Source organism: Scleropages formosus, chromosome 14 (assembly GCF_900964775.1).
Source record: "Scleropages formosus chromosome 14, fSclFor1.1, whole genome shotgun sequence".
Taxonomy (NCBI): Eukaryota; Metazoa; Chordata; class Actinopteri; order Osteoglossiformes; family Osteoglossidae; genus Scleropages; species Scleropages formosus.
In genome coordinates, this window is record NC_041819.1 from 21,285,533 (window position 1) to 21,342,926 (window position 57,394).

The 57,394-nt window shown below is 44.0% G+C and overlaps 3 protein-coding genes across 4 annotated transcripts; all 3 read left to right on the forward strand.

Annotated features, from left to right (window-relative positions):
* The first annotated feature begins 8,882 nt into the window (after positions 1-8,882).
* cxcr4a (chemokine (C-X-C motif) receptor 4a) lies at positions 8,883-10,845 on the forward strand. The gene is made up of 2 exons (XM_018743127.2): positions 8,883-8,963; positions 9,282-10,845. Exons 1-2 carry the CDS (start codon positions 8,943-8,945, stop codon positions 10,344-10,346), a joined length of 1,086 nt encoding a protein of 361 aa, XP_018598643.1. The 5' UTR covers positions 8,883-8,942; the 3' UTR covers positions 10,347-10,845.
* An 8,923-nt stretch (positions 10,846-19,768) lies between these two features.
* On the forward strand, positions 19,769-46,502 carry dars1 (aspartyl-tRNA synthetase 1). The gene is made up of 18 exons (XM_018743268.2): positions 19,769-19,930; positions 23,909-24,011; positions 25,067-25,096; positions 25,382-25,439; positions 26,154-26,246; positions 28,787-28,889; positions 33,437-33,539; positions 33,826-33,906; positions 35,711-35,770; positions 38,793-38,904; positions 41,728-41,862; positions 43,059-43,206; positions 43,405-43,551; positions 43,759-43,801; positions 43,984-44,064; positions 44,991-45,102; positions 45,435-45,506; positions 46,039-46,502. The coding sequence occupies exons 1-18, from the start codon at positions 19,908-19,910 to the stop codon at positions 46,128-46,130; spliced, it is 1,596 nt and encodes a 531-aa protein (XP_018598784.2). The 5' UTR covers positions 19,769-19,907; the 3' UTR covers positions 46,131-46,502.
* Positions 46,503-46,683: 181 nt separating this feature from the next.
* mcm6 (minichromosome maintenance complex component 6) lies at positions 46,684-54,909 on the forward strand. Of its 2 annotated transcripts, XM_018743267.1 has the most exons (17): positions 46,684-47,173; positions 47,453-47,599; positions 48,172-48,282; positions 48,558-48,807; positions 48,912-49,077; positions 49,220-49,365; positions 49,479-49,629; positions 50,719-50,860; positions 50,970-51,111; positions 51,214-51,321; positions 51,525-51,680; positions 52,247-52,375; positions 52,462-52,623; positions 52,849-52,984; positions 53,345-53,509; positions 54,166-54,305; positions 54,430-54,909. In XM_018743267.1, the coding sequence occupies exons 1-17, from the start codon at positions 47,073-47,075 to the stop codon at positions 54,550-54,552; spliced, it is 2,475 nt and encodes an 824-aa protein (XP_018598783.1). In that variant the 5' UTR covers positions 46,684-47,072; the 3' UTR covers positions 54,553-54,909. The 2 variants fall into 2 exon arrangements, with proteins under 2 accessions (XP_018598783.1, XP_018598782.1); XM_018743266.1 differs by lacking the exon at positions 46,684-47,173 and having other exon boundaries at positions 47,180-47,599.
* Positions 54,910-57,394: the final 2,485 nt, after the last annotated feature.

The window sequence follows — 57,394 nt, forward strand, 5'->3', positions numbered from 1 at the left end:
CAAATATCAGACAAATGAATAAATGCTCGTGCCCATTCATGGATGCTGGATTAGGACTGGGCTTTGAATCCAGGTCTCCTAATAAGAAGGCAACAGCTCCAATCACTGCGCTACCCATTTACACAGGAATTGGCCATTTTGACAGCATAAATAAACTTAAAACTGCAAAAATTTGTCCAAAAGTGTTCGTTTTAAAAAACAGCATGTTTGCTGGCCTGTAAAAGACAGTTATCTGCTTTGTTAAGAGTCAGGGGGCCTCGTGCTGCCTGGAGCAAAGACCTGCAGACGCTGTGGCCCAAAGGAGGGAGTGCACTCCTTCATGCTGTACGGCGCAAACGCCAAAAGATTATTTTAAATCCCTTATTAAAAACTAATCCATTCCAGGTCTTTAAACAAATCAGCTGTAGCAACCGACTTTATGTTTACATTTATTTATTTAGCAGACACTTTTTTTTTTGCCCAAAGTGACTTCCAACAAAGTCAATGTAGTGTTATCAGCCCACACACCTTATTCACCGCGGTGACTTACACTGCTGGATACACTTCTTACGCTGGGTCACTCATCCATACATCACTGGAACACACTGACTCTGTCACTCACACACTATCTTTGCAGTGTGGGAGGAAACCAGAGCACCCAGAGGAAACCCACGCAGACGGGGGAGAACAGGCAAACTCCGCAGAGACTGAGCAGGGATCGAACCCGCATCCTCTCGCACCACCCAGGCGCTGTGAGACAGCAGACTCTGAGACTTTTTGACACACGGTGAAATAAATGTGTTCCAATTCTGAAGGAGCCGCCTGGATGTTGTATCTGTTTATGCCAATAAATTCTTAAAAAATTTGCTTGTTCTAATCTGTTTGTTCTAATAATAATAATAATAATAATAATCCAGGTTATTGCATCCCATCCTAAACTGGCCTTGTATTAAGTGTATTCCTTGCAAGCATTTACATGTTGTACAGTCCTAAAACTGCCTTGAACAAATGCAATGGCTAAACGAAGAATAATAATAATGATGAAAGCAATTAGAAACGCTGGCTATTCAACGAGATACAGATTTGCCAGAACGAGGAATGTTGAGCTCTGGCACCGAGGCAAACCACAATTTAGACGTTAAGGGAAAAGGGAAAAACGTGTTGCATTTATCATATGGAAACAGAAAACACCCTTCCTTTACGCCTTGTAACACCGCAGCGGGGTTTCTCAACCTGGGGGGTGATTTTGGGCCGAGCGCCAAATTTGAACGCGGCACGTTGACCAACCGTGGGAAAGAATCAGGTATCTCTGTTTTAATTGGGCCTTTTTCCGTTTTGCATTGCCCGCCGTTTTGGAGGTGGGTGGGTCTTCCTCTTCTCGGAGACGCCCTTCTCTTTTTTTTCACTTTGCCAGCCGAACCCGCAGCGGGGGCACATGACCCTGTCATTGTGTCACCAACGTCAAGATGTTCTAACCCCAACGGCCGACTTCCTGTTTTTGTTAGCCGCGCACGTACGCGCTCTTCATTACTGATTTCACTTTTTACAGTACGGTACGTCATGGTTCATCTTTAGGGTGTTGACACATCTAACCTTTGGCATTAAAGTGTCCCTACCAGTCACCTTCGACACTTGTGCAAACGCTTTTTTTCTTAATCTATCAGGCAACACATCACTTTAGTTCATATACGCAGTAAGGAACCATAGGAATGATTACTCTGCATCGTGACCGTTGAAGCGGAGTTTACTGTTTCAGGTGTTATGTGTGTCCGTCCTCGTGGACGTCCCCGCTGCGAGGACACGGACTCAGCTTGTGAGGTATTCATGGGATGCTCATCCATGACGTCTTGAAGACACTGAGGGAAGATAGTGGTACTTAACAGGCTACAGCCTGACGGCACGCCTTAGTAGACATTTAAATTTCTCACTCATTTACTGGATTTTGTTTTGGCCATATTTTAATGAGGGATTATATTTTGGTTGTCTATGTCATTAACAAAAGCTTGTCCCGAGTGAGGTCGCAGCAAGCCAGAGCCTAACCCGGCAGCACGGGGCATAAGGCTGGAGGGGGAGGGGAAACACCCAGGATGGGATGCCAGCCCATCGCAAGGCACCCCAAGCGGGACTCGAACCCCAGGGCCACCATAGGGCGGGCACATGCTGAACCTGCCGTGCCAGCACCCCACCTTGCTTGTCCTTGTTATTTTTAAAATGTATTATCATCTATGAGCACTTACAGTGGAAATATGTGAAATTTCTTTTTTTTCACTAAAAATGCTGCATCCAGTGTACTGTTATGATCAATGTTCACTCATGACAGTATTGTAACAAATCAGTACAAATGCAGTGAACTTTGCCATTTATTACAGTTTTATGTGGAATGTAATATTTCAAGGGGGCGCAGTGACATAGTGAGTTGGTCCAGGTCCTGCTCTTCGGTGGGTCTGTGGTTCAAATCCTGCTTGGGGTGCCTTGTGATGGACTGGCATTCTGTCCTGGGTGTGTCCCCTGACTCTCCAGCCTTTTGCCCTGTGTTACTGGGTTAGGTTCTGGCTCCCCATGACCCTGTATGGGACAAGTGGTTCGGACAGCGTGTGTGTGTGTGTGTGTGTGTGTGTGTGTGTGTGTTTGTGTAACTTTCCAATACGGCCAACATGCTGTATTCGCTCACCGACACTCAACATACAGCGATGCTTGAAAGTGCATCAACCCTACAGGGATTGTCATTGTACAAAATATTAAAATAAACTAATGAAGTGAATAAATGACTACAATTTACACACCTGACTCTACTTACCTACTTGGTTTAATCAGTGCAACTTGGGCTTCTCTTATTTACCCATCTGCACGACTTCTGTTTTTCTCCGACACACATGATTTCCTCTAAACCAACATATTTACATGTATTCATTTAGCAGACACTTTGTCCAAAGCAGCTTCCAATTAACTCTATGTAGTGTTACGAGCCCACACACTTTTTTCACCCTGGTGACTTACACTGCTAGATACAGTACTTACACTGGGTCACTCATTCATACATCAGCAGAACACACTCTCTCTGTCACTCGCACACTGTGGGAGAACCTCAGCAGTATGTCTTTTGAGTGTGGAAGGAAACCAGAGCTCCTGGAGGAAACCCACATAGACATGGGAAGAAGCTGCTGGTAGTGCAGTTCATAGACCTGCTGCATTTTGTTCCAAAGGTCAGAGGTTCGAATACTGCCTACTGCTCTTGTACCCTTGATCACGGCGCTTACTTGAAGTTCTTCCAGTAAAACATTAGCCAGATGTATAAAAAGTCTCTTAAACAGCTTAATACTGTAGCTCACTTAGGAGAAAAGTGTCTGTTAGGTGAATGAATGTACTTCAAGAAACTGAACCCTGAATGGATGTATTTAACTATTTAAAAAGTTGTGTTTTTCCATAATTTACTCAATAATGTAGTTTCAGACGTGTATACAAATCTTTTTATCGTTGCTGCAGGGCTGTTGCATTGCTCAAAAGGGCCTGATGCGCAGGGTAACAACCCCGACCCGAAATGTTTTGACTCACTCCACCATGGACGGTCCCAAGCCCGGCTGAGAAAGCAGGAGGGTTGGGCGTGGGGCAAGCGATCCCACACTGTGAAAACCTTTCCCGCTACAGAAATGCCAACGAGGAAACTTCAAGGAGAACCCTTGTTTGCAGCCTATGCCCCAGGAGGGGTGGAAGGCATAAGAGAAGAAGAGAAGAAGAGAAGATACAAAAAAAAAGGATGTAAAAAGTCCAGAAGACAATAGAAAAAAGAACAGGATGGACTCATGTAGGTGGAGATCGATCCTTTGGTGGATCCCAGTCATATGGTAATAGTTTTCCTCTACAAAAAAATGTGTGTGGATGGACACATATCTCTGTATGTGTAGCCGCTACATGTGTTTGGGTGTGTTCATCAGTCACTGGAACAGGTGTCAGACTCTCATTTACATGTCCCGCACTGTTATTTTGTGTAGATGTGTGTTTCCTTGACTCATCGGATGTTCTCGCTTCAGACAGCGTGACGTTCAGGTTAATCACGGACACCTGCAAAGCACATCTCAACGACTTGGCGATGCTTCGGGCATTGGGCTTTCCTGGCCTCGGTGCAGACCAGCTCCCAGTCATTTGAGTTTGTGCTGTAAGTCCTCACGTGGGGTGGATCGGGGACGGTGATGAGTGACCTGAGAAGCGGCTTCCCCAGAAACACAAACCGATGATTTTCACGTGCGTTTGGACGTTCGGCAAACCGGGGACCTGATTACGATCGTTTATGAATGGCAGTTCAAAATATGACGCCCTTAAATTTGTCTTGATCGCATGACGTTGCACTGGGAGACCTCATCCCGCCACCCACCCACCATGTGACCCATGAGGTGTTGTATGGTCAATGGAGCGGCCAGCTGAAGGAAGTGATGTCCAGGACCTTCCAGACCTCAAGAGGATCTGAAGCAGAGCTCAACCACATGCTTCCTCCATCAATCTGTCCATTGTCCACAGCTGGGGCCGCTGTTGATGTCCCTGGGCCTCCCTCACACATGCATGTCCTAAGACTTCCACCCAGACTGAGGGCTGTTTGCAAGTGAAAAAAAAAAAAGCACAGGTCCTTTCCCTTACACTTCTGTGCAAATGAGTGAAAGAGCACTGCTTCTTTCTGTTTTCTGACAATATTCCATAGAAAAAAAAAAACAGCGTACAGATGTTATTATGATTATGGTATTGACAGTACATCCTGTTTCTTCCGTGTTATCTTGTGAAACGCTTGCGTATTTTCGAACCTCAAACATGGCGTGGTTTTCTAGGTGCTTTCTTGCCCGCAAGAGCCATGTGCTCGCTGACTTCAGATTTTCTGTTTCACTTCACGACGACTTAGCTTTACTGTGCTGTTTTACTTCACTCCAGCGGTACTGTATGAGGGACGTGTGTCGGTGCCGTGAGGAGTAAAGCGCACAAACGTAGGACTTGGATGCCGTCATATGTTCACGTTCTCAGTCGTGTTTGTAAAAAGCATGATAATCTTTCTCTTTTCTTTCGTTTTCCCATTTATCACTTTGGCTGATATTCCTTTAATGTCATTCAAAACATTGTTTCAGCCAAAAAGCAGAGTTAAATTTTATACTCTAATTTAGATTTCTTTACTTAGCAGACACTTTTCTCCAAAGCAACTTCCAATCAACTCTATGTAGTGTTACGAGCCCACACACTTTTTTCACCGTGGTGACTTACACTGCTAGATACATTACTTACAATGGGTCACTCAGTGGAACACACTCTCTCTGTCCCTCACACACTATGGGTGAACCTGAACAGCAGGTCTTTGGACTGTAGGAGGAAACCAGAGCACCCGGAGGAAACCCACACAGACGCGGAAAGAACATGCGAACTCCACACAGACTGAGCGGGGATCGAACCCACCTTCTCTCACACCACCCAGGCGCTGTGAGGCAGTAGCACTACTCACTGTGCCACCATAACAACAGTAATAACATAAAATAGCAACAACAAAAAAAAAATGACAACAACAGCAATAATAATAGAAAGTGGAAGGCGTGGTGGCACAGCAGGTAGCAATGGTGCCACGCAGCTCCTAGACTGTAGGTTCAGATGTGGGTCTGAATCCAGCACAGTTTCTGTGGAGTTTGTGTGGAGCATATTCTCCAAGTGTTTGCGTGGGTTTCCTCCAGGCGCTCTGGTTTCCTCCCACGGTCAAAACAAGTGTTACTCTTGACTCTAAATTGCATTCAATGTGTGTGTTTCTGATGCCTTGTGATGGACTGGTGTTCCATCTAGGGTGCATCCTCGTCTTGTGGTTCTGAATGGCTCAGCACAGCCCATTAGTGAATTCTCACCGCTGCCCTTCCTCTCCGGTAACACCCATTCCCCCTCCGCCCAGGAAAGGATCCCGGGAGTCCTTCGCACTTTTTATTCATATTCAAAGCACCTCTATGCTTTCTGTGGTTTTCGGAGTGCAGTCCCCACCTCTCACACACAGCACTTATCCCCTAGTCCACTGTCCCTTATCTTAAATGTTTCCCCTGGTATGGAGGGGGGGCACCGCTTATCAAAGCCCTCACTCAAAAACATGCAAAAATGATGCCGAGCAGTCGTCTTCTCGGCACCCGTTTGTTTTCACTTCGCTCACACAACTGATGCTGATTCACATCAGCGACGTGAGGAAAATATCCCTCTCGCTGGGGAAAAAAAAAATAGATCTGAAACATACGCAGCTGTAAAGCTTCGAAGACCAGCAGCGTTCAGGATTCCGCACGAACTGCAGCTGAGAGAAAGGTGGTCCATTACATTGTTAACTGTCATTTACCTCCCGGCATTGCGTGCACAAGGTGAACAAAAGTACTCTATGGAAATGTATTCAAAAGCGTTCTCATCTTCATCTAAAATGACAATAAATTATTTATGGTAAGTATGATATATGACGAAACTAACATGAGTGTGCTTCACATTTTAATTTGAGTTCTAGATCTTGACCAAGGGTAGAGGCAGAGCAGATATTGGGGAACAAAATAAAATAAATATAAAAAAAAAACAAAAATTACAAATATTGTTCTGAGGAATTATGCACATACTGTAAATACATACAAATTAAGTTTCCTTGGACATTGAAGGGACACATCCCAGCATCTCTAACCCTAACTGCCATATATTAGGGAAACATCTTGAACAAGCGACTTTTTGGGCATAAATCCAGCTGCTGAAATATCGTGTGGTCCGGAAGATCTTGCTCATTGCTCGCCTAACAGGACTGAAGCTGAACTTACCGGATTCTGTTCTGTTTCTGTTTTGTTTGTTTGTTTGAAATCACGAAGTGATGCCTCAGTAATTCGTGCGTCATCAGCAAACTTGTGATGAGCTGCATGTCACAGAATTACTGGCCGAGTTTTCTCTGAAAAGTTGAGTGGGTTCATTGTGAAACCGCTGCAATCTGGGTGAGAAAGCAACTTGTCCTGTGCACTTCTGAAGAAAGGAGCTGCTAAATTTCCCCACTACGGTCGTCGTTTCGTTTGGGAGTGGAGGGTTATTACAAATTACAATGGAAGAGGGCAAATTTTGAATAAACAATTTGCTTCCACTTCCATCATCACTGAGCGGAGAGGTGGTGTGTCCATGCGAGGGGTATGGGACCAGCATGTGGAAGATGACTTTGGACGTTCAACTACGAGTGCAGTGACACAAGTCGAGAGGCCACTCGAACCCCACCTCGTTTCTCGGTCTCGTCCAGAAGGCCTCCGCACTCCTTCAAAGGGAGTGGGGTACAATTACACAAGCACAACGAGGAACCATCTGTTTGAAGGGAAATCCATCCACCATCGGGGTTTTTCATCCTTCTTTATCCTCCTTCTGCTCTGCAAAATCTCCCCCCACAGCCCTACCATACTGCTACACCTTACACAAACATGTGTGGGGGGGAGGAGGAGAGGATGGGATCAATCAATCAGTCAATCATCTCGGGTTTCAAAGGGACAGGCGAGGGTGCGCCGGTCACTCAGTGCGGGTTCAAGAGGGACTGAATGAGCATCACCTGAATGTGCAGTTATTGCTGCCTTGATATGGGGGTTGGAGGGTGTGCGTGGGGGGGCGCGGTTCAGGTGATGCAGTCCTGTCTACACCTTTCCATCCACCTCCAATAAGAAGATGTGATTGAAGGAAAAGGTAAGGAGGTTGTGGTGTCCGCATTGAGGAAATGACCTATTCTCCACAGGGCTGTTAGACCCCATTCAGGGAAGTGCACTTGAGAACAAGCGGGATTTCCTGTGCCGTCCTCGGATCACTCAACGGCAACCGGGGAGCGCAGACCAAACACGGCTAAAGTGACGACAGGGTGCCGAGTGAAGACCGAAGCCAGGGAAACAGCTATCGGACACATCTAAAAGTGCTCCTCGCGCCGCTTGAATAAATGTTTTTCCAGTGATGATGTGGCAACTTAAGGAAGCGGCCATAGAGAGGAAGAATAAAAAAAAAAATATATATATATATATATATACTTCTGATATAAATATCACTGCATGTAGGATGAACAAAATACCTTGGAAACTTTCTGGCTGTTATTGCACAACTGGATAGATGGGCTGCAACTCACCTCCGGTGTGAACTTGGTTTGACCTGAGTTTAAATCACAATATAAGGGTTAAATAAAGGAGAGAGAGAAAAAAGCAGCAAGCTAGAATAAGGAGCCCCAGGTTATGCAACAAGTCTGGGGTAGTAGGGGGCATAGTACTAAGCAAGCCTAAGGGCTCTTGGTTATAATCTGAAGGTTCTAGCTTCAAATCCCTGCTTCCACCCTTTACAAAAAATAAAGTTTTCCATGGTTGGATACAGTAAAGATAAGGTGCTGTATAAATATGTAAATAACCATATAGTTGATTAGCCTACCTAACACTTTTATTAGTCGCTTTGCAGAAGATGGATCATGGAATGAGCCTTTTTTAATGCTGACGGAAATTGCACGAGAAAAGCGTCAGGAAAAAAAAAAAAAACAACATTCATTAAAGTCAAAATTTGCAGCACACTTTTCCACTTATTATTAATTGCGTTTTATTTATTATCATGTCGACCTGGTCCTGGTCAAGACCAAAATAACGGTTCCGGCGTGAAGCACATCTGGAAAAAAATCAATAATATTCATTCATAGTTTTATTCTGATTGCATCTTTTCATGATAATTTTTTTCGAGTAAAAGTGTGGCACGCAAAGCACCACGCAGTGCACTTTTAACAACACTCGTAAATGTACAGTAGCGGTGCTTCGTGCAGCGCTCCGCTCCGCGCTGCTAGCGTCGCCCCGGAGGGGGCGGGGCATGACAGTGGGCGGGGCCACACGCCACTCCCAGGGGCGGGTCTATCACGGCACCTTTAAAGTTCTGCCCGGAGCGCAGGGCGAAAGAATCCTCATACTTCATAGATAATAGCGGAGCGACAGTCGCGATTGGAGTCGAAGATGTCCGACACACATATGGAGGTACGTATTTACATCAAGTATAGTAATAATTATACTAATAATTATAACACTCCTTTCGTATAAGGTTATAACTGGTAATCAATAATATCTCAATATTTAAAGACAAAATTAATAACTGCAGCCAAGTTGTCGGGCTTTTTTTTTTTTAATTATAAAATAACACTTTTTATGAATTTATATTAAACCTTTTATTATCTTTTGAATTGTTTCCTATTTAAAAGCTCGTTTTTCAAGGAACTTGCAGGGGAGCGTTTTAAGTTCTTACGACGAGAAATGATGTTCTTCAGTATTCGTAACTTTCTTGTTTGTCTTTTGCAGACCGTGGTGCTGTTCGATTACAACAGCACCGAGTTTGGATCTGGAGAGATCCCAATTTCGGATGAAATCTATGAAGAGCCTTGTAACACAGCTCTTAGCGATGATGTCAAGAAGATCTTCCTACCCACCATTTATGGAATAATCTTCATCCTGGGGATTGTTGGAAATGGACTTGTGATCTTGGTCATGGGCTACCAGAAGAAGTCGAGGACTATGACTGACAAATACAGGCTGCACCTCTCCATAGCAGACCTGCTCTTTGTCCTCACCTTGCCTTTCTGGGCTGTGGATGCAGCCAGCAGCTGGCATTTCGGGAGATTCCTCTGTGTGGGGGTGCACATGATCTACACGGTCAACCTCTACAGCAGCGTACTCATTCTGGCCTTCATCAGCCTGGACCGGTACCTGGCCGTGGTGCACGCCACCAACAGCCAGGCTCCCAGGAAGCTCCTGGCCGAGAAGGTCATCTACCTGGGCGTTTGGCTGCCCGCTGCCCTCCTGACCGTCCCCGACTTGGTGTTCGCCAAGGTGTACAACACCGGCTCTCGCATAACCTGCCAGCGCACCTACCCAGCTGACACCCGCCTGATCTGGGCGGCCGTGTTCTACTTCCAGCACATCCTCGTGGGTTTCGTGCTGCCGGGACTCATCATCCTCACTTGCTACTGCATCATCATCTGCAAGCTGTCCCAAGGCTCCAAGGTCCAGCAGAAGCGCAAGGCTCTGAAAACCACCATCATTCTCATCCTGTGCTTCTTCGGCTGCTGGCTGCCCTACTGCGTGGGCATCTTCGTGCACACCCTGGACACTCTGGGAGTCATCCCCAGCAGCTGCTCCCTGGTCCAGAGCATCGAAAAGTGGATCTTTTTCACCGAGGCGCTCGCCTTCTTCCACTGCTGCCTCAACCCCATCCTCTACGCCTTTCTGGGAGTTAAGTTCAAGAAGTCCGCCCGCAGCGCCTTCAGCACCAGCCGGGGGTCCAGCCGAAAGATGCTGCCCAAAAAGCGGGGCGTCATCTCCTCTGTCTCCACGGAATCCGAGTCCTCGAGCTTTCACTCCAGCTAACGCAAAGTCGGCGCTCATATCTAGCCAGAGCTATGATGGACAAGAAATTTTGCCCAAAAAGGACTACCTGTATGTACATAGTTATAGTTTGAATATTTTTTACCCCTTTCTAATTTAAATAATGGCTTCAAATGTATAAAAGCTGAGATGGGACATTCAGGTGGAGTCTATTAGCCATCTGTCTTATAAATGTTGACATGCTGAGGTCAGTATTGAGAAGATCTGGTAAGGGTTGCAGCCTCATACTGATCATTTTGTACTTGATCTTTGTACAGTGTATATAGTTGCTGGATTGCTACTCTTTCGAATGTATGTCAGCATTTGCATGTGTGTTCGTGTGTGTTCACCAGATGGCCGTTATTTATTTATGTCGTCGTTCACCTTGGTTGTTTTCTCTGAATGTCGTTTTCGGGAGTGTCGAGAGCGTCAACATCCATTTCACACGGATGCTTGTGCTGTTTGAAGTATTAATAATAAAATCTCTGAATGATGTGTACAAGCCTTGTGTTGGGTGTATTACTACATTTGGGGATGTGTTTTCTCCGGTGTGGGGCGCTGGTCTCTTTCACTTTTAGTTGCTGGGCTTGGGGTTTCTCAGAAGGGTTGAGGACAGATGGGAGGGATGGGGAGGGGGTTGCCTTCAAAGCGCAATGCAGATGTCTCCAGCTTTGAATGACAGAGATTCCCCCGCTGTTTCTACAACATCTGCCGTTTCATTCGCAGAACAATGACTTGGAACCCGAACCACACTTTTTCTTTATCTAACTTGAAATCTCCCGCCTGCCGGCTCCTCATTGGTGGACGGCTGAGATCTCATTGGCTGGGGTTTTCGTTGCTGGCTGCTCATTGGTTCCTGTTTTCTCATGCGGTGGTTCCTTTTATAGCAGCGACGCTTCTGGATTCCATGTGCAAAAAGTGGAAATTCAGCTGCATGTTATGGGATATGTAATAAATGTGCATATTCATCTTTGCTCAAAATGTATCTGTAAATTGTGCATATACTGTATATATATTATATATATATATATACTGTATATATACAGAAACTTTCTGATGACTTTAAATTTTGAATCAAGAAAATCCAAGCCAAAATAAATATATACAGTAAATTGATACATGCAGTAATACACATTAGAATATATGCCAATTTATATATTTTCATCTTTTTATAAACATGCCCGGGAAACCTCGTTGTCTTTCCAATGAGATTCAATTTTGAACCAAAATAATTTTGCATGTATATTAATTATCTTGGTTCAAAATTTAAACTTATTGAAAGAAAACAAGGCTTCCTAGACCTTTTTATACTGGCCAAAGAGTGTAAATGAAGCACGGCACTGTATTTATTTTTCATCTTTAAAGAATTGCATATATACATTTCTCCCAGATGGTAATGTTTGTTTTGTGGTCCCATCCGATTTACATTTCTTTTGAGGACTGATAAAAGGAGAAATTATATCCAGCCGAAACAAAAAATCCCAGGAGCACTTCAGACAGTGTCTTTACCGAAGAACAGGGACTCATTGTTTTCAAGAGTAAATATGTATTCAATAAAAAATTTTACTGCAAGGTATCATTATAGCTCCCTTGAAACCATTGGGTGTTTTTTGTAGGTGTTTTCTCCCCAGGCAGGAATGCTGCTCTCTTATTATGTTCTTTATAATTTCTTGGGAAGGAAAATTAATTCTTAAACAATGAAGAGCTCATCTAAAGGCAAAATTATTCATGTAGTTGATGATAGGTTTAAACAACATCAATTTTCCCATTTATACAGCTGAGTAATTTTTACCTTTCAGTTCAGGGGTACAACAGTGGGAGCAGGGCCTTGAACCCAAGTCCTTTGACTTTAAGGCAACAAAGCCCCCAGGAGTCTTGGTTACCTTCTCTGAACACTGATCTAAATTGTGTTTTATGTTCAGTATTTGCACCCCATACATCTGCTTCACAGATGGAGGGGCAGAAATACCAGATTGAGGTGCCTAATTTAAGGAGCAAAGTTAACAAAGGATCTATCTGCAGATCTCTGTGCTCCTGGATGCTAAACTCTGGGTCATGAACACCCCCCCCCCTGCTGAAAACAGATGCATTTGCATGTCTATAGATGAAGCACCATGGTGAAAAGTACCATGGTGCCACGAATCTGATATCAAAGGTAAGCGCCAGCCCCTGTATTTTAACTTTTTTCTTAGCTCCTGTTTGCCCCAAAACAGCGGCATTTACATGTCTTTGAGAAAAGCACTGAATTAGAGGGGCCATCAGCTCCTTTTTTAATATGCGCTGCTTAGGCTGTCTTCTGGCCCATATGAAGGACAACGCAAAGGTGGTGGCGGTGTTTTACATTTACATTACATCTAGATTTATTCATTTAGCAGGTGCTTTTCTCTAAAGCCACGCACATCTCATAGAAAATACAATTTGTGCAGTACGTGGACAATTCAGCTCATCGGACAGGCTGCAAAGGATGGCCAAGACAGCTGAGAGGATCATAGGTGCACCCCGCCTACTCTTCAGGTCTTGTACGAGACCAGAACGAGGAAGCGGGCGGGCAAAATCATCACTGATCTCACAAACTCTTCACACTTCTCCCCTCTGGCAGGCGTTACACAGCACTGTCCGCCAGAACAAGAAGACACAACAGCGGTTTTTCCCCTCGGGCATCACCATCGTGAACAGTTACGCTCCCCTATAGGTCTCCTATCAGTACAATATATCCCATCACGTTTGTCATTTATTCTGCTATTGATTTATTTATTCTGTGTCAGCTGTCTGCGTGTGTCGGCACACTTGGCAAATAAAATCACATTCTGATTCTGATTCCGTTTCTACATTAGGAGGAAGAGAGACAGATGCAGATGCGTGATACTTAAGCATAGTTAATTTCTTTCACCATGATTCTGATTCTGATTCATGCGAGCCAATGTTCTTCACACGAGTAACTGCACAAAACTTTCAGAATCTCCACGATTCCTGATCACCTTCCTACTCGTGTTTTTTTTTTTTTTTTATTTTTTGAGATACATGCACACATTTACATTACATGACAGGAGTAGCTGCGCAAAGGTTTATCCGGGAATGATCTTAAAGTTATGGTGCATGAACATTTACACCTTACATGAACTTAAGAGATCATGGGCGAAGTGAATCTGGGAGAGGTGAGTTTTCAGACCTTTTTTAAATTTGGGAATACAGCTGAGCTCCATGGGGAGGAGAAATTGCCCGTCCGTCTCGTCCCGTCCCGTCCCGTGTGTTAAGTTAGTGTGCCAGGCTTTCCAGTCTGTTGCTTTACTCTGCCTCTCAGACACCATGGAGCCAGCTCCTGTCCTTCACCTCAGATCTGCGGTGTGATACTGTGGGGGTTGCCATGGTGACAACCTTCTGGTTGGGGGAGTGTGGGCACATGCTCTAGTTTACAACTTTGTTTTGGGTGACGATGAGTCTCTGCATAAAAGGCCTGAAAAGCTCTGCTGCCTTGTGCCATGATGCTACCTGAGATGTGCAGAGGACGTCTCTTTTTGGGGTCCCAGGGCGTGTTTTTACGGCAGATTAACCGCGCGCACCCTGCGCTGTCACGACGCACACACCTGTCCGAAGACGCCGCAAGGAAGGACTGACTTCCTTCAACTATTCTTATTCCCCTGAAAATTAAAGTCTTTCGCTCTGTCGGGCGCGATGTTCCGTTTCACGAACTGCATGGCTTTTACTGGCTTTCTGGGCATCGAGGCGAGTCGATGTCGCGGATTAAGTGTGTTTGCCTTACATATTAGTGGGGGTTAGAGGTTAAATCCTTTGACAGACACAGAACAAACCCTTCTGTTTGCCCATTTGCCATCTGCGATCAGTGACTTATAGCTTCACCTGTCACCTCTTTGGAACCAAGTTGGTGCATGTAGCCCAATTCTCCATTTAAGTGCAATATAATAAGGATGTTTACGCTATTCAGAGCCGCCGGGGGGGGGACAGCCTTACAATATGGGTGGTTATTAAATGAACTGTATTATAATTGTGAATCGGAGACCGGCTCAGCATAAATATCCCCAGTGCTTTTTGCCGGCTGCATTTTTATTAGCGTCAGTATTGTTTTGGTCGGGAAGTGACCCTCAGGAAAGCGGTTTCCTGCGGCGGGAGATCCTGAGGCCAGGGATCCGTGAAAACAATCTGCGGCGGGGCGGGGGGTCCCGGCCCACAGTTTCGGCTGCCCGGTGCCCCCTGCGGCCTCCTGTGCGGAGAGAGGGTGGCCTTTACGCTTTGCTACAGTTCCTTCCCAGAGTGACTCGGCACTTGCTCTCGGTACCACCCTTCCACACAGCTGGGCTTCGTGTCTCTTTCCAGCCTCCACAGCCTCCACGTGTCGCTCGTACCGTGTTTTCGCATCTCTGTTTATACCTGCGGCACGCGTCGACACCTTCAACGGAATGCAGCGCGGGCACCTCGGAAAACCAGGTCTTTTACCGTCATTAATTCATGCAGGCAGGGCAGATTAAAGACAAACGTGGAATATTTGTCTCAGAAGCAGCGGTTTAGGTTCGCCTAGCAGGGACGGAACGAGGTGTCCGTGTCGGGACCGGTTGGCCGGGTGCGGTTCAAGCGCTCGTACATTATGTTATTGAAGGCAAATTTTTTGGCACGATCACACGACGCAGCATCTTGTTTGTTGAGTTCAGATGGCATTTCTTATCACCGAGGCACCGTCTAGACTGGGGGTATTCGATTCATGGTTGCGGAGAACCACGTTCAGCAGGTTTTCCAACTTCCCTCAACCGCTAAGATCTTAGAGAAGGGGTTAAACCGGGTCAGCAAGGACAGACAGTTGACTCAGGCAGTTCACTCCCTGGCTGGAAAGAAAACATCCTGGAATCGGTTATGAATGGGATTTGAAAAACCCTGAACAATAAATCATGCCTCTGTATTGCGGCATTACATTTACAATTTATTTTTAATCCATCATATTTTCTATAGATTTCTATATTTGCAGTTTCTATATGTTTCTAAAGTATTCTTTGCATTTTTTTTTTTTTTTTTTTTGTATCTTTCTATCAATATTTTCCAAGACTGTTTTGGTTAAAATAATAAATAATAATTATTAAATGATTTACATGATACTATTCAGATAATCTGATACAAGTTATTAAAGTACCATGCAATGTTAATTATTTTACCCATCCAGCTGTGGATTTTTAGTGTAACAATTCAGGATAAGTACCATGTTCAATGGTACTACGGTACCACAGCAGGAATGGGATTCAAAGGTGGGTCTTTGGATTGTAACAGCGGTAACCATTATACCACTTGCTGCTCAATATCGGTAACATTAATCATTCATTACTTTATTAATATTATTCTTTATAATTATTAACACAAACTATACTTCATTATTTATTACTTTATTATTAATTAATTTATGAACACAAAGCAGTTTATCAGCACGTTTCTACATTGTTTTTCTTAGTCTTTAATGAACTTTCTATTTGGTTATGAAAGAGCAACAATAAAACAGCATTTTATTATTTTTAATAGGTGATAGAGAAGAAACCCCGCTTGTGCAGAGGCTCGGAGAAGCTGTGCGGACCTGCTCTTCGGTTAGCCCGCGAGCAAAGTCTTGTCTCTCCAGATGTTGTTTTCAATAGTTCACGCTCGGGAGTCGGAAGTGACTCAGAATCTGGCGCCGAACGCCGATCGAGGACCGGGCCTCAGAGGACTCGTGCGATTCCTCAGGCGAGAGCGTAACGCAGCTGTGCAATTACAGTCTGGTGCATTTTATGATTAATGGAGCTGATTAAGCAAAGTTTAATGGGGCATGACACAGGTCTTCTTCAGTAGCAGAGCTCCGTATATTACGAAAGGTGTCATTGTCTGCCTTGAGAAGGGGAAAGAGGAAAACAGGTACGACACTCTGAAGATGTTAATTGAAATGACCTGCTTTTAGGGTGGCGCAATGGATTGGACCAGGTCCTGCTCTTCGGTGGGTCTGGGGTTCAAGTCCTGCTTGGGTTGCCTTGTGATGGACTGGCGTCCCGTCCTGGGTGTGTCTCCTCCCCCTCCGGCCTTATGCCCTGTGTTGCTGGGTAGGCTCCGATTTCCTTCGACCCCGTATGGATGAGTGGTTCAGAAAGTGTGTGTGTGACCCACTTCTTAAAAAATGCAGTGTCCATTCAGTCTGTTAATTCACATCTCTGCATTCTGAACCATCTTGACTGCTGTCAACCGATGCTCATTTACATTTATTCATTTATTTATTCATTTAACAGCAGCTCAGCATCATCAGAAGGAGAGACATGGATGCAGATGCATGATTCTGAAGTCCGGTTAATATGCCACATTCGACCACGTGAACCAATGTGCATCACATGAGCAGCTGCATGAAGGTTTATCCATTGTTCTGCAATTCTCAACACAGAATTATTAGACATAAACATAAATCAGAACCAAAGATTTAATTGCAATGTGAATCAAAACTGAAAAATCACTTTTCTCCACATCTTCTACAAATCCCTGATATTGCTTGATGGACATATTGGGCTGATGCAACATTTCCACAAAACTACACTCCTCCCCGCCAAAAAATAAAAAAAAACCTCTCCGCAAACACAGCTTTCAGTTGCGGAACAGACGGAAGTAGAAACAGAAACATCAATTTTTATTTTCAACATCAGCTTACCCATGTGAAAGGAATAAAGAGATTATCAACTGTTCCAGCTACACAGTAAACCATATATCTCCCCATCTGCTGGGACACAACTGCAGATCATTATAAAAACTAATTTTACATTAGCTCTTTGTTAATGAGACATTCATGTCTGTTGCTTTCAGTCACATTTTCCATTTAAATGTTTTACATTTCTTCAGATGACCACTTTGTTAATGTTGACTTATTACGCTTACAATGACCCATTTATACAGCTGACCAGTTTTTACTGTATCGTTTCAGGGTGAACATCTGATCAAGGGTACTACAGCAGGGGCCTTACAATTGCAAGGCAACAGCTTTAACCACTATCTACTTAAAGTGGACAAAGGTTGCTGAAACAAGAAACAAGCAAGCACATAATAAACTATTAATATTATATTATTAATGTTATAAATAGTGGGGGTGCAGAGGTGCAGTGGGTTTGACTGGGTCCTGCTCTCGGGTGGGTCTGGGGTTCGAGTCCCACTTGGGGTCCCTTGCGATGGACTGGCGTCCCGTCCTGGGTGTGTCCCCTCCCCCTCTGGTCTTATGCCCTGTGTTGCTGGGTAGGCTCCGGTTCCCCACAACCCTGTATGGGACAAGCAGTTTGGAAAATGTGTGTGGGTGTGTGTTATAAATATTAGTATAGTAATAAATATAGTTAATAATATTATAAACAATGAATATCTGTGGAGCTACTGTAGATTTTTTACCAGTTAAAATGAAATTGAGATCCCTGAATTTTCAGTATTAGTTTGTTACAGAATTTATTACAGATTTATTACAATAAATAATGAGATGCATGGGTAAAGGTCAGATCTTTAAGGATTTCACCAGCTGTGGGCTGATGGACATCCGGTAATGCTTTACGCATTTTTGGCTTGTGTTCTTGTAGTAATATGTCTTGTTTTGGATTTCAACATATGCAGTATTGTAGAAGTCCCTTTAAGAAGCTCGAGAAGTCATAGAGAACAGAAACATGGGTTCAGTTAGCGGTTGTTGATGTGAATATGTAGAAAAAAAATATGAACATGTGTCAGGTGCAGTTTTGTGAGTTTCCCAGCAAGGCCATCATGACAGACGACTACAGGAATGTTTGGACATCATGGCAGTGAGCATAATATGGGATGCAGGTTGTGTAGTGGTTAAGGATGTGAGCCCTGCATGCTGAAGGTTGCCAGTTCAAATCCCAGAAGTGCAGTAAGCAGGACAGTTACATTGTAGAATTACAGCTATAAGAATTTCACCATCCAGATGGGTAAAATTTGAAGGAAATGAGTTTTAGAGAAAGTGCCAGAGTTAATAAAATTTATAACATATTTCTGATAAATAATTTGTAGTTGGTACTAAGTGTTTTGCCAAGGAGTTCACTAGAATAAACTTGTACTATTTAATATTTATTTCTGTTATTCATCCTCCATGTGCTGATGTGGTGTGTTGGTTGGTTTGTTGGTGGTTAACGTATGGCTAGGGTGGGAGGTAGGTTCTTTGGTGGGTGGAGTCGCCGGGATGGCACCGCGGGCATGGAGGGGGGTGGGTCTGGGATGCCAGATTTCACCGTTGAGCCTTCTGGAGGTGTCGTGGGCTCAATTCAATGAAACATCAACGAAGGAAGGTGCCCAATTGACAACCCCTGCGAAGTGCTTGTGGTGATTCCCAGCGAGGAGGGTGGTGCCTGCCCATGACGTGGGCTTATTTTTAGGGGGAGTTGTATTGGGGTGGGGTGAGGGGCATGTGGGGTTTTGAGAGGGATGGAGTACTGGTGGCATGGTTGGTTTGTGTCCAGCCCCCTTGATTTTGGCACAAGGGGCTGAACATCTTTCTTTGTATATTATTGTATGATCCATATTTAGCTCTTAATTATCTTACAGTGTTAAATAATCAACTTTGCAGTGATACAGTTTTACAGAATTGTCCTTTGATACAGAAAAGTATTGTAACTGGAAGAATTCAAGGTACATACTGTTATCAAGGGTACTACAGAAACCCAGGACCATCAAGTAAGTCCTATGCTATCTGCTTCCCAAAGAGTTACTTAATATGAAACAGATAGTATAAAGGAATTATTTTCTGTACTAATAATGTAGTGCATTTTAGGTTTCTTTAATAATGGAATTATGTATTCAAAAAAACCAATACTTGTTACAAATGACAAAATAGAACTGCTTTAGTTTTCATTACTATAAATATCTTTGGAGTATTCAAGAATTAATCAAAACATTAACAAAAACTGTTTTAGGTGCAATGGCAATTTTCCAACTTATGATAAATTATTATTTATATTTATTTATTTAGCATTTGCTTTTCTCCAAAGTGACTTCCAATGAACTATTGTTATCAGCCCACACACAATATTCACCATGGTGACTTACACTGCTAGATACACTGCTTACAGTGGGTCACTCATCCATACATCAGTGGAATACACACACTCTCTCTGTCACTCACACACTATGGGGGAATCTGAACAGTGTGTCTTTGGAGTGTGGGAGGAAACCAGAGCACCCAGAGGAAACCCATGCTGACAGGGGAAGATCATGCAAACGCCACACAGACTGAGCGGGGATTGAACCCACATCCGCTCGCACCACCCAGGTGCTGTGAGAATCATCATCATCCTCATCATCGTTGTTTGTAGTCCTTCGTCATTACTTCTTATTTTTAAATTAGGTAACAGTGTGATAATTCATTTCTATGGACGATCACTTAGGAACCAAAGTTGCGTTGCTTTTTTCTACTCGGACCTAAAGGATGTTTCTCAGTGTTGGTGTGCCGTCGAAACCGGTCCTTTCCGCTCATGCTTGAGGTGTGAGATTACATGTTAATTGACCGCCAGACAAAAATTCGAAATACGTCAGTTTTTGACAATTACCACAAAAAACAAACTTGTAAACGCCATGACTAAAGAAGAAGTGAAAGGGTAAGAGACGCGTCGAGAGCCTCGAAAGCTGCGCTCGCCTCAGAGTCAGTAGCTTGTTAGCCTAGCTAGCTGGCTGCACTGCGTGCTGCGAGGATTAATAAATCAGTTCGTAGTTCGTCAGGAAAAGACAAATGATTATAAATATTCTTATTCAACACATCTGTGTTGCCGAGATTGTTCCAACTATTCTATAATTTTGTTGTATTGCACAGCTGCAGAGTAACTAAATCTTCAATTCGCGTCATTCGTTGTGAGATTACATCAGCATCATCATGTCAGCTGTGTGTCAACTCAAGTGAAGTTAAGACTAAGTTTGTGATCTGTGTGTAACATTTACTTTTTATTTCGCGTGGCTGTATTTCCCCCCTTTCATAGTTGTAAATATTAAAAATAGCATTTTAAATAATGTCGTAAACTTGCAGGTGTGGAATTATTTTTACATTTATAAAAAAAATACTTGTGTGGCCCAGTCAGCTGTTAGTTTCCCCGCACTTTCTTCGTATGTAAGGAAACTGTACTTTATTAATTCCATAATTAATCCACAGTTACGCTATAAAATACTATGTGTGCCTTGTTCGTGGTCAGATGAAGGTATTTGATACTAAACTGTGAATGTCACCAGTCTGAGTCATAATTTTTTTTTTTTTTTTTTTTTTGCTTTTTATAACATATATACCATGTTGCTTTAAGGCATGTTTTAATTTGTCTAGGAGATACATAAAAAGTTACTTTTTATTCCTTCATTGTTTTTCAGTTCTGTTGATACTAGCATTCACTTTGCTTCCTGATGTCTCCAGAAAGACAGTCACATCCCTGTCCAGTTTATCATATAAACCTAAAAAATCTATATATACATATGATATATATGGGTCATTTAAGTGATATTATATTTTTTAGATGTTATGCTGTTTGGCCAAAATGCTGCAAGATTCAGGCAGAGAAAAATCTGACTCTCCAGAAAGAACCTATACATAAAGTTCCACGTGCCTGATTCTTACATTTTACATTTATACATTTACCAGATGCAATCTGGTACGCAAAAGTGCATCAGAAACAAACAGCATTAAGTGCTGTTTATTCTTTATTAGGCGCTGTGATATTTGGATAAAGTTTAATGCAGCTACTCGTGTGATGAACCCTGGTTCATATGTTGGGAAGAAACAATCTAAATTTACTTAAGAATCACGAGTCTGCATCTATCTGTCTTTCTGCTAATGTAATGCACACATTATATTTTCTATGAGGTGCATGTCGCTTTGGAAAAAAGCGTCTGCTAAATGAATAACTGTGAATAAATGTAAGTGCAGTAACACAGTTAACGAGAGCACAGCTTGTTCGTTTCCTCCCACCGGTTTTCATGATGCCATGATGGGAACGTAAGGCTGAGCAGGCAGGGATTTTGATATCCCCGTTTCTGTTTTTAGGTTGGGACAGCTGCACTCTTTAAAATCAAAGAGCAATTGACTATATTGGAGATATGGCCTTATGCAGGAATTATTAACTTGCAAAAGAGTTCCCTGGTCTCTCGCTGCATGGCGGTGTTAGCGGACTGTTGCTTGTTGTTTAATTTTTTTTGACTGTACATTAATTTAGACAGGCTTTGTTCCCTATATCCTGAAATTTGATTCGCGTTAGATTATCTTATAGCAGTGCCCCCTTTGCCCTCTGGCCTTTGATCCTGGGAGATGTCTGGGAATCATTCATCCGCAAAGTGTAATTGTCCGCCACGCCCACCTACCTGTGCTCCACCCTCTTACCCTACACACAATGTGTGGACAAAGACTTTGGTCTTTCAAGTCCCTCTATCAATCTTCGTGTTTTCAGTACTAGGTCACACATTAAGTCATAAGGTGTCAATTGGGAGAAAAAAGGTACAAACTCGTATGTGTCTCTAAGGGCTGAAAATTTGCATTAAAATGGTGCATGAAAGTAAATCTTACATAATCACTTGTCGTGCTATTTGAAGACATTCAAATTTTGTTTTAATTACTTTTGTTACTTTTAGCGAAGCATGTTGTAGAAAGAAGGGTTACTTTTTTATGAGGGAAGCAGCACGGAACTCCATGAAATTTCAGTGCGAGAAACGGAAGGGTCCATTTTCATGTTCTCCGTCTTCCATATTTCAAATCTTGGTGCGGTCAGTAACTGAAGACCCTCTTTATAAATAAATTATATGCAAAGAACAGTAGTTTTGACTTCCTTTCTTTTTTCGGATGTTAAGATGTACCGTGATCCCATGACATTTTCCTTTTGTCTGTCCGTGAATCCAGCAAAGACCTTAGGGGGGAAATAAAGACAAAAGAAAAGGTTTTTAAAAAAGCTGAAACCACAAGGCCGTGTGACATTCAGGAGCAGGTGCCTCGGTGCCTTCTCCAGGGGGTATCCTCACAGGTGGGTGCACCTGTGCCTTTTATCATGCTGTATTGTGTTGCATCCTTCCTCGCACCTGGCACCCCTCTGGCTTGGGCTCTTGTCAGACTTGCGTTATGTCCTCAAGGGGCTGGTTTGCGGAGAGGGAGGGGAGACCCAAATGAGGAAGCTTGCATGCCGTTCTGGACTCGCTCCAGCGGTGTCATCGGTTGTGATCATTAGCGAGGAGGCTCTGTGTCATCCTGACCGATGCGTGCCCTGCTCCCAGGAGGGTGGAGGGCTTGGTGTAGTGTGCTTACCATGTGGGGGCAGGTTCCAGCTCGCTGCGCTCAGTCTCACCTCGGTGGTCATCTCAACGGCTACCTAATACCTCCGTTCAGATGTGACGGCGTCCCCAGTGATTTGGTCAGTGCTTTGTTGGGTACTTTTAAAATAGGAAGGCAGCCACTCAGACTTGAACCCCCCGAGGTTTCTTTTTGCCTAATTCCTTCACCTGGGAGTTCTTCTTTTCTTTTTTTTTTTTCCCTTCTTCAGTAACCAGATGGCTTATTTTTCAAGAGTACGTTAACAAACTGCCTTCTTCGTGCATTTTGTGTTTGCTTCCTTTTCAGTGTCATTTATGTGTTGGCCTTATGTTCTTTGTTGCTCAGCTCTGTGAGGCGCCTTGTTGAGAGAGCGCTATATAAAAGTAAATTGAATGGAAAAAGAAAGTTTGGCAAAAGACATGTAAAACTCAAAGGGATCCATAAAACTTTAGAAAAAAAAAAAAGCAAAAATAAAAACGCTTTTAGTGATTCACTCATTGTGAATAACTATTTATGCCGATTCAGTGCTGTCATGGTCTGGAGCATATGTAAGAAGTATAGGTGTGAGGCAGTGATAAGACACCTGTCCACCACAGGGAAATCACACACACTCATTGACTCAGAGATACACACACACTACAGGCAGTTTAGAATCAAGAGCTAACCTGAAGCATGTCTTTGGACTGTGGGAGGAAACCTGTGCTTAGGCAGAACATGCAAGCTCCACACCGATCGAGAGAGCTTTGAATCCACATCCAAACACACGTCCTGGGTGCTGTAAGACACCAGCACTACCTGCTGTGCCATCATTCCGTCTCAGTTTAGTGATAATGGATAAAGTGGAGTTAGAGTGGATGGAGAAGATAAATATCTAATTTTCCCCTGAATTTTTTCCCCAGTTTGGAAGTTGTGACTGGTCATAGTGCATGCCCTTTGTACTGAGTGTAGGTGTTCTTTTGAACATCACAGGTCCAGCCATTGCCCCAGTATATTGTACTGTAATAGATTTAAAGTTAGTGTGTACAGAGGGCATTTATCTGTCTGACCTCTGCCCCCTTGAGCACTTCTGGCACTCGGTCCTAGAATTCACACACTCCGTACTTCTGTGGAAATGTGAAAACAATGGGATTAAAGGTTGACCATTGCAAAAGGCTGCCGAGCCACAGGTCGGGTGTATTTGATTGGGGGGGTGGATTTTCCCACCAGCTAGACCACTTCCCTTGGGAGTTGCGCTCAGGTTGATGCATTTATTTTTGTTTTTTCCCCTTTTGTTTTCTTCTCTTTGGGCAACATCCTCCGGCAGTGCTGTTGAGGAGGACTCTCAGGCCCAGTCAAAGAAAGCACTGAAGAAACAGCAGAAGGAAGCGGAGAAAGCGGCGAAGAAGGCCGAGAAGCAAGCCAAGCAGGTCAGCGCAAAGGGCGGTTGGCACGGAGGGCTTGGGGGTGGGGTGGGGTGGGATGGGATGGGGCGGAGATCCCTTTCTATGTTTGCACTTTGTTTTGCAATTCCTGTACTTGGTCTGTTTTGTCAGCCCAAACAAAAGGGCTGTTTTGCTGGAAATGGGATATCAAGCGATAATATAAACTTGCAGAAAAACCCTTTTGTGTATCATATCGCTGGGAGCAACTTATTGTTGTGCTGTGTTTAGAAGGTGGTATCCCACTAATAGCCTTACACATTGAACATGTATGTATAATTAAGCTGTAACAGAAAACCTCACAGAACAGTTCCATCTTGCTGCAGGACCCTGTTTTCTGACATTACAGAAGGATGAGGTCGTTTTGTATTTAAATATGTTCCTGGGTCACAGTAAATACCCTTTCAAAGAACACACATCCATCTGTACTTCCCCCTTTGCATAATTTTTCTCCTGCTTCTGAAGATGAAAACAGAAAGCCTATTATGAAAGAGAAAAGGCCAGAATTCAGCACTAAATAATAAAGCTTTTTCCCACCATTGTTTATTTCCTGTTAAGAAATAATGTCCAAAAAAAAAAAAAATCTGAACTCCAAAATTACTTTTTGTTGCTCTGAACTCTTAATTTAGTCCCACTTCTGCAACCAATAGGCAGCTAAAGAACACATTGAGAAGAGTAAATATTTGATCATACGTACGCACATATACATCATTGTTATAATGTGATTAAAAAGGAGGTTTCTTTGTTAAACAGGGGCAGCAGGTTGCGTAATGGTTAGACCTACTGCCTTGCACTTGGAGGACCCAGGTTTGAATTCTGCCTCCTATTGTAGTGCCATTGAGCAAGGTACTTACCCTATATTGCTTCAATGAAAATTACTCATATAAATGGGTAGAACAGCGGAAGTCTCTTTGCAGAGAATCCTCAGGTATAAGATGATAGAAACTGTGTGTTTTTATTGTAAAAAGTGTTTTCTTTGCCTTATGTAAGGCCTTTGTGCTGGATGAGAGTTCATGCTCCACTGACCTCTTTTTTGTTTGCAGGCAGCAGAGCAGCAAATGACCGACGAAGACGTGAGTGTCCGGTTTAAGCTCTAAAACAGCACATTGGCCACGTTGCTCTGAGCTTTGACCTCCTCTGTTTTACTTCTGTATTAACCTGATTGATGCCCAGTAGACAGATTAAAGGTGAAGAAAAGTCTGCTAGGTTCTGACTACATCTCAGGCTTTTAAGACACTTAAATGTGAAGTGACTTGTATTATTTTATGCAGCAAACAAGCACTATTTTATGAACTGTGTCAGTCACTAGTGTATTGTTGCTAAATGAAATCTTTCAGCCATGATGTTTTATTTTGCAGGATTTTGCCGAGGATCGCTATGGGGTTCCTCCAATGCTTCAGTCTCAGGCGAGACTGGGTAAGTATTGGATTGTTCCTCTGTTGTCTTCAGTTTTTGTTTTCCAAGCACTTTCCCAGGACATTGGTTTGCCTTTCATCTGTGTTTACCCTTGTGGACGTCTAGAGCTGGTGATCAGGACTGATTGCAACATGGTGTGTGATGCAGTCTTGACGTCACACAGGTTTTCACAAGAAAGCTGCCGCCTTCCGATCTCCTCGCATGTTTTTACCCTCATATTTTAGCACCCGATCAAAGTCCGATAATAAACAGCATGTGGTTGTTACCGGGAGGATACCAGGTTGTTCTGCATCCTCAGCCTCCCAGTCGTCCGACTGTCTGGCTGCTCTTGCAGGTCCACTGCCAGAGAACAGAGCGCAGTTACCACTTGAACGCCTTCTTGCCAACGATAGGGAAAGATAACTGCAAATACTTTCATCTAGGAAGAGTGAGGGTGGTTCAGGTAGAATGGGACAACCGCGATGGCATCATCTGTACTACAGTTAGACGTAAATCAATTTATTGTACCCTTTCCGCGTTTGAGACTCCTTGTTGGAACCCAGTCACAGAGGATGGTGGTGTTTTAGGGGAGAGGGTGGCGTGACATCATGGTTTTATTTTTGTGACCGTCTTTTGTCCTTGTCAGCTAAGGATTCTAAGTCGTGGCCCTGTTGTGAAGCCCTTCTGATGTCAGCTAACTGTTCCCCTCTCCCCCTCTACTCCTGTGTGACACAGACCGGGTGCTGGTCCGCGTCCAGGACCTGACAGCAGAGAAGGCTGGCCAGCTGCTCTGGGTACGTGCCAGGATCCATACAAGCCGAGCAAAAGGTGAGAGCCCCCACCCTCCGACTTCAAACTGCGTGCTTGAGCTTCTTTTTCCCACCTGCTCGGCAGGGAGTCTTCCCTCCATTTCCTCAACATGGCCTGTTGTTCTGGTTTGTCCTCTCCTTTGTCGCCCATTCCACCAAGCGCCGTGTTATCTCCACCCGACTGAACACAACAGGTTTATAACGTATGAATTGAAAAAAGAGAAATCTTTTGTTCATGATTTACCTGCACAGCTGGGATTTGGGTGAGTGGTGAGGGACTCCAGGGCTCTGTGTGGTGCAAAAAAGATGCCGTGGAAAACTGAACACTAATGACCCAAGTATATAATATTTTCACTGTAAATAATGTATTAGGAATAGAATATCAGTAATGGGCCAGTATCATATTATCCTGTTGGATGGTAATCCTGAAAGCAGGAATGCTCTTCTTATTGTTTAGTTCACATAGTTCAGATTTTCCCTCTGACTTGAGGTAGTAGAGATGTTTGTCTGCTGAGTGCAGAGGGAAACCAGTTATTTGTAGTAATGTGATGTGGGCAACACTAGTGTGATAGATGCCGTTACATGAAGTTGCAGGTTATTTATAATTCCTGAATGCTTGTCAGGCATGTCTAGGAATGTTGTGTTCATATAGATATAAACAGCCTCCTCTTACAGCCAGTGGAGATGCTGTGAGGCAGCAGCAATACCTGCTGTCCCATCATGCTGCCCCCAGTTTATTGATTATGGATTGAAGATTTTCACTTGAAGGTGTTTTAACTGCAATTCAGGTTTGTGTGTATGTGGGGGACAGCTGGTAGTATAATGGTTACAGCTACTACCTTTGGACCTGAAGATTGCAGGTTCATATACCACCTCCAGCTGTAGTACCCATGAGGAAGGTACTTACCCTAAAAAAAAAAAAATTGCTCCAGTAAAATTACCCAGCTGTATAAATGGGTAAATAGTTTTAAACAGATTAACATTGTCGCTTTGAAGAAAAGTGTCAGATAAATAAATGTAATATATGTGTGTCATCTATATGAATCATGTTTTGTCGTGTAGCGCACAACAGTCCTCCAATCTATTCATTGGGTTCTGCCAGCTCTGCATCTTGTGCAAGGAAGCGGTTTTCTTTTGGTCGTGGGAGGTTGTGTAACACTGTCATACGCCAAACTCCAACTTGCTGCAGGTAAGCACCTGCACTTGCTGTTTTTGGGGCTGAAAGACTAAAAATACCATCAAAAAACAAACCATCGGTATGACGCTGATTTCCTTCCAAGCCTCCATTCGTGTGAGGAATTCTCCCTCTGTCCATCCACTTATTCATTCAGCTTCAGCCTAAAGGATGTCCTGGATAGCAGAACAACATCCTCATTTACACTCAGGTGAAGTTGTAAATCGAGATTACTTTGTTGACACCCCCACAATACAATTCTGTGGCAAAAACAAGATCAAAGCATTTGGGTGGTCTCAGCCCCCTACAAGGTCTTCTAAAGAGTACTCTTCCTACAGAGAGGTGCTTAGGTGTGTGTTTAGCAGTCTGCAGACCTCTGCTGCCTACCCACCTTACTTCAGAAATTGAGGTCGTTTTTGATGGGCGCACCCCCCCCCCCCCCCCCCCCCCGAGACGCGGTTCTGTGACGGAGAAAAAAAAAATAATACAATCTGCTGCCCACGCTAACAATGCATTTTGTTTATTCTGCTTCTTGCAGGTGTGTCATAAATTAAAACTGTGCCAAACCTCAGTGCTGGTCATGCAAAATCCTGTATTACAGAACAGGAAAGTGTTTCACAGGTCCTTCCTTAAAAATTTCTACTTCTTTGATTTAGTGCTGCACGCTGGGTGTAATTCACATTTTTGAGAGTCACATTTATTCATTTGCAGACACTCCTGCAAAGTGACATACAACTATGTAAACAAAAGTGCATCAACAGAGGATGAAGAGCTTTAGATACAGACATGCAAAGAAGGACAGAGTGGTGAAAATTTATGTAGTTGTTAGGAGATCAGGAGGTAAACGGATCTGAAAGCGATGGATTTTACAATCAGTTTATAATACTGGAATGTTTTCAGCAGTTTCGAGGGATGGAAGAAGCTCATTCCATTTTCAGTGAGCGGGACCACCAAGCAGAGAGGGGAGGAGGCTCACAGTGTTCTTACTGGGGTTTAGGGAGTGATCAGCTATTGATCAGGTGCTGTAGGTACAGCATAACAAAGGCTTTGCTGCTTTGTCCATGTCAGCTGGTGGTTCGCAACACCTATGAGGTCACAGGAGAAGCCAATCGATGGGTTTCAAACAGACCCGTCGATGTATGGGATTTGGACAGGAAACGGCACCGTAATGTTGACCATCAGAAAACAGTCTCTTGTTGCTCATGTCATAGAGTGATACTGAAGGTGTAAAATGATCCTGGCACCCGATTCAATGCTAGAAGGAGGTGTTTACTGCACTCTGCCTGAGCGCCTGTGCACCTGCTTGCACTTGTTTGTGTCTGTGTGTGTTTATGCGTGTGTGAGGGCATATATGCGTGACTGCTGTCCTCCTGTCATCCCTTCAGGAAAGCAGTGCTTCCTGGTACTGCGGCAGCAGCAGTTCAACGTGCAGGCCCTGGTGGCTGTCGGCGATCGTGCCAGCAAGCAGATGGTCAAGTTCGCCGCCAAGTGAGTAGGAGCCGCCGCATCCTGCTGCCCCCCTCCCCCTTTCTCCCAGCGTGAACAATGGTGGGAAAGGCTCTGCTTTCACACATTCACAGGGAGCCGATCGTTTTTCATCCTCGGGAACGAAAGCACCGTTTTCATCGAGCAGCCCAGAATGTGGCTAATGAAACAGGTCCTGTTACAATAACAAGCACCTAATGTGTCCGCACTTAAGGGCCTGTTGACAGTTCATTACCTGTGGTCCACAGGAGTTCTGATTTTTCTGCAATGCCTTCGTCAGAGCAGCGGCTCGGTGTGACAATCTTCAGACTTGTGCTCTCGGATTCAAAACTCAGAGCTCGCAGCATGGGGGACGTTTGAATGATACACAAAGGATTGGGCTGCTGTAAAACAAAAGTAATGCTTATTAGAAGCATTCTTGTTCTTCTCAGCATGTTTGAAAAAGCAAGCGGCTGAAGAAGTGATCTAAGAGGAGGCACTGGTGTTCCGTTATACAGTACCAGTCAGAAGTTCGAGTCCACAGGGCAATGCGACTAATTGGGGAATTGAACAGAAGAGTGAAAGCAAAGCAGCACATTGGTATCCTACAGCTGAAGGACCTGCTGCAGAAGAGCTGGGAAGACATGGTGCCTCATTTCCTCACCAGTCTTCTGAACCAAAACTAGTTTCCTTCAGGTGTGCTCAAATTTTTGACTGCTGCTGTATGCTAGTGCAGCGGTGGTGGGCTGCTCAGGCCTAGCATGACGACATCCTGCGTGTCCCCCGTTGACCTTAACCAACTCTGCCAGACCAAGGAGGAAGTTGTCCCTGGTCAGTGGGGTCAAACCAAATGAGGCTCAGCTAATGTCACGGACAGCAGTCTGGGACACGAGTCACACGTTGGGTAACATCATCTTATCCCCTGTGTTTCTCTCAAACGGATAATCTCATGATCAGGCCGGATATCTTCTCTATGAAGGAAGTGTCAGTGCTGTCAACATGTTCAGAGAAGAGGGCCATGGAAGAAGGACTCAAGCTTTGTTTTCCTTATCTCCTGCTTAATCTACAGGAGAATGGCCCACTTTTAAGGCTCTGGGGTGGAGAGTCTTCGTCCAAGATTGACACAAAGGTCAGCAAGGGTATCTGTTCATATGAGTGCAGACCAAGCAGTCTGACTGGAGAGATAATGGAGCTACCTGAATTTTTAGAGCTTGTAAACCAATTTATAAAGCAGAAATGCCCAAGGTAACAGTACGTTTGACATTTTAAAAATTAAAAGCCTCCATATCTACAAGGTCATGGCTAAAAAAAAAATGGCATCTGCAATTTTTTTTTTAAGTTTCGAAAGGTCTTTCATTGTAAACAATTGGGTTCCGCTTTTCTCTTTTTGCGCAAGACTGTGGCTTCAACTGACAGTTGATGCTGTCGCACGCAACACAGTGATGTGCTCACCAGACAGCTCCTGAGCGAAATCAAGATGTGATGAAAGACCATGCAAGCGGACTGCTGTCGGCCCACAGCAGCACTCCAGCACCATGGGGCAAAGCTGTGTTTCATATTTGGTAGCCCCTGGGACAATTGTGCATAAATCACCTTGGAGTTACTGCTGGGCAAATGTGAACTTTTAATAAAGTCAACCATGTTATACCATGCCAGACCTATTAAAATACCTTGCCTTTCAGATGAGATTAAATGTTTAATTTCAAATGTCGGTAATACAGCTTGATTTGGTGACAGATGGCTGTTAGCTGTTAGCCTTTACTTTTCCTTGCTTTAATCTGATGATGTTCTCTTGGGCCTCATATCCAGATATTAAAGTGCAGTACAGTTTGCTTCTGGTGGGAATCCAGCTTGTGAGCGTTTTGACCCTGCCAGTTGGGCTGCGGGTACCACTGCAGTTAACAGACTGCACTTGTAACAAATAGGTGACAAAACACTTTTCGGATTGTACTAATGCTCGTGGAAGCAATGACGAAGCTGAGCCATGCGTTAGAAATATGGATGAAAGCAGAAAATTCTGAAGGTTCATCAAAGGTTAAATAGAGAGCACCACTGCCTACTCATGACTGAAAGGCTGCAGATTTGCAGCCCAGAGAGTCATCTGCAGTCATCCCTGTTAGGATATTAAAAAGGCCCTTGAATAAGACTTGTGGGCTCTGATGGTGCTAGATTTTACAAGTTTCACAGCACTGATAAGCTCACACATTTACGTTTTTTTTATTTAGCAGACACTCTTGTCTAAAGCACCATACAACTTGGTGAAAACAAAAGTGCAATTCTCCAGCAGATATAGGCATACGTGCAATTCTTGAAGTATGGCCAGTTTTTCTGATGTCACTTTTTAAACTGAAATACATTACCATACATTACACGGGTAGCTGTGTATGGAATTGATAGGAAGTACATACGTATGATCCAGTGTAAATTTATCTAGAGGCCATCCTGAGAGAAGGGATTCTGAAAGAGATTTGTTTTGAAGCCCTGTCCTAATGTTGTTAAGGATTCAGCAGCTCTGAGCAAAAGAGGGAGATCATCCCACCACATTGGAGCTAAAACTGCAACCCACCTCTGGTTATGGCTTTAAACCACTGACGGATCTGCTAGCAAATACCTACAGCACCTCTCATAAGTCGTTTTAGGCCATAACCACAGTCTAACTTGGCAACTAGAAAAAGTCAATAGAGACAGACAAAGGGGGCAATAAATGGAAACACACTGGCAGCGTTTTGCAGCATTCTGGATCAACTGGAGGAGGATGGGATGCAACCATTCCTGTGGGCACCTTTTTGCATTTATTCATTTAGTTTATGCTTTTCATCCAAAGCAATTTGCAATATTAAGCTACTTACGAATATTTTCTCATTTATACTGCTAGGTCATTTTTGCTGAAGTAATTTAGGGTAAGGACCTTGCTCAAGGGTACAGCAGCTAGCGGTAGGGTTTGAATCTGTGAGCTTTGGGTCTGAAGGCAGCAGCACTAATCATTATGCTACCAGATGCTCCGTTTAGTTATCTCCTTTTGGAAACTCCTTCATAGAAGTATACCCTCCTGATTCCCACCAGAAACGGTTTTGGATATATTTCTAGGATTTCTACACAGCTGTCCAAGGCTCATTCCCAAACATGTCTTTTATTGGCATAGAAAGTCCTCTGTAAGTTCATTACAACTGAGCTTTGAAGCATATACAGATAAAATATAAAATATCTGTTATATATAAACTTAAAACTTCTTCCTCGACAGTGGACAATTATTACATATACATATTTGTATGACTCAGGTTAAAATAGTCTATTGTAAAAGTCAATAGGGTCATTTTGTAATCTAACTTGTAGACCTTGGAACTATTCTGTTAGAGTTTGTGCTGCACCTTGTCTTGCAGAAAGCACTCAGATGGCATCTTGAGACACTGATTGCTGCAGGTTCTGCAGCTGCTCTGTTATTTGGTCATATGCAATGCAAAGCCATATTAGGATCTAAATTTTTCAGTCTGTAACAATGCCAATGATTTTTCAAAATGGTTTGTCAAGTTTATTTAAATGTGGTGAAAGTCTGAGGTTTTCATTTGTAACTATGTTCTCTTCCATTGAACATTGAAAAGGGGAACTCAAGGCGAAAATGGCCAATAAAAATCAAAGGGAGTGTCTTCCTATGCTTACACAACGCATTTGGACATCAGATTTTTTTGGGTATAAATACTATTGATGCTTTCACTCTATTTTTGGGTCCTTGGCATGCATGTACTTTCATTGTAGATGAGTAATGGAAAATGTGTTATTCTACAGAAAAACTTGTTTTTCATGTCCAACTTGATGCATTATCCACACAGTGTTTACAATTCCTTGTTAAGACTTCTTTACATCAGCATTATGGTGTTACTGTGGTTACCGCTGCCATGATAAATGAAAAATATTAGCAGGTCCTAAAATATTTGAGGTCACAGGTTATGATTTATAAACCTATGAATTGGTAAATACAGTTCCGTTTATTACTGTGCCTGCTGTGTGATGTAGAAATTCACAATAGTCATGTAAAAGTGGAACTATGTAGCCAGAAGTCATTGATCAGCATATTGGCCATGATGATTCTCATTAAGCCACAACCATGAGCCAGATTCTTAACCAGAAGTCCCTTTGTTCCCTACTGCATATAAAACTGTTCTTCTTTTGACACTGTAACTCTTATTTATTCATTAAGTTGATGCTTTTGTCTAAGGCAACTAATAATGCTGTGTTTTTATAATAAGCTGCTTAAAATGATTTATACAGTTGGGTACTTTTTATTTTATCAATTAAGGATGAGTACCTGGATCAAGGGTGCAACGACAGGAGTGGGGATTCGAACCCTGACCTTCTGATTCCAAGGTTGCAGCTGTAATCACTATAACTGCCTGCAGCTCTGTTACCATTACCTTGTGTTGATACGATCTTGCAGATTTTCCTGTTCTGTCGACAGTGTCTGTGACTTTATACTCGTTGGTTTTTTTACGCAAGTGCAGAGCGTTGATTTGAAGACGCCTTTCGGTAGAATGGTCATGAGATGTTGACCCTTGACCTTAACTTGTCCTCCACAGCATCACCAAGGAGAGCATAGTGGACGTGGAGGGCGTTGTCAGAAAGGTGGAACAGAAGATTGAGAGCTGCACCCAGCAGGATGTGGAGCTGCACATTGAGAGGGTGGGTCTAGGCCACTACCATCGCGTGTGAGGCCATCAGCACAGGGGGGTTTTGATGAGCAAAATGAGAGGTGTCAGATGACAGCCATGGGAGATTTAATTGGAAATGCGAGTGGATCAGAGGACATTTGGGACATACAGCCCTTTCCCTTTACTTGGCTATTCACTCCAAGGAGAAATGTGCTTTTCTTTGTGCTTTGAGGCACTTTGAGCCTTCCTGGGGTGCATCATCTCCAGCATAATGCTGGGTGAGTCTGACCCCTTTGCTTCCCTCTGCTCTTGCTTAGATATTTGTGGTGAGTCAGGCCGAGCCCCGTCTGCCCCTGCAGCTGGAGGATGCAGTACGTCCCGAAGGAGAAGGTGATGAGGTGAGCATTGGACACGGGGGGGGCTCTGATGGCTGGTGTGGTACCGTCGGCTCTGGTTACTTTCTGTCACAACAAAGTCACCAGAGAGAGTTGGCTAAAATACACCGTTCACTCCTCTGTAGCTGAACAAAACCCACAGGTTTTGTAATCATTGCATCTTTTTAAAAAAATTCATTAATTTCCTGAATTAGTGATGTCTTACACATATCATGTGAGTTATAGATATTCACATGACCTATTATTGGAGGTGCAGTGGGTAGTGCTGCTATCTGACAAATCCTGGTTTCTGGATCTTTTTACACAAAACCTTTCCCCTACTGGAAAGTAGGTAGGGTGTGAACCATAAAAGCACTCCTGAGAACTGACACCCTCAGAAAAAGAAAATTTGTCAACATGTTTACCTGCTTTTCACCTTACTGTATATTGCAGTGCATTATTTATTCATTTTGGTCCAAATCAAGGCTTGTACATTAATTTACTTAAGATGATTGACCCATTTATGAAGCCGGGTCATTTTATTGTATCAGTTCAAGGGAAGTGCCTTTATCAAGGGTTCTACAGCAGAAGGGGAATTTGAACCTGGGTCCATTGATTATAAGGTAAAAGCTCTAAGCACTGGCCCAAGTCATGGAATAGTTATATGTAGACTTACCACAATTTATGTGTGTGTTAAAGGGCATTCTCATACTTTTCAGTGAAACTGCTGACACCTGTCTCGGCTTCAGCGGTGTTAACCTTGGTGTTGTCAGCCACCTCCGTGCCGAAATGGTTAAAAGAACACACTCTCTGTTGATGTTAAATTTCCAGTGGCTTCAAAGTGTGGCAAACAGCCTTTTTCCTGCACTAGAGAAGGTGCCAAGAAGTGTGACGTTTGCAAGGCCTCTCTTTGGAGAGCTGCTTCCGCCGATAACCCAGTATGAGAAGATGTCTTTGGTTTTACGGTAGCCATGGTTTCAGCCCCCCTTCCTCCCTCCGCAGGAGGGCCCAGGGCTAAGAAACCAAGCATTTCCCAGGGGTCTCAGGCTCTGAGCGCAGGTGTCCTCAACAGGGACCTGCCCCTCGGGGCACTTGCTGGCCGCTGGGGAGCACGTGTGTGTGTCAGGATGTGAGACCATGGTATTCCTGTTCACCCCTAACCCCCGGGGGTCTCAAGAGGGAGCTCTGAAGAACAGCGGTCGTTTCCCCTTTCTTCGTCAGAATCACATCCTGAGCTTTTTTGTGTCGAATATATCGTTCAGAAGAAACCTTGCATTTGTCACCTCCAGTTATTTTTCTGCAAGAATTTGTAAAAAATTTGTTAAACTTCCTTTTAAATTGTCCCCTATAGAAAAGTAAAAGTTACACATTAAACGCATATCTTAATTTCCTATAATTTCAGAAAGATTGAATATTACTAGTGTGATTTACTCATCAGCATTTGCCCAGTTAACATTTAATGTGGAAATGTGACAGTGTTACAGGACATTGAAAAAATGTTTAAATGAAAACTCAAACTCTGTTTTTGATTAAGTTATTGATACGTAGGCTGATGACTCACACATTTGGATAGGAAGTGTAACTTATAAAAGTTAACATTAGTACTTTGAATGAATCCTGGAATATCTAGAGACCCTTTAGATCATCTTAGTGCGACAAGACCACCGCTGCTGAATACTGCAGCCTTTTGTCTCGTGTTATGTGTCTGTTTCTTGGTATAGTGTTTCAGTGTCTGATGCAGGGACCAGGTTCTCTTCTTTTTTTAATTTAAAAAAGGTATTAGTTTAAAAATGCAAATACCAGCATGTCATATTTTGGATTCACACAGGAAGGAAGAGCTACAGTGAATCAGGACACGAGGCTGGACAACAGGGTGATCGACCTCAGGGTAAGACCTACGCAGTCTTCCTTTTAGCGGTTTACTATTCACTCAGTCCATCGGCCAGTCGGTCCATCAGTTGACCGGTCAGCTTGTTTCTCCTTTTTAGTCTACATTCTCAGCAAGTCACTGTTCATTTCAAAAGCCAAGCCACTGAGAGCAGCCAGGGGTCTTCAGGAAGTGTGATGAGCGTGAGGAATGACAGCCCATGAAACAAACTGACATTACTTTTTTGTTGCTCTGCTGACAGTTATTGAAAGTACTTATTTACATTTATTCATTTAGCAGATGCTTTTGTCCAAGGCGACGTACATCTCAGCAAATGTACAATTTATGCATTAACTTATCATAAGTTTTCAAACAAATTCGGACTTTGCTTGTTTACACAACTTCATGTGTGCTGAAATGCAGTACTTCCTGCCACTGGAACGGAGTCTGCAGCGTGAGATAAGAGATTCCAAGTCATCAGACCATGTCCCTTATGTTATCGGAGCTCCTGGGCTCCATGCTCTGTGTACCTGGAGTACCAGTCTTCGCAAACAGTGCTCCTCCACAGGCGGTGTGGTCCTGGCCACTGTGTCTTAGTTTGCAAGGATAAAACTTTGCGGGCTGCATGGTGTCATTGGTGGGGGGAAATTATGGGCTGATCAACCTAAACAGCATTTTTTGCTACGAGATTATATGATTTGGAGAGTATAATACCAGTTTTCAAAGTGAAGGATGAAATTAGTTCATTTAACATTTGATTTTGCATCTCTGAACATTATCCCTGTACTTCTAAAAAAAAAAATTTCAAGTGATGTCCATCTTCAGAGCAGTGCAGCAGGTAAAGTTGCCGTCTCACAGCACTTTGACTGTTTGGATGTAGGCTGGAATCCAGCTCTGTGTGTGGAGTTTGCGTTATCTCCCTCGTGCCTGCGTGGGTTTCCTCCAGATGCTCTGGTTTCTTCCCACAGTCCTGAGAAATGTAGTTCAGGTTAATTGGATGCTTTATATTGCCTGTACTGTGTGTGGCTGCCCTGCTATGGACTGGCTTCCCATTTAGCAATTCCAGGATAGCCTCCTGACTGCTGCAGCCCTGACAAGAACACATGGTTAACGTGAGTGAGTGTCCATCTTCGGGTTGCAATTTTAGTATAGTTACTGCCACAGTCAGTTGTCAGGTTGAGATCTCATTTGCATCAAATAGGACCATGGTTAGATCAGTGATCAGATCATTTGCTTTTTTGCTTCATAAATTAAAACAACTTCACTGATCAAAAGCTGCAGCCCATGTCTTCCAGAGCCATTTCTTTCCTGATTTTCTAAATAAAAATAAGTCCAACACCGTGTGGTATGATTATCTGTATTTTAATGTAATTTCTATAGGCAGCTACATGAATGATGGGAACCAGCAACATAGGGGTAACAAATGAGCTGTATTTGATAATCCCATGTTTGTGTCTGAAGGTCTTCATCTGTTGTCGATGGACTTATGTTTAGTCTGCATTTTATTTCAATTTATAGAAAATTAACGGAAGAATGTAGCTGCGATCCTTCAGCAGGAATCCATGATCCAGTTTTACAAAATAATAAATTATCTGCCTCCCAGAAGTGAATTTTTTCTTAGCAGTAATTGTTGCAGTTGTAGTAATGTACCAGTGAAAGTGTGTGATAAATATCTAGAACAGAAGAGAATAGTTTATTGTAAAAAATCTTACATGATAAAACCAGGTAGGGCACAGCTTTTGCGCACTCTGTTTAGTTGCCATGGTTACACATGTAAAAACAAACTACTTTTTTTAAGTTGTGAAAATTGGCCATACGACCAATGCTGAACCCTGTGGTTTGAACGTCTTGTGGGTAAACCGCAGTGCTTTGGTGTTATAACTTGGAGTGTAAAATAAACAGGAGTGACGCAAGCAGAGCTGCAGTCTCACCTTGTGCAGAACATAGTGTGGGCACATGCAAGAGCCCGTGAACAGTCTCAGAGGAGCCTTAGACGCTGGCTCGAGATAAGGCTGCTTTGCATGCGCAATTTTTCCATCAAGGCGAGATGGAGAGAGACGCACGACCAAGCGGCGAGAGCTGTGAGACGACCTTTGGATTTGTACGCAGACATTTGCAAACTTAACTCTTCAGCAATCAAGAGGAGCCAGTTACCCACTTGGGTCACCTTTCTTTTTTCCCCTAAACCCCCAAACTAGTTGTTCTCTGTTTATTTTAATCCTTTTCCTGTCACTTTGGAAGGTGTTTGAAAGCACAAATCTCGTGACAGTCTGAGTTCAGCAGCTATTAAGCTTGTGAATCTTTCTAGTAACCTTAACCCTAACCTTCCATCCAAGTCCTTTACTACCAGGATTTTCTTCAAGAGTGATTCATCTGACTCCATCTTTCTATGTTAGTTTAATGCTGTTGAGTTGTGCCTGAGAAACTAAAAGTGAAAATGAGAACATCTTCATTTTAATACTGAGAAAGTGGGAATTGAGGCAGATCTTGTAGCGGATTGTGGGTGGGTGTTGCAGAAGGTGGAACCTGGAATTTAGGGTGGTCACAGCCATCCTGAGTGGGCTTCGCTCTGCAGTGTCGGGGGTTGCAAGCTGACGTTGAGGTCTTTTTAGGGCTGGGGAAATAGTACTGGGTGTTTTATTTCACCAGTTAAAACTGCTTTCAGCCCTGTGTGTGATAAAAGAGGATGAGAAAGAAATCTGAGGCCTTCATGAACAATTCAGCACTTTCATTACCCTTCAGTTGCATTTTTTCCCCCTGACTAGCATGGTTGGCTTTCTGAATACAGTGTTGTAGTCAAGACCAGATCATAAGTCTTTAATTCTAAGGCATTTGTATAATTTATCAGTCTTGAGACCTGGTGCTAAAAGATGACACAGGCTATACTGTCAGAATTTATTAAATTAGTTTCCATAGTAACAGTGTGAAGATCATTCTTGATTGTGGCTAAAGGTAATGTGTATTTGATGTTGTATGTTCCTGTTTTTCTCATAAAAGTGATGACTTACCATATTATTCCTCCCCTCTCCCACCCATTTTCCAGACTACCACCAGTCAGGCCATCTTTCGCCTGCAGTCAGGAGTGTGCCAGCTCTTCAGAGACACCCTCACCAGCAAGGGCTTTGTGGAGATCCAGACTCCCAAAATCATATCAGGTGCCACTCTTGTGCCATGTGGGGCTAAAATGAGTGACATTTAGCATTCATTCAACATGATGTTGACACAGCTATCCATCCATTGAAATGCAATCCATGACAACTGCTTGTCTCATTCAGAGTTACAGTGGTCTGGAATCTATCATGGCAGCATAGGGCATGAGACAGGTTGCACCCTGGACAAGTCACCAGTTCATTGTCTGGCATTCACACACGCTGCGGGCAGTTAATCTGAAATGTCTTTTGGACTGTGGGAGGAAATCTGAGTACCCATAGGAAACCCACACAAACATGATGAAAACGTGCAAACTCCAAACAGAGATGGATTTGACTCCATGTCCAGATCCACAGCGTAGGAGCAGTGAGGTACCAGCGCAACTTGTGTGCCATCCATTTGTATACCTCTGTCTTATGTGGGGACATAGTAGCAGTCCATCTCCTTGCACTTGAACCTGTACCTAACTGGTAACAAGTGCTATAGTTCGACTTGAACTTGAACTACAGCATCTGCTGCTCCTCTCTACCATTCATTATGGTACCAACTTGAGTATAGCCAATCAGAGCGCAGCCACATTTCAGTTTGAAATTGGCGCCCAGGTTTTAGTGTCACAAACCTTAGAAAACATTACCTTTGACACTGAACTCGAAGAAAACCACATGTTCCGTTTTTGGGTGCACAGAAACTAGGTACAGAGTCGTCCACTCCCGTGAGAGTGTGAATTCAATGGGTTGGCCATATTCCCTCTCTGCACCACGTCAACACACCGCAGACTTTAAATGTACACGTGATCGGTAAGAGTGTTGGGCCCGTGCTGAGGGTGCACTCACACACGGCAGGAATATCTTAGAGGAGCAGTAGCAGTGTTTTCTATTAGTACCATGCACAATTTTAATACTTTTGCACACTTCTTGAAGCGCTATAAAAATGAAACGGCTGCAGCTTTACGTAGATCTTTTTTCTTTTAGAGCTCCACAACCAGCCAGTTGATTCCTGTAGGCCTCAGCATGTCTACAGGGTCAGTACTGGTGCACGTTTCCACTCTACATGAGCTGTTGCTCCATCCGATTTAGCTAATTGAACTGGTCTTTGCCTTTGCTCAGAGAGAGATTTGCTCATTATGAAGAGAAACCAGGGATAGAAGAAGAGCCTTTTTACACGGCAGGTGTGCAGAACTGCAGGGAGGTAGTAAGACGCTGAGATTCTCGACTCAGAAATAGGTTTGAGAACACCTGCTGAATCATGATAGCTGATCGCTTTGTGTTTGTGAAGCTCTTAAGGCAAAGGGTAGGTTTTGGGGAGTACAAGATTTAGAATTTTTTCCCCCACCTGTTTTCATGTAATTATACAGTAGAAGCCTGTTTAATGTAAAACACTGTCAGTGATGGGAAAAAATATATTTTCCAGCCAGTCTACTTTAAAATTTTAGACTGGAACTGTAGGAAATATGATCTCCAGAACAAGTATTTTCTTCCATCTTAAGGGAACATTTTAAAGCTTGTGCTTCGCAAGGTGGGCAGGAACTGAACAAAACACTTGGATGGGGGGCTGCAGTTTGCTCTGACAGTGCCCTTTCTTTCTGTCTCTCTGTACCCGATCACACGTGTGTTCACATCGGCTGCGTGCAGCCTTCACACAGCAGTACAGACTGTACCCAAACTGCTGTTGACATGGGTAGCGGTATTTTCACGTGTTTGCTAACGTGGTGTGTGTGTGACCAAGCTTCCACTTCCTCTTTTCAGCTCACAGCCAATCAGACCGTGGGCTCCTGGGCGTTTTCGAATTTGAAATTGCCGCTCTGCTGTGAGTGTAGTGAACCTCAGAAAGAACCACCTATAACAGTGTGTACTCTATAAAAACCACACGTTCCCCACAAATACGCCCAACACAGAACATCATGTGCTGGTAGCCCACCCACCCAAAATCATCAGTGGGGGTATGACAACAATAGCACCAGATTTGCGCAGTGTGGAGTGCACATTTACATGCAACAGCCAAAGTGATGTACTATAGAGAGTAAACAAAAGTGCATTTCACAAAATAGAGCTTAAGATGCAGATTATCAAAAAGCAGCTTGTCTGATACCACCTTTTCCTGCCAATACACACTAGACAATGAGATGTCCTAGAATTGGGCCTGATAAAAAATAAACATACCATGATAATTGTGACCAATAATATGGTGCAAATTTATGTTGCTGAAAAGAGATCAGGAGAACAGTGGGTCTGAAAGCAGAGTTTCAAGACCCTTCTTAAATTCTGAGAGGGATTTAGCACTTCTGAGGGAAATCATTCCATTACTTTGGGGCCAGAACGGAGAGCCAACAGATTTTGGATGTCCCCTGAGTAAGACCACCAAGTGGCGAGTGTTTATACAGTCTCTCCCACCCCACGTCTGCAAAATTTAGTAGCATGTAGAAAAATTTCGCACTTGATTTCACCTTTGAATATGGTGTTGAGCGAGAGATTTCGAACCACACAAAGTATTTCACATGAACTTTGATAACATGCGAATTAAGTGCGATCAGTGTAATCTCAGAGATACACAGTGTATACTTAAAGTGGTATGATCTACGTAAAACGCCTCTTGCAGATAATGATCACAGCGAGTGTTTGCGCGCATGTGTGTATGTGGTTACCATGCTATCAGTTGGCGTCCTGTCCAGGATGTAAGCCCCCTCAGCCTTCTGCCCAGTGTTTCTGGGATGGGCTCCGCACCACTGTGACCCTGACTCTGACAAATGGTTTGCGAAAGTGAGTGAGGTAATTATCAGATGGACTCAGATGATTGTTTTAACAGCATTTTGTCACGTCTCCTTCCTCCAGCTGCCAGCGAAGGAGGTGCCAATGTCTTCACCGTCTCCTACTTCAAGACTAGCGCGTACTTAGCCCAGTCTCCACAGCTGTACAAGCAGATGTGCATCTGCGCTGATTTCGACAAGGTTTTCTGCGTGGGACCAGGTAGGAGCTGGCCTTTCTCACGCCGAAACTTCTTTCACACATCCCCCACTGGAGCTCAGAGTTCCCCCCACTGCAGACAATGACCCCTTATGACCTCTAGCCTCGAAGCTGGGTATCCGGACTGACCTTCAGCAAATGCCCGTTGGGTAGTATTACGGGTAAACAAAGGAATGTGGGTTGCCCCAGTAACCTTAATGAATTCTGTTATGTGCCAGGAAACCACAGCACACGGTATTCTAGAAGGTCGAGACGAAACAGCATCCTGCTTCTTTACAAGAATGCTCACTTTCAGCTTGAAGACACACACACACACACACACATTTTCAGAACCGCTTGTCCCATACGGGGTCACAGGGAACCGGAGCCTACCTGGTAACACAGGGCGTAGGGCTGGAGGGGGAGGGGACACACCCAGGACGGGACGCCAGTCCATCGCAAGGCACCCCAAGCGGGACTCGAACCCCAGACCCACCGGAGAGCAGGACTGTGGTCCAACCCACCGCGCCCCCACAGCTTGAAGACAGTTTGAAAAAAAAAATAAAAAGTTTTAACACCCATACAGAGCAATTTCATGTAAAAGCCTCATCTGCCAGTGACAGTTGAAGGTGTAAGTACTGAAAGCCCCAGAAATTTGTGTGGAAAATCCCTGCAGCCGCAGAATGTGTCTGGTGCAAAAAGAAAAAAAAAGGTAACGTTAGTTTATGCTGTTTGTGAGAAGTGTGACTCGAGACTGCCATCACGTGGGCTGTGTGGCTCGCTAGCGGAATGTGGTACCTTCCATGTTGCACTTATTATTATAATGGTTCACTGAAGAGTGCTTCAGCTTTAGTGTAGAAAATTATTCACATTTTTATTTCATTCTTTTCACATTGTAACAACCCATTAGGTGTTCTCCACACACGGTCTACATTAAATTAAGTTTCCGGTGGAATTTCTCACTTAATACTTTTTGTTTTTTTGTCTATTATGGAATTATAAGTGACTATATTTAAATATTAGGAATGGACTGGGGAACTTTTGTGTTTCTTTATAAGGTTCTCTTCATTTCGTTCCTGATTCAAGAGCTCAGGTGAAATACGGTGCAATATGTATGCGGAGAGTGTTATGAAAAGTTCTGTTTAAACTTGAGCTTTAAACTTCAGCTCAGGCCACGCAGAGCTAACTGGATGGTTCTTCACGGATCTCGTGTCCCTCAGTCTTCAGAGCCGAGGACTCCAACACACACCGGCACCTGACGGAGTTTGTGGGCCTGGATATCGAGATGACTTTCAATTACCACTACCACGAGGTGGTGGAGTCCATTGCCGACACCATGGTCCAGATTTTTAAAGGACTGAGAGACAGGTATGAGTGCCTGAAGTAGACTCTGGGCTCACAGGGGGACATGAATGCTGTCATGAAATGGCATGTCCTCCATACAATCAGGACAGTTTAAAGTGTATCTACTGGGAAAGGGGTTCAAATGCAGTTTTTTTTTACAGAACCAGGTTTTCAGTGTTTGTGTGTGCATGCGTGTCTGAGATGTGTGTTCTCTGGGGACAGGTTCCAGACGGAGATCCAGACGGTTAACAAGCAGTATCCCAGCGAGCCTTTCAAGTTCCTGGAGCCGACGTTGCGGCTCGAGTACTGGGAGGCTGTGGCCATGCTGAGGCAGGCTGGGGTGGAGATGGGTGATGAGGACGACCTTAGGTAAGGCCATCACACCTGCCCACGCTCTGTTCCACCTAAATAATGTAACTTGTCAGTCATCCTATCCCCACGTTTATAGCTTAGTATGTTTTATACAGCATTATACTTATAAAAATGTTTCACGCAAAGTGTTATTCTTACATAAAAAGGACAGCGCTCAGTGTTTTGTTTAACATGTGCGCATATTTTTTTCTTTTTTCAATTCAGCACACCCAATGAAAAACTTCTTGGACGTCTTGTCAAAGAAAAGGTAAAAATATAAATGAAGTTGGTGTAAAATCTCTTTGCTTTCTTAGCATTACTTTAAGGTGCTTACCTTTAAATGATAGAAATCTGCTTTCTACCCTTTTTGTCAGTATAATTCAGTCAGCTGAATGTCAGGAAATGTGTAAGGAGTGAACATGGCGTTACTTTTGCTTTTTCTTTCCATAGTATGATACCGACTTCTATGTTCTGGACAAGTACCCTCTGGCAGTGAGGCCCTTCTACACCATGCCGGACCCCAGCAACCCTGTAAGTGTGTGGTCACCTCAAGGTCTGTTGGTAGGGGGCAGAGCTTGACATTAACTTTGGCTCACCGGCCACTGTGGCTAGTGTTTTCCATTTTGATTATTTATTTGAACAAAAAATGAGTTTAGCCTTTTTGTGCATCCACACTGTCGACAAAAAATTTCATCTTGCTTAATAAAATAGGTAATCTTTTTTAAACAACATTTATATATATATTTTCTTTTTTTGCTAGTCTAGCCTTAATGTTAATTTATGTCTGCTCAGACCTCTCTTTTCATCTGCCCACATTGAGGTTGCCTAGGTGACGATAGTATTACATGTAAACTAAGTTACCTTGTTTGTGAATTTGTAAAATTAATGTAGTTACTAGCAATCAAGTACAGTAATGTTAGTTTTGATTCGCACAGCCACATCCACAAGTAATCAGTGAAGGGTCTACCATGCTTCCCAATCGCGTGGATGTTTTCAGAAAAGGAGCGTCATCTGTTGAAACTGTGATTACTTCATTTCATCATGACAAGTGCTTTCACAGCAACGCTGTCTTCACGCCCTTAATATGCCGCCATATTTTCAACTTTTTTTCTCTCTTTGTGCTGTTGGAGTCTGGTGCCGAAGTGCCCAATAGTATGCGTATGCACGCTGTGCAGCAAGTGCTCATGGGAGTTGTAGTATTATTTAGGATGACAATGACTTGATTCGATCATCTAAGGAGAGTTTTGTGAACTACTTTTTTTTTTTTTTTTCCCCACACCACCAAAACATCACCCGCCACAGTGGCTAGTAGGGGTGATGGAGTTACCCGCCAATGCCGTTTTCTACCTGCATTTGGCGGGTGGGTGTGTGTTAATGTCAAGCCCTGGCAGGGGGAGACCAGCCACTTTGACAAGTGGCTGTATACCTGACCCTGATCTGCTGAATGCTCTCTTCAGAAATACTCCAACTCGTACGACATGTTCATGAGAGGGGAGGAGATCCTGTCGGGTGCTCAGCGAGTCCATGATGCCGAGCTGCTAACCGAGAGGGCCTTGCACCACAACATCGGTAATTGAAGGACCTTTCATCTGGTTTTTTTTCTTATTTGAGAAAGGAATAGTGGTGTTCCTCTTTAGCACATTATTGTACCAGAAGGGTCTAATACAGCCTGTTTCTCCACAGTACCAGTTAACTTATTTTAGATTATTAAGTAGAAAATTATGTGCTCAAGGATTTAATATCCGTGGCCTTTTCATCCTTAACCACCAAATTATCTGCTGCCTTGCTGTTAGTTTCATGTACAGATGAAAGCAGATGTGATGAATATTTTCCACTAAAGCTTGACAGGTGAAGCTTCATTTCCTGACATGTTTGATCTCTGTAACCTTGGTCTCTTACAGACTTGGAGAAGATCAAGGCTTACATTGACTCTTTCCGATTTGGGGCTCCTCCTCATGCGGGTGGCGGCATAGGTATCCAGTCTGTCCATAAATTCATAATTCTTGTCAGTGTAACAGTGATGCAGTTCAGCTCATATTTTATGGTTGATATGAATTCTGTCACATTGACTCTATCATATTTAAGTCACCAAATAACTAAAATTAAGATTGTTTACTTTGATTTGGTAGGTACTGATCTAGAGCACTCATGAATTCCCCATAATCACAGGTCATATAACACATTCTGGTATCTCTTCCTAGATGTTTTTACATTAAAGAGCCAAAGTGGTGATACAGCACTGTTCTCCAACAAGTCATGATATTCAATTTTTTAATTTTTGAGGGGATAAATATTATTTAGAGGTCATACTTGTCTACTCCAATTTATTAAAAAAAATACACACATATATATATATATATATAAAATAAAACAGAATGCACAATTCTGTGCCCACTTTAAGGCAATGAAATGTTATTCTGTGCTATTAGAACATTGGTAGGAAGACGGTTTAGGCGCTTGGTGATGCTTTACTGCTGTGTATGCTGAACAGCCTGTACTCCACAGGACTGGAGCGAGTCACGATGCTGTACCTGGGGCTCCACAACGTTCGCCAGACTTCCATGTTCCCCCGTGACCCCAAGCGCCTGACCCCTTGAAAAGGAGCAAGGGCTCATGGGCCATTCGTGGAGGCTGCTTGAAGGAACAAAGAAAAAAACTGAAGTGCCACTGCTAACTCACAAATACAAGATATCTGTCTAATCCTGCCTAGAACGGTGCTGTCAGCACAAATTAATGGGATTATATAGGGAACTAAGTGTGCAAATTACTTATTAATATGAAGAAGAGACTTGGACAAATGCATCTTTCCATACATAAATCAGTTTTGGTACCTAAAAATTTTTTACTATCAACTGTCTACTAGTCACACTACACGTTTTGTGGTGTAAAATCAGGACAAATGTGCACTTGTAACAGCCTAGCAATGGTATTGTCACATTTTCTAACTTACTAGAGGGAAGTCCTTAGAAATAAAAGTATTTCAAACTGAACTTTTGACTATTTTCAGGAAACTGAACTCATTTTGAAACACTCACTGCCAACTTTTTCTATTCTTTCCACTTCGCGATAAATAAAAATTTGATCAAATCATTTTATTATCATTAGAATCTACCAATTTACTGCTTTCTGCAAGTAACTGAATTCGTGTGAATTTAATACAGTATAAATGTCTGACAATAGTTCCATAACTTGCGACAACTTGCCACACGCAGACCCGAAGCGTCCATTTTTAATATATTCCAGTTTAACCCTCCCTCTTATTTGCGGATTGGACAAAATTTTGTAACCACACCCACTTAGAGAAAATACCGCCATCAGATTGGTAGTTGCAGTTGGGAAAAGTCTTCGAAACGTTGTAACCAAACCTCTAGCGAAGAAATTGAGCGAAAGGATTGGTTGCTGGTGGCGCGAAAATTATCACGTGGTCTCAGGGTTTCGCGCGAAAAGTTAAGAGACCCGAGCGAAAAAAGGAGCTCCGCGTCCGGTGAAGTGTGTTATTGTTTTATTATAATATTCTTTATTTTTGACTCGCAAAACACATGGATCTCGCAGCAGCAGCAACATCTGATAATCCAGGACAGATTATTAAAGATGAGTTGGCGGAGAAGTGTCAGAAGTTATTCCAGGAATTTTTGGAGGAGTGAGTATCGCTGTGTTGTCTGTGTGTTTCGATGGAGAGATTGTGACGTTCAACAGTGTAAAGTCGATCTTTTTAAGGTTTTCAGTGTCCTTGTATGCTGAACGTGACACGCAGTGCCAGTGGTGTCTCTCACCGCCTGTGTCACGATGTGCGTTTCATTGTGTTCGCCTGCATTTCCTGCCATGTGGACGGGTACGAGTCTGTGGCTGATCTCACCGGCGGCGGGCGTGCCGTGTGTTCGCTGACCGATCGTCATAAGCGCTTATTTGCTGCCCGAAGGTTCCACAACGACGACGGCGAGGTGAAGTATTTGGCCGGAGCCGTGGAGCTCATCCGGCCCGAGAGGAACACGCTGCTCGTGAGCTTCACCGACCTCGAGGGCTACAACCAGGAGCTGGCCACCACCGTGCAGGAGGAGTTCTACAGGTTAGCGCGCGCGTGCCTGTGCTAGGCTGCGGTGCCCTGGACTGATGATCGATGATCCTTCCTTCAGTTGTCATATGTACCTTGATCAAGGAGCTTGGATTCGAACCCATGCCCTTTGGAGTTGCAGGAAGTTGCAGGCAGCTGCAGTAACCACCATGAGTGACTCCTGTTAGCCTTGGAATGTGTCTTATTTAATGTGTCACACTGTATCTCACTGTACTGCATTGTACAGCGGGGGGCAAGACATTGATTTGATCAATGAAAGACTCGAAGGTGTGATGCTCAATACCTTGTTAGTCTGTTAAACCGCTAAATCCCATGATGCCTCACTGAGGCCAGGGACTCGTAGACATACTGTATCGCTGCAGTGTTGAATAATGTCTGTACAGTTGACTTGGAAATTTTAATTATTGTATGAATACTCAATGTACAATAACATGTATATGGTGCTTTTTCCACTTTCTGACATTTATTCAGTATTTCAACATATACAGTCTAGAGCTAATGTCCCTGAACAAGAAACATTTTTCGTTGCGTATGTTGACTTTACTTTTATTTGCTTTAATTTTAAGGGTGTACCCGTATTTGTGCCGTGCCGTGCGCAACTTTGCCCACGATCACGGAACCGTTCCTGTGAGCAAAGAGTTTTACTTGGCGATCCAGGACGTGCCGTCAAGACACAGGTAAAACGAATGGAGTGTTGCACCGCAGCGTCCTTTAATTTCCATAAATAATGTATGAGCGGCCCCATTTGGAAGGTAGGGTAGGGAAGAAGTTGTGGTTTGTATGAATACAGGGTATTGTGTGTTCGATGTGGTCGTTTTATACTGTTGAGACAGCAGATGAAGCATCTTACTCTCCTGGTACTGGAATCTGGAGCTGGTTGTAGTTGGGTCCATAGTAACCGCTGCGGTACCTGCCGATCACGTCACCTGACCGCACTTCCGTTAACCCTCAGGATCCGGGAGCTGACGACCCTGCGGATCGGCACTCTGGTGCGCATCAGCGGCCAGGTGGTGCGCACCCACCCGGTGCACCCCGAGCTGGTGAGTGGCACCTTCCTGTGCCTCGACTGCCAGTCAGTGGTCAAGGATGTGGAGCAGCAGTTCAAGTACACGCAGCCGAACATCTGCCGCAACCCCGTGTGCAATAACCGGCGTCGCTTCCTGCTCGACACCAGCAAGTCCAAGTTTATCGACTTCCAGAAGGTGGGTCCCTGCCGTTGGACGGACCCGCTCCGCCCCGCCCCTCCCAACCCAATCAGTGCTCCTCACCTCCTGGTGCTGACTCTGGTTTCTGCCAACGGCGACAGGTGCGCATCCAGGAGACGCAGGCGGAGCTGCCCCGAGGATCCATCCCCCGCAGCGTGGAAGTCATCCTGAGGGCCGAGGCGGTGGAATCCGCCCAGGCGGGAGACAAATGCGACTTTGTGGGGTCGCTGATCGTCGTGCCCGACGTGGCACAGCTCTCCACCCCAGGTTTTGCTTGTCAACTATTTTCCGATGATGTATTATTTCTTAGCAGTTAAATCTCTGCCTTGCTGTTGATGGAGCGAAGCACCTCATGTGTATGTGTGAAGCTCGTAGTAAACGGCTCTCTGTCCTCGCTTCACCCCCTCAGGCATGCGCGCAGAGACCAGCTCCCGCATGGCCGGCACCCAGGGCTACGAGAATGAGGGGATTCGTGGGCTCAAGGCCCTGGGAGTGCGAGACCTCTCCTACAAGCTGGCTTTCCTGGCCTGCCATGTGGCCCCAACCAACCCCAGGGTAAGAGACGAGAGCAGCGACTGGGCTGGTGCCCCACGACCCATCTAGGCATGACAAGGTGGGTTTTGGAACCCCACTCCGCTGGCTTTCTTACATGTCCCACTGCACCACAGTTCGGTGGGAAGGAGATCCGTGACGAGGAGCAGACTGCTGAGAGCATCAAGAACCAGATGTCGGTGAAGGAGTGGGAGAAGGTGTTTGAGATGAGTCAGGACAAGAACCTGTACCACAACCTGTGCATGAGCCTCTTCCCGACAATTCACGGTTAGTCGTCGTAAATGCACCTTGATTCAATCCCTTCGCCCCAGCAAAAGCGCTGTGTTCCTCCACCTCCGGTGACTTGGCGGTGACAAAAAAGGGGTCTGAAAACCAAGTGTACAAGCTATTAACTTTGACGCAAAGTGGTCACTGAGCTCCCTCTGTCCCTCAGAGCTGCTGAATCCCTTTCATCATTCTAGAAGGGTCTCGGACCCATCTCTTTCAGACCCATTTCTCTCCTGGTGGCTCCATAAGAGTCCTCCACCATCTGCTACGATTATCGATGTATTTGATGTTCGAATGTCACATCTATAGACACTTACTTAAGGGATGTGAACCAGAAACTTAAGGATATCAGAATTTTTCAAAGTTCTTAGTTATGTAGTTTTTTTGTGTTGGTTATGATTAAAGTTTACTGATTACAAAAATACCACTAGTTCTTCTAGTGTCAGTTTTAGTTTGGTACTTAACAGCCATTGGAAGACCGTAGCAAACAGGCAGCTGTGGGAACAGCCAGTAGTGTAGTGATTCGAGCTGCTGCCTTGGACCCAAAGGTTGCAGGTTTGAGTCTCGCCTCCGCCCGTAGTGCTCTTGAGCACGGTACTTACCCTAAAAATTGCTCCAGTAAAATTACTCAGCTTTATAAATGGGTGTATAATTATAAATAGATTAGCTTTGTGAGTCACTTTAGAAAAAAGCGTCAGCTAAATGAATAAATGTAAGATTCTAGAAGGTACCAGAACATTCTAGAAAGCATCAAATCCTAAAAGGTACTGGAATATTTGGTCCTTGGAACCTGGTGCCAAAATTTGCAAATGCAAGAAAATGGAACATTTTTCTAAAAACTGACATACAGTACAAACTGATGCCAGAAGTATGATTAACAAAACTGAATGGATAATGCAAAAAAAATCGACATGATAAAATATGTTACATAGCGTAATCCATTATGCGTGTCTAAAGCTTTTCATCCATTGTTCATTCACTTTTGTTTACTGTTGTGCTGCAGAAGCACATGTGACACGTGAATAAATGTAAATGATAGTTATGTATTTCCCTGAATACTGAGTTGTTCTCTTGTTCTGCCCCTTTCAGGTAATGATGAGGTCAAGAGGGGGATCCTCCTCATGTTGTTCGGTGGGGTCCCAAAGACCACCATGGAGGGGACGTCACTCCGCGGGGACATCAACGTGTGCATCGTAGGAGACCCCAGCACTGCCAAGAGTCAGTTCCTCAAGTGAGACCCCCTCCCACCCCCCGTCCTAGTGTGACCTTTAAACGCTGCATGCAGTTTCTCCTCCGAATGGATGGTGCGTGTTCAGACCTCCCGCACCGTTTTCCTCCAGGCACGTCGAGGAGTTCAGTCCCCGCGCCGTCTACACGAGCGGGAAGGCGTCGAGCGCCGCCGGTCTCACCGCAGCAGTGGTCCGGGACGAGGAGTCCCATGAGTTCGTGATCGAAGCCGGTGCCCTCATGTTGGCCGACAATGTAAGTCGCTCTGAGACTTTGGGTCTCATTTGAAATTAAATTCCACAATTTGAAGATGTGTAATTGTGACTCCCCCCCCCCCACCACCACCACCACCTGCAGGGTGTCTGCTGCATCGACGAGTTTGACAAGATGGAGGTGAAGGACCAGGTGGCCATTCATGAAGCCATGGAACAGCAGACCATCTCCATCACCAAAGCAGGGGTCAAGGTGAGCAGCTCCCAGGACTGAGCCTGAACTTCCTTTGGACCTCATGGGCGGTCAGATATTGGTCTCATGGCTCCATTATCCCCACCGTGTGTGTAACTGCTCGTTGATTGAGGTGTGTTACACATAAACTGCGTGTCTTTAGATGGAAAATTGCCGTTATGCAACTCACACTTTCGCGATTGACTTACGGTGTTGTCTCTCAGGCCACTCTTAACGCCCGCACCTCCATCCTGGCTGCTGCCAACCCCATCAGCGGTCGATACGACCGTGCCAAGTCCCTGAAGCAGAACGTGAACCTGAGTGCACCCATCATGTCCAGATTTGACCTCTTCTTCATCCTGGTAGATGAATGCAATGAGGTGAGATGTGCAACATACTGCTGGACAATCCGTCTTGTTAAATAAATGTTTTGTTTTTTTTTTTGGGTACAACTGGACTTTGTCATGCTGAGCTGCTGCTTGTGAATTTCCCTGCAGGAATGAAAAAAGAAATATTATCCTGGCCTTAATTTGTGTTATGGAAGATGGCCAGTGGACAAAAGATTGTTACACCCATGTATTTGCATGACTTAACTTAAAAAAAAAAAAAAACGTATGGGAATTATAAATTCTCGTTAATTATTGGGAGCAGCTGGAAGTATATTAGTTAGAGCTGCTGCCTTTGCATGCAGACGTCATAGGTTCGAATCTCATCTTCTGCTGTAGTATCCTGAGCAAGGTGCTGACCCTGAGTTGCTCCAGTAAAAATTACCCAGCTGTGTAAATAGGTAAATCGCCATAAGTAGCTTAACGTAGTAAATCACTTTGGAGAACAGCGTCAGCCAAACGAGTAAATGTAATTAAAATAGTTATAATTTTATTGCCATAAATTAGCAGCGATTCTGCTTTCATGCATTGTAACCCTTTTGTAAAATGTTTGTCTGCAGGTCACAGATTATGCCATCGCCCGGCGTATTGTCGACCTCCATTCCAGGATTCAGGAGTCCATCGACAGACTGTACACTCTCGAAGAAATCCGCAGATACCTCCTCTTCGCGAGGCAGTTTAAGCCAAAGGTGAGGAGGAGGAGGAGGCTGTTCGCTCTCGTTGTTCCCTCACCGTCCCAATCATGCGTTCCTAAAGCGCTCGTTCTGTCCGACAGATTTCAAAGGAGTCGGAGGACTTCATCGTGGAGCAGTACAAGCGCCTGCGGCAGAGGGACAGCTCGGGCATCAGCAAGTCAGCTTGGAGGATCACGGTGCGCCAGCTGGAGAGCATGATCCGCCTGTCGGAGGCCATGGCCAGGATGCACTGCTGTGATGAGGTGAGACTCAGCCTCCAGCCAGAGGGGGCGCCATTGAGTATTTCTGACAAATGTTGATTTTTTTTTTTTTTTTTTTTTTTTTTTTTTGGTAAAATGGAAATGTGTCTCTAGGGAAGACATGACTTTTGAGTAGGACTCAGTCCTATATAAGGACTTGACATGCTTTCGGATGCCAGTGAGAAGAACCGCAAGCAACTCCAAAACTTCTCTGTCTCGCTCACGTAGGTCCAGCCGAAGCACGTGAAGGAAGCTTTTAGGTTGTTGAACAAGTCCATCATCCGCGTAGAAACCCCAGACATCAATCTGGAGCAGGAGGATGAGCAGCAGCAGGAGGATGAGGAGGAAGCTGGTGGTGTGAACGGTACTGGCATGTGTCCTTCACTTCAGAACTGCTGGATGAGGCAGTTGGGAGAAGAGCTTCTTCTGCTTTACTTGTATTCATTTATCTGATCTTTTTCTCCAAAGAGGCTTACAGTGTTAAGTTATTTACAATTATTTGCCCATTTTTACAGCTGGGTAATTTTAGTGGAGTAATTTAGGGTAAGTACCTTGCTCAAGGGTACTACAGCAGTAGATGAGATTTGAACCGGCAACCTCCAAAGGCAGCAGCTTGAACTACTACGCTACCAGCTGCCCTGCCCCTATTTACTACTTGAAGCCTCTATTGAAATAAATGAAGTTGCTATATGAGGACAGGTTTCTAAGAGTCCACTTTTTCCAGGTCACGATGTGCCGAATGGCATGAATGGACACGCCGACGGCATGAACGGCGACGCAGAACCAGAGGAGCGCAGCGAGCTGTCCAGGCCTTCCCTCAGACTGTCCTTTGCCGAGTACCGCCGCATCTCAAACTTGATTGTCCTGCACCTGCGCAAAGCGGAGGGCGGTAAGAGCCAGGCTTTGTGCCTGCACATCCTCCTTTTCAGATTCAAATTTCATCTGAATAATTGATTACTTCTTTTCTGAAGCAACATAAAACTGAAAATAAACAGAAGTGCTTTTCATCAAAAGACAGTGAGATGTAGATGTGATTCCAAGTACTGTCACTTAGTCTAAATAGTTTTGTGTGTACAATGGGTGGAAAGCTCCTTTTTTCAAGATGGGGCAAGTTTATGGAGCATATGGATCAAGAGAGAAGTGGGTCTGGAGGAGATGTTTTGACATCCCTTACATTTACTCATTTAGCTGACACTTTTCTCCAAAGGAACTTACAGTGTTGAGCTACTTAGTATTATTTACCCATTTATACAGCTGCATAATTTTACTAGAGCAAATTCAGGTAAGTACCTTGATCAAGGGCACTGCAGCAGAAGATGGGATTCAAACCCGTGACTTCTGGGTCCAAAGGCAGCAGCCCTAACTACTACTCTTTCAGCTGCACTGCTTAAAGGTTGAGAAGGATTCAGCAGCTCTGAGGAACGGAGGGAAATGAGACTCAACCCGATTTTTACGTGCTGTCGTAGTGAATACGGATTTTGCTCTCTTAGTCCGAGGGCACTGATAGTGTTGCTGCTCAGAATTCACATCACTTTTCAATTACAGACGATGAAGAAGAAGCTCTGAAGAAGAGTGAGGTGATAAACTGGTACCTGAAGGAAATTGAATCGGAAATAGATTCCGAGGAGGAGCTCATCGAGAAGAAGATGATCATAGAAAAAGTTATCCACAGGCTGGTGCACTATGTGAGTGAGCGGCTTCTTTAATGTACCTGCTTTTCCCTCAGCTCTGAACTGGCGTGGTGGTCGGGTTAGACAGGTGGACCTTGCGCCTTCGTGGAATAACCGCCGTTGTGCCTTTTTCTTCCAGGACCACATCCTCATCGAACTGTCCCAGGCTGGACTGAAGGACTCCTCCGAAGAGCCCCAGCCAGAGTTGCAAGCAGAAGAAGTCGTCCTGGTCGTGAACCCCAACTACACCCTGGAAGATTAATGGTCTCCACCGCTTACCAGAACGTTCCTCCTGCTGAACAAACAGCCAAGAAAAACTGTGTAAAGGTGTTTGAAACCACCTGAAGGTTTTAATTTGGTTTTTTTCCAGTTGGGCTTTAGTTCACTTGGATATAGAGCAGTTTTAAGAGGAAAGTCAGAAATTCTGTAAATATTGCTTTTCATTTTTTCAGAGTGTTTTTAATATACTGGCCTAAAAGTACTTGTTCAATTTTTATTTTGCTGTTTTCTTTTTTTTTTCTGCATCTTTAGTTTTGTCCTGCGTGTTGTTGTACCATTCGTACGGTATACATAAACGAATCAGGTTTGTGTAATGTTTCGTGACAAATGTTTGTAACAAATAAATATGTACCAACATACAGTTCCAGTACTTCTGTTCTGTTTCTTTACAAATGTACATCAGCAGTTACCACTGGAGAATCTTGAGATTCAGATCTCAAGAGAGGTGGGTCAAGACATGGCAATCTGATAGAGAGGTGGAAGGAAAAGGCAGTAAAGGTCTTGTCTGTGCATTAACAGGGTCACCAGGGGGCGTAGTGGTTACAGCTGCTACCTTAGGACTCAGAGGTTGCAGGTCTGAATCTCACTTCCTACTGTAGTAAGGTACTTATCCTAAATTGCACCAGTAAAAAAAAACAGCTGCATAAATTAACTTGTAAGCTGCCTTGGAGAAAAGTGTAAGCTAAATTAAGAAATGTAAAAACATATTTTCCTATAGTGTGCATAGGCTTGTACCACACTGTTAATACCTGACTTTAATTTTTATATTTTCCTGTGAGCATTTGTTTTTCATTCTGTTTTATTTCAAAACAAGATTTCTCTTTTGCTGTCCCGTAAAACGAGTACTTTTTTCAAGCAAAAACTTAACACGTGGGTTTTCATTGCGAGGACATCCGGGTTAATTAAACTTCCGGGTTCCGTACCGTGCACTGCGCATGCGAGAACTTCCGGACTTGGCTAGTGAAGAGTGCGCATGCTCCGACAGCATCTCGCAGTATGGCGGCGCCCTGTGTGAAGTATGTTGGGATGATGGCTGTTAAAGGTAAGAGTTTATTTATTTAAATTTTTTTATACAGTATTACTCTGGAAAGTGAAATTACATTTCTTTTGAGGTTTGCACTCCTCTTCGAGTTGCACTAGCACTGCAGGTCTTTAACTCACTGGGGCTGTCTGAGGTACACCGGGCGTAGTACTTCTTCCACACAAACAAAGAACTTCTTCGTTTCGACTGGTTTGGCATTTTGTGTATATTATTTTTATTTTAAAAGTCACATATGTTGAACTACTGAATAGGTGTTCATAGTAAAATTTCGTATGTGGCCAGAATTCAACAAGCTGGTCTAAGAACAGCACACACATGAGAGGTTTTGAATCATGCTACTGTGTCACAGTGAGTCAATATAATATTACAAAGCAACACACCCCCCAGTAAACACTTTTGTCCAACTGAAGGGGGGGAAACAGTATGTTTGCTGGGACAAGATTTGGGAAACATTTGATACATCATTTTTCCCTCCTTTCTTTGAGTTTTTTTTGTTTCCTCTCTTCCCTGTCCAGGTAACTTAGTCTGCTGTCCCTCTCTGTGCATGTATTGTCACTCAACTGTATTGTCATCTTGTACAGCGAGCTGCATCACCCCCCCCCCCCCCGAGAAAAGCACTGTATAAAAATAAATTTTAAATAAACATATAGGGGGACACGGTGGCGCAGTGGGTTGGACCGGGTCCTGCTCTCCAGTGGGTCTGGGGTTCGAGTCCCGCTTGGGGTGCCTTGTGACGAACTGGCGTTCCGTCCTGGGTGTGTCCCCCTCCCCCTCTGGCCCTACGCCCTGTGTTGCCGGGTAGGCTCTGGTTCCCCGCGACCCCGTATGGGACAAGCGGTTCAGAAAGTGTGTGTGTAAACATATCAGTAGTAGGGTTCTTTGAAATGCTATTTAAAGTAAACATTGTGGATCTTTTTCTGCACTGCAGAACTTTACCCCTTGAGATCAATGAACAAGAACTTCATTTGCTTTTAAGGTGTATGTCTGACATCTTGTCGGTTTCACCTTGTAGCCCTTGACGCCTGCGGGATGGGCTCCTGCTTGCGTCTTCCGCACAGCCGACTGTTGCACTGCCATCGTGGGGCCCCGCTCATGTGTGCCAAAAAGGAGTCACCCAAATCACAGGACTCTTTTAAATCACAACCCGAAGAGCTGGAGTACATTCCAAAGAAAAAGGCCAAAAACCCGATGATTAAAATTGGATATGCCTGGTGAGAGCTGTTGAACTAATGAAGGACCTGTCAGTAAAGTTTTTCTAATGTATTGTGATTCAGCTCCACTGTCTTATTTCACTTAACTAGCAGGAAGGAAACTTAGCTTGCATTTAGCTGTCACTTGCACCCAAGGTCACTTAGAATGTTGGATACGTTGCATTAGACTTCCTACAGGATTTCACCCATCTGCACAGTACAGCAATATAACACGCAACAGACAACGTTGGGTCACCATTTTACCTGAAACCCATTTTTGGACTATGGGAGGAAACCGGTGCAAACTCAGCAGACCTAAATGGGTTTGAACCCACAATTCAGGAGCGAAGGTGCTAGTGTTACCTACTGCACCACCATGTACTTGCTATGTTTATTTAGTTGAATGGATCGCTGTGGTTTGTAATGATGACGTATCATGGTGGAGACTAAGGGGTTGCTCCGCCCCCTCGTTGCTGGCTCTCGGGCGCGCAAGCTGATATACGTGGCCGTGTACACCCTTTTGTGCCTCGCACGTTTTGGAGATTGCTTTAATGTTGGTTATTTTATTGTAAGGACAGCTGTGTGAAATATGT

Coding starts and splice junctions, on each gene's coding strand:
- dars1 (XM_018743268.2), top strand. CDS start 19,908: ATGACTAAAGAAGAAGTGAAAGG. Junction 26,247..28,786: donor CCATACAAGCCGAGCAAAAG/GTGAGAGCCCCC, acceptor TCATCCCTTCAG/GAAAGCAGTGCTTCCTGGTA. Junction 43,802..43,983: donor GACGTCTTGTCAAAGAAAAG/GTAAAAATATAA, acceptor TTCTTTCCATAG/TATGATACCGACTTCTATGT.
- mcm6 (XM_018743266.1), top strand. CDS start 47,268: ATGCTGAACGTGACACGCAGTGCCAGTGGTGTCTCTCACCGCCTGTGT. Junction 47,600..48,171: donor GTGCAGGAGGAGTTCTACAG/GTTAGCGCGCGC, acceptor TTTAATTTTAAG/GGTGTACCCGTATTTGTGCC. Junction 53,510..54,165: donor CCTGCGCAAAGCGGAGGGCG/GTAAGAGCCAGG, acceptor TTTCAATTACAG/ACGATGAAGAAGAAGCTCTG.
- cxcr4a (XM_018743127.2), top strand. CDS start 8,943: ATGTCCGACACACATATGGAG. Junction 8,964..9,281: donor TGTCCGACACACATATGGAG/GTACGTATTTAC, acceptor TGTCTTTTGCAG/ACCGTGGTGCTGTTCGATTA.